Source organism: Vigna umbellata, chromosome 2 (assembly GCF_029865625.1).
Source record: "Vigna umbellata cultivar VRB3 chromosome 2, Vumbellata_1.0, whole genome shotgun sequence".
Classification (NCBI taxonomy): Eukaryota; Viridiplantae; Streptophyta; class Magnoliopsida; order Fabales; family Fabaceae; genus Vigna; species Vigna umbellata.
In genome coordinates, this window is record NC_142166.1 from 15318566 (window position 1) to 15376567 (window position 58002).

Sequence of the window (58002 nt, forward strand, 5' to 3'; positions counted from 1 at the left end):
ATTTACCTTGGTGCTATAAGGTATAAGTAAATATTGGAGAGGATAAGGATTTAGAGATATGGAAAGACGAGGACCAAATACATATTGGCAAATCTTCATATAAAAAACTAAAAGATGGTCATAGATTTGTTGTTAAATGATAATTACTAATGGATTTATCAACAAAACTATGTGTTGTGTTTATTAATGAAAATTTCTATTAGTAAATTAAATTTTGTGTTTATTGATGGATATATCCATCGACAAGGTCAATGAAAAAAAAGGTCAGAATTTGAGATTTCTTCTCCCAAATTCGTTTTGGACGAACCCTTTCTCTTTCACTCTCGTTCTAGTGTTCCCCTATTGGCCTTCACTGTAACACTCTTTCTCAGAGTATCGTACCAAAACATTTAAAAAAAAAACATACATTCATTTAATAAAATAAACGTCTAATACCATCACATATATTGAAATTAAAACATAACACTTCATCCCAAAATCCAAACTGGAATGCTATGTAAAATTACAATACAGAAATAACATTATTCAGATACATTTCCAAAATTCCAAATTAATTTCCCAGCACATCTCCTTGCACTAAATATCTCCATCCTCTCCTGAAATTTCATGTACTCTAGTACAATACATACGTTATACGATCATCGCACAATACAAACAAGTAGGGATGAACTAATCACAAACAGAGTAAAACCATGATGTCTCATACCTTACCGAGTAAAACGTACATCATTTCTCATACCTTACCGAGAAAAACCATGATTATCGAATCAAGGAGACTCAAGTCCTCCTCCATACACAGCTTCGAACACAACTCGATTCTCGTCCCTCACATGCAGTTATTGGACTTATCGATTCCCATCATTCACACAGCTAATGGAAACTAGTCCTTCACATGTAGTTATTGGACCCATCTCGATTCTTGTCCTTCGCACACAATTATTGGACATATCAGTCCCAATCCTTCCCATGCAACTATTAGACACATTCTGGATTCGAGTCGTCCTTTATATGCAATCTTGGACCAATCTTAGTAACATAATTTCTCCTTAAGGACTTACGAATAATAACTTTCGTGAGGTGCATCTACTAAGTATTATACTTAACATAAGACATAAACATATTGCGAGACATCCTTCCTTCGTAAAAAGAAAAAAAGGGTAACACTCGAATCCTTACCGCCTCTCGTAGGTAAAAGAATTTTCCTTTATATTACTATACTAATATAAGATACAAACCCGATTTTACAAGGTACAACCAGAGAACACTGTCTTTTCCAATCAAGTCTTAGTAATGCAATGAAAAAAGAATAAACTCAAATAGATAATTGTAAAAAAAGTTATGTAATAAACGATAAAGGTCAAGATTATTAACCACTTAAACTACTGGAATATTACATAGACAATTGCTATAACTTCAGCTTTCTAATTCAAGATCCGACCGATCAATATAAAAAAAACATATCTAAAACTCTCGGTACAAAATGGCACTTTGATTTGACAATTAATGAGGTGAAACTCTTAATTTTACCTAAGATGGCTAAGAGACAAAACTAAGGTGGTAATAAGGTCCTTGAAGATGTGGAATTCATTTACCTAAATTTAGACATTTGACTAATAATCCGAGTGGTAAAGGTTAATCAATATGTCTTAGGAACCATATATCAAAACTTCATGTTGATCTAACGGCTAACTAGGTGAGAATTTAGGTTTTACCTAGAGGACTCAATAGTAGAAATGAAGTAGTTATCAATTTACTCAAACATGCGGGATTTATTCCTCTAGGTACAGACTTTAAATTAATTATCCAAACAGTCAATGTGAAGCAATAAGTCTTAGGAACCATATATCAAAATTTCAGCTTAATCTAATGGTTAAACGAAGTGGGGATTGAGATTATACCGAGGTAACTAAGAGGTAGAACGAAAGTGGTGATCAATTTAATTAAAATTTTTAAATTAAATACTCTAAGTACAGACCTCAAATTAGAAATCCAAACAGTCAAATTGGATTAATATATCTTAAGAATCATATATTAAAATTTCAACTTAATCTAACAATAAACGAAGTGGAGATTGAGATTTTACTGAGGTAAATCGAAAATTAAAAAACAATAGTCAAGAACAACCAAAACTCATACAAGTAGGCAGATAACTAACATTACTAAAACTCAACATGCTCAAATTTCATATAATCAGAGTCATGAACCTAAAATATACATCTATCATGCACAAAGGAAAGAGTTAGCTCCCCCTACCTCTTTTCTACAAAGAAACCTTTACTCTTGATGCTTATAGTCCTCAGTTCCTCACTTGCTCTCAATCTCACAAGTGCACAAAAAATACACAGTTAACTCACGTTCTCCTTCTGTCTTCCTTGCAATCCCTCTTTGATTTCTTAAATGGAGCTAATAAACCAATCCCTTATGGCGGAAACTGTTAGACATTAGATTACTAAGGATTGATAGAAAACATTTTTCATGTCTTTGGTTTCTTATTCTCCTGTTAGATGCCAATCCTAATTCTAGGAAACCACTGTGGGTCACAAGCTAAACTCTTTGAAAAACAAAAGAAACAATTAAACTACAATTTCAATTCACCTACCCTTGGTCCTCCTACGAAGACATTCTTTGCATAAAGCCCTTCTTAACCAAACATGGACCACATGGATTGCGACTTTACGATAAAGTCAAAGGCAGCAAGTGTCGACTACCAAACTCCTTGCAAAAGAAACAAATTGGGAAGCCATCTCAACAAGTTAAACAAGAAGACTGAAGCTAAGGAGAAATAGGTAAAGCTTTAATTCTTCTCTTAGTATTGGACTGCCTTGGATAACAACATAATTACCTTAGAACATATCAAATGTGATAAAATAGATGCATGACATGTTAGGAGTTGAGTAGTTTCTCTAGATAAAGTCTACAATAAAATTGATGCATGTAGAAATATCTTGAGGTCGCTAAAATCTAAGTAAACAATAGGTTATGGAAAAACGTGTGTAAAAAATATTAATCTCCTAGATAAATACTCTTAGAGATTAATTAGAGTCAGGAAGTTCATAAGAAAAACCTGCTAGGATAGGATCTTGAGTAACTCACTCACTCTAAGTTGTTTGAGCTAGATAATAGCCATCTAGTGCTAAAACACTTCTTAGACTAGAAAAGATAGAAAATGTCTATGTAATCAGTGGGACGCTTGGGTTTACAATGTGGCCCCTAAAAATAAGCCACGTTAACACCTAGAACATTCGTTTAGGTTAAAAAGGCAATGCACTCCTCCACGTAACCATTAATCATACTAAGCGCATTTAATGCATAATGAATTCCTCTCAAAATCTTGACGGTTTAAATTCGAGTAAACCGTCAAATCTTATTTTCTGGGAAAATTCAAAGGTCTTTCTTGCCTAATAAGAAATACTTTAAATTCTCAGTCTCATCAATGAAAAAATCACAAGTCATTAGTCTACCCAATCTCGTCTTAAAACCTCTTCCCTCATTACTTTGAAAACCTTATTCCCAACCTAACATCGTCGAACATGGCAACCAACCCTCCAACCAAGCTCTCTCTAGTTGAAGTCTTAGAAGTTGCAATAAGGACTACCAGCATCCCAGCATCCGAAGATGAAACCATCTTCTGATAACGGTTGAAAATACTGTTATATATGATGTAATTTTGACGCTAAATGCACCCTTTTCTACTTAGAAACTTGTTTGGAATCATGTTTTTGCTTTAGTTTTGTGAATAAGAGAATTGAGGTTGAATTAATGATTTTATGACTAAATTCCCTTGTTTTAGTAGGTTAATGAAGTAATTTGGAAGAAGAGTCAAAGTATGAAGGGGTTAGAACTCAAGGAGCAAGCAGAACTGCAGAAAAAATGAAAAAAACGCAGTGCTGAAAAATTCCGCGAGGCTTGGGCGCCCCTCAGGGGGGGCTTGAGCGCCATAAGGTGTCGCACACCACCCGGGCGCCCTTCCAGGGGCCCTTGAGCGCTAGAAGCCACGCCCGGGCGCTCCTCAAGGGCTCTTGAGCACCAGAAGGTGCCGCACACCGCCCGCGTGCCCCACTTAGGGCGCTTTAACGCGAGTTCGTGGGCTTGGACCTATTTTCTGTTATTTTTATGTTCTATTTAAAGGACCCAGGCGTCCTAGGTTTTGTATCTCTGGCTGGAGCAGCACAACACCACACTTTTCCGCTCTCTGAAGGCGGATTTGGATGCGGGAGCTTCCATCCTCTACTTTTAGGGTTTTGTTATCTCATGCTTTTCCATTACTCATCTAGTCTCACCATGTCTATGGTGAACTAAACTCTATTTGTTGTTGGGGATGATGTAACCTTGTGAACTCTCATGTATTTGAATTGATTCTTAATACCATATGTTTTTTCATTAATTGTTAGAGTAATTCATTTGTGCTTATTACATGCTCTGTTTAACTCATTCATATCATGATGTATGAATTGCATGAGTGCCGAGAGGTTCCTTACAATTCAGGTTCTTGTTGAATTCTCTCAAGAGTAATATTGCTCAGGGATGAGGGTATGAGTCTTGGTCGTCTTAAAGCTCTTGATCTTCACATGTAATTACTAGGAATGCTAGAAATTGCATGAACTGGTGATTAAGGACAGGCTTCTTCGCCGAGGGATCGGGTTTAAGTGATTTAGTGAGTGACGTTGACATTAATGCATAAAGAAGAATTCTTACATACATGAGAGGGAACTTGGTGAAATCTAACCCCAAAAACATACTCATCTCATTATAAACAACATCCGTTCATCTTTGTGTTACTCTGGTAGTGATCAAACTGCATTCATATTTAATTTTTTGTTTTTGCATCTTAAACCAATGATTTCATTTTATTTAAGTCTTAATTAATTTAGTCATCACACAACTGTTTAGTATCGAGAGTCTTCTAGAATACGATACTTGGTCTTATCATTTTATATTACTTATGCGATTTGGTACACTTGTCAATCAATCAACATCTTCCTAGAAGACATAACTACTATTGTAGAGCTTTAAAGCTTCAAGACTGAGCTTTCAGGAGTCTGATTGTACGGTGTAGAGAACTACTTCTCTTGGGACGAACCTATTCTTCTAGAACTAGTAAGAGAGTTCTAGAAGAACGCTTAAGCGTAATCTGGCCGCATAGTGTCAATGGTCGTAGGAAAAACTGTTGTGATCAATGTCGACATCATCGTCGAGACAATTAAGTGTTCACAGTTTAAGGATTGCTTTATGGAGGACTAGGATGAAGTCTATGTCTTTGATGGGAAGGTTGAAAAAGTTCTCTATGGAGAGAACTTTGAAAGAAGATTTATATGCAATGACATTGTCATTGATCGTCTTTCTGAGCCAGAAAAGGCTCTTCTTCATGTCTGGAGGAGAACCATTCTTCACTCCAAGTCCACCGGAGAAGTGACAAAATTGGAGAAGTTCACTATCTTCAACCTTCTGACCAACACTCCTTTCCATCTTCCTCGTCTCCTTTTTCTACATCTATGTCGGATCATGGCCAATTATGAGACCAATCAACTGTTCATGTCTTGTTTTCAGGATAATCTCTGAGCAAGGAGTTTTGAATCACATCTCAACTCCATCCTTCCCAACTCCAACCTTGGATATCATTCTCTCGAGTGGCGTTACAAAAGGAGAAAAATTCTTCTTCAAAGAAAAAGAAAACCTCAGGAAACGCCCAACGACGATAGGGGGATCGTCTAGTGGAAGAAAGAAGTTGAAGGACAGCTTGGACACAAGTAATATAAAATGGTAAGACCAAGTATCGTATCCTAGAGGACTCTCGACACTAAACAGTTGTGTGATAACTCAATTAATTAAGACTTAAATAAAATGAGATTGTTGGTTTCAAATGCAAAGACATAAAATTAAATATGAATGCAAATTGATCAATAGTAGGGTAACACAAAGATGAACGGAGGTTGTTTATAAAATGAGATGAGTATGTTGTTAGGGTTTGATTTGACCAAGTTTACTCTCATGTATATAAGAATTATTCTTTTTACATTAATATTAACGTCACTCACTAAATTACTTAGAACCCAATCCCTCGGCGCAATAAGCCTGCCTTAATTCCTAGTTCGTGCAATTCCTAGCGTTCCTAGAAAATTAAGTCTGAAGATCAAGAGCTTAAGACGACCAAGTACTCATACCCTCATCCTTGAGAAATATTACCCTTGGGAGAATTGATGGCAACCCCTTTAGGGACTTCCCATCCTCAGAAGTATCAACTTAAGACTAAGAAAGGGAAGTTGAATAAACAAAAGTTCTTTTCTTTCTTAGTCTTAGAATGTTTACTTTACTAAATATATCTACATTGTTTTGTAGGACAATAATAAGGTTTGGAACCATAACCAAGCAGCCAAAGAAGCTTGCAGCCGCTGCCACTCACCAATGTCCAAGTTTGAAGCACATGTTATATATGAAATACAAGCAACCATGTAGTTTCATCTCTTTTGAGCATGTTTTCAATGTTGTGCACATGGAACATGCAGCTTAGACCGTATAGCTTCTCTGGCACGTCTCTCTTACATTTCCAGTAGCTTGCTAGGCACGTTTGAAGGCCTCTCTTCATCTATAAAAGAGAACCTCAATCCATTGTAAGAATAACTTGAATTGAAGTAAAGAAATGCTGCCAATTTCCAGCTATTACTCTCAAGTTCACCTCTGTGCTTTGTTATCTAGCACCTCCTCTAGCTTCTTTCCCCTTTGGAAAGCCTACTGAGTTAGAGATCTACCAAAACATCCATTCAAACACCACCAAACAATTTCACAAACACCTTGAGTGCGCTCCGAACCTCCATTGTTTCCTTTCATCCGCTGCCAATTCTCTGAGTTGTGGAGCTTCTTCTGCACATCCTGGAGTAGCGTCCATCAAGAATTCAACAAGAACCTGAATTGTAAGGAACCTCCCGGCACTCATGCAATTCATAAATCATGCTACTAAATGAGTTAAATAAAGCAAGCATTGAAACAGATGAATTCCTTAATAATTAATGAAAAAACATATAAATTAAGAATCAATTCAAATACATGAGAGTTCACAAGGTTACATCATTCCCCAACAACAAATAGAGTTTAGTTTCCTTTAAACATGGAGAAACTATATGAATAATGGAAAAGCATGAGATAGTGAAACCCTAAGAGTAGAAGAGGAAGCTCCCGCCTCCAGATCCGCCTTTAGAGAGTAGGAGAGTGTGTTGTTGTGTTGCTCCAGCAAGAGATACAAAACCTAAAGCGCCTGGGTCCTTTAAATAGAGTTGGAACAGAGTAGAAATAGGGTCCGATCGAAAAGAGTTGAAACAGAGTAAAAAGTGGGCCGAATCTGCGACGCACGACGCTCGGGCGCCCAAGCGGTGGAAGGTCTTCATGTAGGGCTTGAGCCTTCAATTGGTCGCCCAGGCTTTGGGGGCCGGCACTCGTGCGGCCTAGGAGGGCGCTCGGGCAGTGGACGTCGATTTTTCGGACAGGGCGCCCAAGCTTCGTGTAGTTCCTTCTTTTGGTGCTTTTCCAAGCCTTTTTGAGCTCTAACGCCTTAGAACTTCATCTCTGCTTTCCGCATTCTCTCATTACCTATCAAAACAATGGCAATTAGTCATAAAATCATCAAATTCAACATCAACTCTCTTATTCACACAACTTAATGAAAAAACATGAGTCCAAGCAAGTTTCTAAGTGGAAAAAGGTGTATTTAGTATCAAAAGTACATCACAAATAACGGTATTTTCAACCGTTAACACATATCAGAGGACTCATTTGATGATGTTGAAGAAACAATCAACTAAGTTAAACGATTGATTGTGCATCATAATTAGAGTCAAACTATTAGGTATGGGGTGGTTGTTTATGGTTGATATAATCAGTGTGTTTATATCTTATTATTATGATTGTTTTATCAGTAGCTTACCCCATATGTGTTTGTGTTTATGTGTTGTTAATGATATTATCGACGATGATAGTATAATGTGTTATACATGAGCAAATGATATTGGTGCTGAAGCATGATAAATTCGATTGGGGACAAACTTGAGATTTTAATTTTAAGTTATTGTGTTTGAATTTTAAGAAATTGTAATTGGAGTTATTTTATTTCCTTTGTTATTTTCATTGGACAAGTGTTTTGGAACTATTAAGTTTTGAATAAATTATATATGTTTAAATGTTACGATTTTTGAAAAATACATTTTTGCTCTATGATAAGTTAAAATTTATAGTTTTTTAATAACCCATTATAAATTGGGGCGTTACACCACTAGTCATTCTCTCACGATAGTACCTCCTCACTCTGGCGTCAATTACGACCACTTCACAAAAACACTGAACCACGATTTAGAGTAATGGAGGTTGGGAACGACCTAGGGCAATGGAAGTTGGGGTAGAGAAAAAAATAAAAGCAATGAGAAGAAAGTGGAGGTGAGAGACGCGTGCAACAATGAATGTGAAAGAATTAGACAAATCGTTTAAGTGAGAACGAATAAGAGAAGAGAAAAAAAAAAGAGATAAAAGAAAAAGTTTATTCTTATTTTATCGAAGAACATACTGACAGACGATGATTCGTTGTAAAGTAAAACATGAATATCTTACCATCAAAATATTCAATTCATAAAACAAAATATGTGTATGCAGATTAATCTATTAATAATTATTATTTACCAAAATACCATGATCTTGTAATTATAAATTCGTCGATAATAAGCGGTTTTTATGTAATGTAATATACAAATATTGAATATTAAGGTGTTAGTTGTGTTGTTATAAATAGGACAAAAGCAAAGTATTCAAAATATAACAGTGAAAATGTTAAAAGTTGTTTATCTTATAATAAAAATATAATATTAAAGATAAGTTTCTCTGATACCTCTATTCATTAAAAAGTAATTTTTTAGTTAATTTTGAATTTTTCAATTTTAAAGTTTATATTGCAGGATAAATATCTTAGTAACAAATAAGTTTTAATTAAACTAAATATTTCAAGGAGAGTTGTGATTGAATATTATTGAAAACATAATTATTGGCTTAATTACTTACTTAGTCCCCATGTTAGGAGGTAATTTTCTGTTTAGTACCCGGTTTTAAAAATGTAGGCATTTGGTACCTATGTTTTGAAATTTGTATCAATTCAATCCTATCCAGTTAACGGCGTTATAATTGATGCGAGAAATTAAGGACGTTAATGAAGATGCATTCAAACATTTGATAGCTATTCCACCCAGGCTATCATTAACGTCCTTAATTTCTCGCATCAATTATAACGCCGTTAATTGGATAGGATTGAATTGATACAAATTTCAAAACATAGGTACCAAATGTCTACATTTTTAAAACTGGGTACTAAACAGAAAATTACCTCCTAACATGGGGACTAAGTAGGTAATTAAGCCCATAATTATTTAAGGGTTAGAAAAATATGATCATTGTAATGCGTTAAATTCAACACTACATTTATGTGGGAAAGAATGTAATTAGACTAGAAAATTTCAAGATGATAGGACACATTAGGAATTTAAGTAAAAAGTCAGATTTTTGTGGAACTAACGAAGGTTCTAATTTCAAAGGTTAATGTTGGTAAGGGACAACTTTAAATCATAAATAATGAATTGTGGTAATTATTTTTCAAAATAAGAGAGTCATCACTTAAGAGTGTCGAGAGTTTAGAAGATTGACATACATGTAATGAAATTACTTTATGATTTTTACCTGAAAATGTAATATTTAAGAAAAAGAGAGAATAAGAATGGAGAGAAAATAATTTTTATATAATTAACTTTGAATTTCATCATCATCTGACTGGTTGATATAAACGAAATAGAGTACAAATCAAGACATTTAAATTTTTTTTAATGGCATATAATTTTTGTACATTTTCATGAGATTGGATTAGAATTGAGAATGAAAATGGTCGCGCATTATCCATATCTATTTGTCTAAAAGAAGTTGCTGTATTACTTATCTAAAATATTCAGGCAATGAAATTTAAATAAGTTCTATTAAAATATAAAATGAAAAAAATTAATCTTTTAAAAATGACTTCAATTTTATAGATTTAAATAAAAAATAAAAATATATGAAGTTGAATTTTAAAATATTTTTCAATTTTTTTAATAATAACTTTATTTTGAATATTAAATTTTACAAAAATACTAAATAAAACTCAATAATAATTATTATCTAAGAAAAAATAAAAAAATAATTAAGAATTCAGGAGTTAAATAAATAGATTTGATTAAACTATTTATAATTGGAAATGAATAATCGAACCTGATTAATATTTTTTTTTTAAATTTCAGAGAGTAATTAGAATTTAGAATTAGAAGTAAAAAAAATTGAAAAAAGATAAGGGAAATCTAAAAAGGGAAAAGCATAAAATAATTAAGAAACATGAATTAAAGGAAAAGCCCGGGAAAGTGGTGTGTTTAAATACCTGAATTCTCCTCATCCTGATTGCTTTCTCTTTGCTTGCATTCTAAGAAATAAAAAATGATGAATCAAGAAACAGTGGGAGTAGAAGAATCGTTCGGAAAGGTTAACATTTCGCCGAGTCAAGTTGCATTCATAGTAGACCAGTATCTCTGCGCCAACAACTTATCGCATACGCGTGCCACCTTCCGCATGGAAGCATCCTCCCTCTTCGCCGGTTCCTCATTCAATCAGGTTTTCTTTTTGTCCTTTTAACAATGCACAACTCTTTTTCTCTTTCTCTCTTAACCAAATTCATTTAATTCTTCCTTTTTTGTTTTCCAGATATACAAGCCTTCGTTAAATTTAAAGCATATACTCGATGATTATATATTTTTGAAGAGAAAAAACTTAATCTTGAATCAAGAAAGGGTTGCGATCATGCAAGAAAAGTACAGAGTTGAGAAATTGATGCAGGAAATGCAAAACGTCGTCGATGCTTATCGTTCCTTTCAGAGGCTAATCCCCATAGATATTCCTGTTACGAATAAAACCCCTTCAGGTACATGAATTTAAACATTGGTGTTTTTTTTTTTCAGTCCTGAAATCACAATCCTCGAAGTTTTATAGTTTTGATTTTATTTTTTGTTAGGCGTGTGTACTGGTACCACCTCCTCTGTTCAGAACACAAACACATACAACAAAATACACTGGCAGCAGTCTAACAAGAGAAAGAATAGTGAAGTAATACATGCGCCCGCAATTGCAAAAAAACCTCGTGGTAGACCACCTGGGAAGAAAAATCAAGTTAAAGGTATAATGGTTTCTGTCTATATTAAGTTTGCAATATCTTATCAATTTAATTTTGACACTTTTACTTTATGCTCAGGTCTTAACGTGCTCCCACCGTTAGGGACTCAATCATTAATTGTGAATTCCACCGCTACAGGATCACAAGTTCCCACCACCTCATCAACCATAGAAACACAATCTGGAACAGCAACTAATAAATCTGTTACAACATGTAATAAGGATGTTGTTACTCATTGTGAGGCTGTTATGGTCTGTCCTGAAGAAGAAATAACTAATAAACTCAGCCTTCACCCTTCTCCTATAAATTCAGATTCTGACACAGAAGATAAGAGGAAGCTTTCACAGTTGGATCTATCTCACATTAAGTTTTCAGATTTAGATATGGAGTACTGGTCAAACTTCTCATTAAAAGACATAGGAATCTTTGATGAAGATTATTTTGATCTTCCAGCTTCAACTCATTTGGAGGTTGATGCATGAAGGTATTTTGTTGAGATTTGTGTGACTCTATGCAAGAACATCTGACACAAAAGGGGACCTGCAGTTCTAGTTTATTAGCTTTTGGTTATTAGACAAGGCCAAAATGATTTATCTTTCAGTGATTTTAGCTTACTTCTTTCTTGTAGGAATATATTGTATTCATCGGTAAAACATGTAAAGAAAATTTCTCCTAATGAATAAAGTTTTCAAATTCTTTTTAACTGCGATAGATCTTTCATTGGCTTTGAATGCTCTGATGAATCTTTCTATTTGAAATAATCCCTTAAATGTCTCCCGATTCGTTTTCTAAAATAACTAAAAAAACTTTTTTTATTTTTTATTCGATTTTAGAATAAAAACTTTTTCATTTTATTAGAATATAGAATATGAAAATATAAAGAATACTTTTTTTTAATATTACGAAAGCGAATTAGCTAAATTAAAGCTATTAAATCTAATTTATCTAAAGAATATTGATAAAATGTGGAAGCACTCATCAATTTTCAATTCAATTAGTCTGTATAGCAGATTTTTCTTCTGCCTTTTCTCTCCCTACAAATGGAATTTCCTATCCGACTTATTCTTAATCCAATCTATGCATTTTAACTTACAAATTTGAACTAGCATTAAAAGAAAAACATTTTTCGAATAAAATGTTGGAAAAGATCTTAAAAAAAGAAAAGAAAACAATGGTTTAAGATGTGTGTTGTAACTTGTAAACCTTTGGTTTACTAGTTTGATAGAAGGTAACCGGTACGTGATTTTTGTCATTGATCACTATTATCATTATTATTGCAAAATTTAATTTGGATTAAATTGAATTTTTCAACAATGGGTTAGTTTCAACTTGACTTTGGGAAATTTGGCCATAAAGATTTTCAGCAAGGACTAGTTGGATATGAGAGGTGATACAAAGATTATGGGTTTTTGTTTGCATTGGTCTTTCTCATTCCGTTGATGCTTGGGAGGAAATTGAGATATAAAATAGAAGACCAATTGAAAAGAATTCTCTTAAACAAGTAATACATAATTTTTTGCTTTGTTTTGTCTTTTACTCTTCCAATTATCATTTTCTTAGTTCTTGGTTTCTTTTGTTTCCGTTTGTGGAGGAAGACTTTGAATTGCTACAGGAGTAGGAGCCTTCAAAAATGGTTAAAAAACCAATCTCATTATTAGACCACTTTGTTTCTCCTTCTATCTACTCATTTGGAGGCTTGTTCAGTGATTGATTGAAATTTGCAAAGCCCCATTTGCTTATCATCATTACAGGATGTTTCTCTTTCCCTTTTCTTTTCCAATTTTTTTTGTTTTCTTTAGTTAAGGTATATGAAGGACTGTTAGGTTCTCAATCACAAAGCATGTGAACCAAAATAAATGACCAAGTAAATAAAGTTGTTTGCTGTTTTTCTAGCATCTAACTTGAAAAAGATTAAAAGAAAAGGATATGCTTGCAGTTATGGTCGTGAAAAGTGTACTTTTCACTCTTTGTATAAAAAGTCGTCGTAACTCTCACAACACAGCCGGGGGCAGCAGCCATGGAGATGAGAACGAGACCTTACAAACTGATAGGGAAAAGGAAAATGGTAAGTTGAAGGAGCTGAGGTAGAGAAGGGAAAGGCTGATTCTGAGACAAAGAAAGCTGCTGAAGCTGTCAAATTGCTAGAAGATGAGAAGAATATGGTTGCTGGAAAGGAAAAGGAAATAGGTAGATTTAAGGAGTTTGTCGAGACAGAGAAGAGAAGGTATGATTCTGAGAGGAAGAAAGGCGATGAAGTTTGCAAGCTACTTGGAGAAGAGAAAAATAAGGTTTCTGAAAATAGAAATGTCTTGCTAATCAGATGTCTCAGCAGTTAGAAAGAATAAGATCATTGAACTCTCATCCTTGACAAAGCCTGTTGAAATGGCTACTCACAACAAGGTTAAAGCTGAAAGTACAAAAATGATGCTTTTGAAAAACAAACTAAAGCTTGAAAAGCCACCAGCAAAGCACACCAGACCAAAAATATATGTTGGAAGCAAGCCGGTATGACATTTTACAGAATGAATTAGGTCATCTCAAGATCGATTTCATTCAATTTCTACATCGCGTTGATATGCTTGATGCATCTTTTCACCTGTTGTAGGAACTAAGCGTGAACAAACAAAGGTTGGTTTCAGTGGCAAATATTTTCCGGTTATGTATAATGTTTGAGTATTTTTGTTTTTAGCCAAATTTTCATCTCATCTACTGGTTTAAATCATGCACACTTTTAAAGTCAATGATCTCATACTTATGCAGATTAAAGTGTGGGACTACTTATGTTCTGGACAATTGGTTTTGAATTTATTGGTTTGTAGTTCCTGATAACACTCAAAATATTGCTATTTTACTAAGCCATTTGCATGTCCTTAGGAGTTTCTAGACTATTATTTCTTAGTTTTTATGTCTGACTTACTTTAGAGTAGAAAAATGCTAGTTTCTATTAATTTTCATTAGATTAGCCTTAGTTAGGACATTTTAGTTTAGTTATTTAATTAGATAGACTTTATAGTATAGCTTACGTACTAATGTAGCTTACAGTTGCATTTAATTCAGTTTTGTTCTTAGCAGCATTAATCCTATATTACATGTAGTAAGTGTGGGACTACTTATGTTATGAACTTATTGGTTGGTTGTTCCTGATAGCACTCAAAATATTACAATTTTACTAGGCCATTTGCATGTCCTTAGAAGTTTCTAGATTATTATTTCTTAGTTTTTAAGTCAGATTTAGTTTAGAATAGAAAAACGCTAGTTTCTATTAATTTTCCTTAGATTAGCCATAGTTAGGACATTTTAGTTTAGTGCTTTAATTATATTTATATAGAATTTTATAGTATAGTTTACGTATTAATATAGCTTACAGTTGATTCAATTCAGTTTGTTCTTAGCAGCATTGATCCTATATTACATGTAGATATACTTGAGTAAATAAAATCTGATGTGCAAAGTTATAGTGTTGATTGGGTATTGCTGTCATGTTTGAAGTAAGTGGCTGCCATGTTGGATTAAAGAGCTGCTGTGAAGAAGGTGCTACCATACTGGATTCTGACCTGGGTAAATGCAAGCCGTCAAAACTCAAATAAGAACAAGAATTAAGTTCTTTTTGAATTTCAGTTCTTGGGTTAATTTGTGTGATCTATTCATAAGTATATTTGTGATTCACTGTTCCAATCACTTTCCATTCATTTTAATGGGTGGTTTCTTTTTGCTTTGTAATCCATCTCTCTTTTCATTTAAAATTTGAAAATCAAACAAAATAGAATTTAGGTAGTTGTTTATGTTGATTTCGTTAACTTAGGATATCTTAGTTTAGGATTTTCATTTTCTGATGTTTGCTTGTTAAAATTTTCAGTTCCTATCTTCAATTCAATCCATATAATATTCATTCAAAAGCTTAATTTTATTTCTACACCATTCACTCACAGATTCGAACCATACCTGCACCATAGTTATCAGGTATACAATAGTTCTGTTTCACATCTTTTGCATTTGATTCGTGTTTCACTGTTTTCAGCATGTAGATTAGTTTTAATTCCTATTTTTGTGTTGATTTTAGCATTTGAAATATATAGGAAGCATTTGCATTGCACTTTAGCATGTTTATTTCATATTTTACATTTCTCCCACTGTTAGACATAATTTCAAGTTCTCACAATATATTCACTACAGTTTCAGTTATTTTCTAGGATTGATACCTAAGGTCTGTCGTGTAAACTATATTTGATAGGTTCTTTATCAAGAACATATGAGAAACACGCCTCTAAACTCACACACAACCCACAGTGGAATTGAAACAATCTCCTTTATTCAATATGCAGGTAATGGTTACAGAAAGAAGAGAGCTTAACCTCCCCCTATCAGGACTAACAAGTTCCTGATTAAAACAAATGAATTCACTCTCCCCTCTCCACTTACAACTAATCTCCCTTATATACACAAGGTATCCTCAACCGACCCCCTAACCCCCTAACTGCCTAGACAGTTAAGTTATGTAACTGCCTTTCTCCTACTATACACAAGTAGAGGTCTAACAATACCACCCTCCTCCGAAACAACCTTGTCCCGAAGGTTGAAGTCAGGGTATTGTTCCTGAATAGTTACTACATCTTCCCAAGTAGCTCCCTCTCGACCCCCTTCTTGCCACTCGATCAACACCTGTGGTATTGCCTCTTCCCCACTCTGCCTTTGCCTCCTATCCAACACCTTTACTGGCCAAAACATGGTCCCATCTGCCTGTAATTCTGGGGGTAATTTACTCTCTATCCTCTTCTCCCCCACAGCTTTCTTCAGCTGTGAAACGTGAAAAACGAGATGGATCCTTGCCGATTCTGGTAGCTGCAAACGGAAGGAAACCCTTCCCACCTGCTGTAACACCTGAAAGGGCCCAAAATAACGTGCTGCGAGCTTGGAATGTAATCGTGTTGTCATGGAAGCTTGCCTGTGGGGTCTGATCTTCAAGTAGACCCAGTCCCCCACCTTAACCTCCCCTTCCCTCCTTTTTTTATTGGCCTGATTAACCATCACCTCTTGAGCCCTTTTTAAATGATCCTTCAATTGTCTCAATGCCTCATCCCTGGTCATCAAATCCTGTGCCACCGCCTCAACTGTTGTCTCTCTCGGAATAAACCTGTTCAAAGTTGGTGGAGAGCGCCCATATACCACTTCAAAAGGGGAACATTTTGCTGCAGCCTGATAACTGGTGTTATACCAGTATTCTGCCCCTGGTAGAATCGACTTCCAACTCTTCGGTTGTTTGGAACAGAAACACCGTAGATATCCTTCAAGAATCCTGTTTACCACTTCTGTTTGGCCATCCGTTTCTGGATGATAAGACGTGCTCATTTTGAGTTGGGTACCTTGCATTTTAAAGAGCTCCTTCCAAAAAATACTAAGGAAGAGAGGATCTCTGTCACTTACTATTGACATCGGAATCCCATGTAAACGGACTATCTCTTGGGTGAAGACCTCCGCTACTGTGCGAGCAGAATATGGGTGCTTTAAGGCTATAAAGTGGCCATACTTGCTTAGCCTATCCACCACTACCAGGATCGCATCAAAACCTTGAGATTTGGGCAACTTAACAATGAAATCAAGACTAACCTCTTCCTATATCGCCTGCGGAACTGGTAGAGGTTGGAGTAACCCTTGAGGCGATGCAGCCATACACTTATGTTGCTGGCAAATAACGAATGCTGCAACAAATTCCGTTACCATCTTCTTCATCCCCAACCAGTATAGTGACTGGGCTACCCTTCTATAGGTTCGAAACACTCCCGAATGCCCCCCAGTACTAGACACATGAAATTCCGCTAATAACTTCGGAATCCAGGTGGAGTTTGCCGATAAACTAGCCTCCCTTTTGTAGTGTAGTCGGTCCCTTTTCAAGGTATAAGATGCACGTGATCCTGAGTCCCTCCTGACATCTTCAATGATTTTTTGAAGTGCTTCATCCTCCTCTACTTCCTTCAGTATGTCGTGGAAGTCATGCCAATAAGGTTTTGACAAAATCTGCAGCTCCATCTCACCCATACCCCTTTGCCCTTGCGTGAAAGTGCGTCAACGACTTTATTGGAGCTTCCCATTTTGTACACTATCTCAAAGTCATAGCCCATAAGCTTGGCTATCCAATTCTGCTGACTGCAAGTCGTTATCCTCTATGCCAACAGGTATTTTAGACTGCGTAATCCGTATGCACCACAAATCTTCTACCCAACAAATACGGCCTCCAATGCTGGATGGCCATCACCAACGCCATTAGTTCTTTCTCGTAGATGGACTTGCTCAAAGTTTGTTCCGACAAAGCCTTACTAAAGAATGTGATAGGCTTTCGGTTCTACATCAGCACAACGCCTACACCACCTCCAGAGGCGTCACACTCCAAGTGAAACTCTTGAGTAAAGTCGGGAAGTATTAGAACTGGCGCAGTTGTAATCGCCACCTTCAGTGCATCCATGGCTTTCCTGGCCTTCTCGGACCATTCAAACTTCCCCTTCTTCAATAGTTCTGTTATCGGTTTAGCCATTTCCCCGTATCCCCGCACGAATCTTCGGTAATATCCAGTGAAGCCCAGAAATCCCCTTAGAGCCTTCAAATTTTTCGGTTCCTCCCATTCCACCACTGCTTTGATCTTACCCTGGTCCATCTCTACACCTTTCGCCGAAATTTGATGACCCAAGTATTGAATCTGCACCCTCCCAAACTCGCATCCTTTTTTATTCGCGACCCAACAATTCTCCTCCAGTCGCTGCAGCACCACCTTTAAATGTTCGACATGTTCTGCCCACGTGGAACTGTAGACGAGTATATCATAAAAAAAACGAGTACCCACTTTCTCAGATAAGGCGCCATCAACTCATTCATGGCGCTTTGAAATGTTATCGGAGCGTTTGTCAGCCCAAAGGGCATGACCAGGAACTCGAAGTGGCCTTGATGCGTTCGGAAGGCCATTTTTTGGATATCCTCTGCCCCCATTCATATCTGATGATAGTCCGCTTTCAGGTCCAGCTTTGAGAAGTAATTGGTCCCCTTAAGTTCATCCAACAGTTCTTCAATGGCGGGTATCGGAAATTTATCCGGTACCGTAGCCTTGTTCAAAGCCCGATAATCGACACAAAACCTCCAACTTCCATCCTTCTTCTACACCAGAATAACAGGGCTGGAATATGGACTCTGACTAGGTCGGATAATACCCGCTCTCAGCATGTCCTCTACTTGTTTTTCTATTTCATCATTCAAGAGATATGGGTATCTGTATGGCCTAACATTTTTTGGGCTTTCTCCTTCTTTCAGCAGAATTTTGTGCTCCAAACTACGTCGGGGAGGCAGTCCTTCTCTCTCCAGGAACACACGTGAGTGGAACTACAACACTGCTCTGAGTTCCATTTTCTGCTGCGCGGTCAAATCACCTGTCACCTCACCGCTAGACCCTTGCTCCACTACCTCCAGCTCCCATATTAATATCCATGAGTCAGCATCCAGCATCTTCATCAAGGCCTTAGGTTCCACCAGCTGGCGGCATAAAGCTGGTTCCCCTTTTATCTTCACTTTATCACCACCCACTACATATCTCATGGACATCTCTCTCCAGTTCAACACGACCTCTCCCAATTTGGCCAACCAAGCGATACCCAAGATGACATCTTCTCCTCCAAGCTCAAACACGTAAAAATCCTCCTCGACAGTGGTGTTCCCCAAACGTATCCTCACTCTCTCGCAACGCCCACTCGTCGTTCGGCGATGGCCATCACCTAGGCTCACGGTGTATGAAGACGTCTCGATCACCGGCAACTTCAATTCCTCCACCACCCTCCAGTTGACGAAATTGTGGCTGGCCCCGCTATCAATGAGGACCACCACCTTCCGTTCTCCGATCACGCTTGTCAGTTTCATGATTTTTGGAGGTGTCAGGCCCTCCGCTGAACACGCCGATAGCTCCATGGTTTGCGCCTCCTCCGCTGAGTGCTCAGTCGACTCTTCCTCCTCGTCCTCCGCCAACAGTAAAACTCTCAAGCTCCTCTCGGAACACCGGTGGCCGGGAGCGAAAGCACCCCCGCACTGAAAACATCGCCCTTCTGCCCTCCTTTTCAAAAACTCTGAGTAAGGTAAGTTTCTTACCACTATTCCTCTCCCTTCACCTCTGGTTACAGCGTTACCCCCCACCTTAGTGTGGCTGGCCGATGACGACACCTCCCGTTGAGTCGCGCCTCCTCCTTCTGCCCCGCTGACCCTGTTTACGCCATTACATTCCCCGTCTCCCCTCACAATCGTCAAACTGGCTCGCACGTTCATCGAGTTCACCTTTCCTCCGTTCCACACTACACCGCGCGCTCGTTGGATCGCGTCTTCCACATCCCTCGCGACCCTGATCGCAACCATCAAGTCTTGCGGATCTTGAATTCGTACTTGACCCTTTACGTCTTCGCGTAACCCAGCAAGGAAAAAACCCAAAATCAATTCCTCCGATAACCCCTGAGTCTGACCCAACAACTTCTCAATGCTCCTAATATAATCCTCCACCTCGCCCTCCTGTCTCAGCGTCGCTAATTGTTCATACACGGTTCCCCTGAACCCGCCTCTAAAACGATTAATCAATCCCGCCTTTAGTCCCAACCAAGAACGGTTCTTGGTTTTTTCCCTCCAATACTTGAACCAGTAGCTGGCACTCCCCTCCAATACTTGAACCAGTAGCTGGCGCTCCCCTCCATGCTAATGTAGGCTAGATCCACCTTATCTTCTTTGGCCACCTTCTGGATGTCGAAGAACCGTTCGGCCCAGTTGATCCAACTATGGGGTTCCACTCCTTCAAACGATGGTAATTCGACCCTTTTCCGCCAATTTTGGGGAATTCCCCCATTGTCGCGCCTTTCTTGATTCTCGTTCACAGAGTTGCTACTTCCTTCAGAACCACCTCCTTGATTATTGTGACCTCCCCCCATCACCCTCATCAGTTGTTGTATATCGCGCCTGATCGTCGCTGTCTCATCCTTGATTCCCTCCACCGTAATCTCCAAATTGTCCAATCTTCCTTCCGTCTGACTTCCCATCACTGATTCCTCTCCTTCTTGATCCGGCAGGTCGGACCAAATGATAGGTTCTTTATCAAGAACCTATGAGAAACACGCCTCTAAACTCACACACAACCCACAGTGGAACTGAAATAATCTCCTTTATTCAATATGCAGGTAATGGTTACAGAAAGAAGAGAGCTTAACCTCCCCCTATCAGGATTAACAAGTTCATGATCAAAACAAATGAATTCACTCTCTCCTCTCCACTTACAACTAATCTCCCTTATATACAAGGTATCCTCAACCGACCCCCTAACCCCCTAACTGCCTAGACAGTTAAGTTATGTAACTATCTTTCTCCTACTATACACAAGTAGAGGTCTAACAATATTAGAGATATTAGTTGGTTTTATTTGAATTCCTATGCGAAGGGATTCAACAGTTCCCTAAAGTATTGCAATATTTGGTTTTATGATCATATAATAGCAAATTGGTTAACTTTGGAAAATGGGGGTTTTCAGTATCCTCTTAAAGCAATACATAAATTTTTTGCGTTGTTGTATTCTATATCAGCAATAAATAATTGTTTAGTAGTTACGGATGTTACTTGGTTACATGTCTGAATTCATATAAATAGGGATTTGTTTTAAATGTTTTTGTTGACTCCTTTTTGACTCCATGTTATTTGATAAGTTTAGAGAAAAAGTGTATGTTAGGAGGAATAAGGATAAAAGGTAGTTATAATTGTCTCTGAGTAGGTTATTGTAAACAGACTACTATATATAGTCTATACATGAGTTGTTTTCAGCTGTTATTGCGAAGATTGTAAGTGTAAGGAAGGGAAAGACAAGTCCTCTCAAAAGACCTACTTTTGTTATGTGTTCTCGATAATTAGACAGATCAAGTTGTCTGGAGATTTTGTGTGGACTATAGGACTCTAAACAAAATCACTATTCCTAATATATTCCTTATTCTAGTAATAGAGGAATTGTTGGATGAATTAGCAGGAACAACCATGTTTTCTAAACTGGATTTAAAATTTAGTTACCATCAGATTTTGATGTGCAAAGAAGACATTGAGAAAACTGCCTTCTGCACTCATGAAGGCTATTATGAGTTTCTAGTCATGCCTTTTGAGCTGACCACTGCTCTTGCTACCTTTTAGGCCTTGATGAACCGTATACTTCAGTCATTTATAAGAAAGTTTGTCTTAGTTTTCTTTGATGATATATTAATCTACAATCCCATTTTAGCAACTCATGTCACCCACCTAACTGAAGTTTTAAGGGTATTGCACCAACACAAATTAAATCTCAACAAGAAGTGTGTCTTTGGGTGATTACAGCTGGAATATCTAGGCCATATCATTTTCCAGCAAGGGGTGGCAGCAAACCTAAAGAAGGTAGAGGCCATGGAGAAGTGTTCAATTACGAAAAATCCTAAGGCTTTACAAGGATTTTTGGGCTTCACGGGCTATTACAAACGTTTTGTACAACGATATGGTAAGATTATTAAACCACCTACATAATTATTATTTAAAGATGGCTTTCATTGGACAATAGAGGCTCAACATGCTTTTGAGGCCTTGAAGAAGGTTGTTTCTCAACTACTAGTTTTGGCAGTCCTTGACTTTTCTAAATCATTTACCCTAGAAACGGATGCTTCTAGCAAAAGGTCTAAGGTAAATTGTTGCTACATAAAGACTCTTTCAACATATCAACCATAATTAAAGAGATGTATGAGTCCCTTACAGGAAGACATAATGGTTACTTTTGGTCGTATAAAAGGATAACTAGGGTACTCTATTGGGAAGGTATGAAAAGGAACATTAAAGAGTGAGTCCAACAATGTGAGGTGTGTTAAAGTAATAAAGCTAAACCTTTAGCTTTGGTAGGTTTGTTGCACCCATTGCCTATTCCCACTCAAATCTAGTTTGACATTTCTATGGATTTTATTGGCGGCCTAAGATCCAAGTTAAAGACACAATCCTAGTGATGGTGGATAGACTCACTAAATATGCTCATTTTTTGGCCCAAACCCACCCTTTCACCGTAGTAGAAGTAGCTCACTTAATTATTAAAGAAATAGTTAAACTGATAGGATATAATATCTATGATAAGAGGAAACATATTAAGAAGTAGTTGTGAGTTAGGTTGTTAGGATAAGTGAGGTTATAATAGTTTGATTTACAAGATTACAACCGTAGAAGGTTATGCTTTCTACTTCTGATCAGTTCGACATCCTATCCTGCTTGACATCCCAACTCGATAATTTGTCATTCCACTTTGGGAACCCACATTGGCAACACGACTTGGCAACATGACTTGGCAACAAAGTTTGGAAACACATTAATAGAATAATAATACCCTATCTTTGAAATTTCACTAAACCTATCATTGAGATAGTTGAGTTAGGTAGAAATTAAAATTTTATGTTTGAAAATTTATATTAAATTTGAACTAGATAATGACTAAATCTACTAGATTTTTTTTTATTTTATGGTGATTTTTCTGCATATTTCTAAGAAATTTATAAGAAAAAGTATTTCCTTTAGAGTGTGTTCACTTGAAGAAAATGATTTGAGGGAGAGGGAGTGGATGAATTTGAGAATAAATTGTGTTGTTTTTTTGAATGGATTTGGAAGTGATTAAGAAGGGATTTAGAAGTAAAGTTTGTGAAAGATTTGAGTGATGTAATATATTAAAAAAATGTTTTAATAGATAGATAATGAACATTATCAAATTCCCCTTAACGATAATATTAATATAAAATAATAATTATGAGTAACATCTTTTGATAAAAATTATTTAAAATAATAGAATTAAAAAAATTAATAAATAATTAAAATAGAGAAGAGACATATAGATTATAGTAAAATAAAGAAATATACATTTTACAAATTCTTTGGATGGATTTTTTCATAAATATTTAAAAAAAGAGAGTTAAAATATAAGATTATTATTTTATCTTTGCAATTAAAATTAATATATTATTATTATTTAATATTATTATTACTATTATATTAATAATATTATTATTATCAAATATTATTATTATATAATATTACTATTAATATTTAATATTATTATCGAGTAATAATATTATTATTATTATCATATAAAATGACATATACGTATAAGAGTGGGGAGGGGAAACAGATTTCAGAGAGAAAGGGAATTGATTAGGGAAAGAGGCAGAATTGATTATCTCTAAAGATATCAGGATATTATGGTAAAAAATTATTTTATCTTCATAAACCTCTTTGTTTTGGTGAGATAGCATCTCGCAATTCCTCTCCATTACTCGCTCACAAATCCTTGAAAGTGAACATTCTCAAAAATCTAGCAAATCTACTTCTATAAATCTATCCACACAATGAATTTTCATAAACGAACAACCCCTTTCCTACGAACTTTAATTAATAAGTAATTTCTTTCTAGGTAATTAGTTACCGTGAAATTTAAATATTCATAGAAAATTTCTTGCAAAATTTCAAAGGAAAAAAATCTACAGCAAATTTTCATGCGAAAAAGAAAAGAATTCACAGCATATTTTGTTGCGAAAAAATCAATTTTAAAAATCAGCAAGTACCTTTTTTTACCAATTTAAATTTCACAAGTAATTTTTTTTACGTATTTTAAATTCATAAGTAATTTCTTGCAAAAAAAAAATCCAACTAATTTTTGCTGTAAAATTAAATTTGTAAGTATATTTTTCCTACTAATATTGCTGGAAGAAATTCCATTGGAATTTTTTATAATAAATTTTTAAAAATATATAATTACTATTCGTATTCTAGTTGTTATTTTAGTCTTTATATATTTTTTAAATTTAATGTTTTCCAATTTTTAATTTGTGATTGATTCCAATTCTCTCATGGCAAGTGTATGTGGGTTCAACAGTTCCTTTTAAAGCCTATAAAGGTTAAAACTTGATTCTAAAGTAAAGAAAAAGTCGCCAGGGAGCTTTTTCCAATTAAGAGGAAACCATCGGACATTTTAACACAAGCTATTTGAGATTATAAAAGCAAATAACAATTACATTTATCACAATAATAAGGTGATTTAAATAAAGCAAAACAAAATTCTTATCGTATAACAACACATATTTGAAATCATTTGACCAGCCTCACTTGCCCCTTCTAAGGAAGAAATTTATAATCTCACATGCTTCCCTTTTAGATTTTGTCACGATGAAATATGTAACAATGACGAGTAAATTTTATGATGCGATCTAGATTATGAATCCGCCCTTGTATGGACTTTAGAAGTGAATTCAGGGATGAAACTCTTTTCCTAACACTAGAAATCTTGGCAGCATGTTGCATTCTGAATGGCAAAGGTGCATCTTCAAACCACTGATCAAGTTCTGCCAAAGAAAAAAATGAATTTCAAACTGTATTAAAAATAACTTGTTAGTTCAATAATGTTATTGAATATTCTAATATTTGTTGATGGAACTAAAAATAAGTTTAAGTTAATTCAAAGTGTGAAAATAATTTTTTTCAAACTACAAGGCTAAAACTAAAAAATTATGAAAAATATATGAAAATACTAAATACACCCCTAATTTCTATTTCATACACTTCTTTTTTCAATGCGTCACATATGAAAATCAGTCCAATTAAAAGCTACAATGTGTCTATAATTGTCGCCAAGCAGAGAATGTCATGTAGAACTATCCTACATTTTCAAAAGTGTGTTTTCGTGTTGATTATGGATGTAACTTAGAATGTATATCCATGTCAATCAAATATTGGTGTGTTTTAAATCCATCATTTGTCTTTCTTTTTATTAACAATGTCCCGATTACATTTTTGTGAACATTTTTTTTTCACATGCATAACATGTATACAGTGTGTAACATTTAAGTTACATATGAAAAACTAAAGAATATTGACCATTTCTTTTAACTATTATTCTTAGTGGTATTGGAAGATGTTGATGCAACTTCATCATGTTAGCATCCATTAAATATTTTTTTCTATGATCACGAAAACTACGAGTAAAGAACTTTCGATTCCTAGTTTATAAAATATTTTACACATGATTCAATTGAATATAACTAGTGTTTTATTTACACATAAGACATGTAAAATAATCCTTCACACTATAATCACTCAAGTTATTATATGTTAGAGAATAATTTATTATTTAAAACAACATTGCATCCAAACAAAAATTATCTTCATAATGCACATTGAAGACATCCACGCTTATTTCTCACAACATCTTCGAATCTTCAACCGAGGGCCTAAGATACACATTAAAGTCATATTCTAGTTGTTTGGGTCCTAAAACTTCATGAACAACATAATGCATTTTCTCTTCATGCAAATCCAAGGAAGGAGGTTATAAATGATGAACACCATGTCATGAACTATGTACTAAGTCCAATTCTTATGTTTATTGATTTTGTACCAAATTCTAAAAATATTTCACTAATATTCTTTCATTTTGGAGAATTATTGGATGTGAAAGAATATTATCACATTTTCTTCTATTTGCATCATGTTAGGATTTTTACATTCTCTTTAAGGGTAAACATTCCTTTAAACCTTGATATTATTTTCAAATACAACACCATCATAGTATGGCAGCCCTTTATTTCTTCCTCACCACTTTTTCTATCAAGTTATTTTAAAAAAAAAAATTATAATCCATATGTTGGACACAACCTCAATGTAGCAAATTTATATTTGTATAATACACAATTAGAGGACATGCATGTAACTTTTTAAATTTTATACTATGAGACATAATATATTCTTTGCATCATAGTTACCATTAGATAACATGTTATGTTTTGGAAGTATCTCATTCAGTAACTCTAATAATTTGATGAAACTTCTATTAGTTCATCCATTTCTTAATTTTAAACTAAATAGTTTTAAAGTTGTTAGTAATTGAGTAAAGTTACTGCATCCTGGATACAATTTTTGCTCTAAATCAAACTTTAAAGAATCATACACATGAGCTCTTTGAAAATTTTATTTACCAACATGTATCATGTCCTCTAAATGACCATTCATTCCTTTTTCAAAATTTTTGTTGTTCTAAAAATAATAGGACCGTATAATATTTCTATGTGTCAAGTTCATAATGTATAACTTTTCATTTTACCATAGAAGAACAAGTTATCACATATCTCCCCCAAATCTTGATGTATTTGATTCAAACAATAAACACAAGGAAAATGACATGTCCCATTAATAAGTTTCCTATTTCAACAAGCAAACTTCAAAAACTTGTCAACTCCCTTTTCATACTCTACACTAACACGATGTTCATTCATCCAACTTCGTTTTATAACTACGTACATTAAAAATTTCATCATAATCAATCATGCAATATGAAATTCTCATTTTTTTTAATTGAAGATGCACACCTATTTGAGAAAATATTTTTCATAAGTTGTTAACACGTACAAATAAAATCTATTATCTTAAATATGATAAAATTTCGACAACATTTTACATTGGTTTTTGAAGTATAAAAAATTGTGATTTTATGTTTATATTTGATTAAATTTCTTTTTGTTAACCATTTAATATGTTCAAGTTGTTTAAATGAATAATGTTTAACCATTTATACTAAATCTCAAATAGGAATTAATGTTCACATGCATGATTAATATGACTAATATAGTACATCAAAAGCATATAATATCACCAAACATATTATAATACATCTTACTTTTCCAACCAATGTAAACTACAATTTCTCTATATTTATTTTAAAATATATTATACAAATTACCTATAATTTAATCTGTAAAATTGTAAACAAACTAGTGATTTAATAATTAAGTCACTCGTAGGAACTAAAATAATTAATTAGTCCCTATAATTTTACTCTTAATTTTCAATTTTAAACATCCAATAATTAATTTCAATCTATTGTATTACATTACTTTTAACAAATAATTTTAATATTCAAAATTTAAAATTTAAACATCCAAATAACATGATGCAATATAAAAAAGGAATAACAACAATTCAATGGTGACATTCATAGATTATCATGATTGAGATCCTTTAAAACAATCACGATTTGAAAAAATAAATTGAAGATTTAGATTAGTAAAAGAAGATTATTAAACCATAATCCAATCAGACAAAAAATTCCCTCACACAAAACCATCCACAGAGACAAAAGAAGAACGTCATTTGTGTCACCAATTGAGGAATAAATGAACTCGTCGTAATTGTCGTAAGAAGGGAAACAAAACGTCAAAAACACGAGAGAGAAGTTGGGAATGAAGTTGTACATAGAGATTAAATAAAACAATTTATGTTAGACTAAAACAATTTAATGTAAAATTCACAATCTACATTAGATCTTAACACGTTCTACGTAAAAATAGTGCTTACTATACATTTTTCACGTCGTATCCTTTAAGACCTCAGTTATATAAATAACTCTCTATAGACAATATAATATTAAAAAACATGTTTTCGATTATTAAACAATGTATATATACACTTTATTTGTTTTCTTGAGATGATTAAGTTGTATATCATCCATTATATAATGTCAATTCAATTAATTATTAAATAATTTGTAGATTATTTAGCATTGTGATTTCCACATTATTTCTACCGTTCGTAAAGATTTATAAATTTACGCTTTTAGTCACTAAATTTATTCTCCTATTTAACACATAACACCATTATATATTAAAAGAAAATTTTCAGAAACCAAAAATAAATAAACCAACGATAACAATATCATTAGTTTTTTTTTTCTTCCACACTTACATGACCTAAATATGTTTTTAATATACTTGTTTAACATCTTTTGTTCATTAGAAGTTGTTTATCGTATTTGAAAATGCTTCGTAATTTTATATTCATTCTCGAAGCATTCTAAGGAAAGTTTTCGTGGATTCGCTGCTACAATTAGAAAATCACTTTGTTGTTATCGTTGTGATAGAAAAATAATATATTATACATAGTCTTTATTTATATTATTTTATAAGTTTATACATTAATTGTAAGATATGAATAAGATTTATTTTGATAACTTACATCTACTCGTAAATCCTTTAAGAACAATATATCTGTTAAATTTATGTGAGATAGCGATGGATCATCATTGATTTGATCTCTTGTCAATTGTTTCAGTAAAATTCTAGATATTAACATGTTGTTGGATAAAATTAATTGCGCCTCTAAATACTTCGGATTGATTATATGTAACAAAAAATAAAGTTCACACATCTTTCATTTAAGGTATATCATGCCAATTATTTTATTAATTAAAAAATAAAAATTGTGATAAATTGAAAGACCAAAATTACATATTTTTAAAAAAGGGGGAATTAAAATCAAGAAAAAAAAATTAAAATTGCTGATGAAAAACTAAATATAAACCAAAGTTAAGTGATTTTTTAAACATACACGTTTTACCAATGTGCTAAATGAATGGAGACATCATATGCATTTCCCCTTCTTCTTTTTTCTTATAATTGTGATTCTATTATAATATGGCTTGATATAATTATAGGTGGTAATGGACATATACTTCACCAGCACATAAAGAACCCTATTAACTTGTCTTTATTTTTAATAATTTTTTTTCTACTTTTTAGTCATTAAGGTGAGTCCGATCTTGATCACTGAAATTTTAAATTTTAAAAATAGTTTCTTAAATTTACTATTGATGACTAAAAATAGTTTTTTTTTCTTTTTTTTTAAAAAATATATTTAATTTAGAGTTTGGAGAATTTTTTTTTTTAATTTGAGAGTGTTTAAATTTAAAGTAAAGTCCTTTATTGCTGGTACACAAACAACATGGAAATATGTTCTTTAGAATAGAAAATACATAGGTAGTGTGTTACTCGTGTAAGCTTATAAAAGTATAAAATACACAAGATTCTTCATAGCTGTATTGTGTGTGCTTTAAAGAAACAAATATATCTTTTACGAAACCATACAAAGTGATATCGAATTTGATTTCTAAGCATATTTTTCTTTTCATAACCTTAATATTGCCCTTAGTTCCTAAACATCAAAATGTTCCTCTTTTTTGCCACATACATATACCCCTGACGATTTCTGAACATGTTCTTCAAAGGTAATTTCTATTAGTAAAAAGCACTCAATATTTTAAATCTATAAAAACATGAAATAATAATAATAATAATAATAATAATAATAATAATAATAATAATAATAATAATAATAATTTTTCAGCAAATGCATGTCAGTGGAGAAGTTTAACATATTATATCTTTTATCCTCCCTTCCAAAATTTCAAATCAATTTTATAATTGTTTCAGTATGGATGTGGAAACCGAGATACGAACCTAACAAACCTCAGCTGCTCCTTCCTGTGATGCCGCTACTGCGATATCTTCCTTCTTGCGCTATGCTCTCTGATGGGAAAAAGGGCTGGGTACCTGCAAAGGCACTCTGACGCTCAAGTCAAAAAGGGAATTACTCAATCTTTTAAGTCCAATATGATTAAGAAGAAGAATAATTTCTATTTCTTAACTTCTCTAAGGGGAAAAACGTACCTTTTTTCTGGTGTGCTTTGTGTATTTAAAACAGTAAAACAAACCGTTTACCTGAAAGTTCGGGTGGTTACCGAAGTTGACTATCTGAAAGTTATAACTGCTAGATCGTGTTTGGTACTAGGTCAATTATTCCCGTGATTTATGGCATTGACCGATATTCGTAATTGGTAACCTCTAACCGCTACGCCGTTTAAGTTTGAGACGTCGCGCATTATATGTCGAGCGTCCTATGTATGATGTAACTATGCGAACTGTCGTGCGAGCACTTTATCACGACATCACTGTTTAGTTGTCGATCACCAAGTGTCGATCACCAAGTGGTCGACATCCAACTCTAAATGATGCTAACGTAAGAAAGCCTAGTGAATGGTCGGTTAAGTTATGTGTCGATCGTTTAGTCGACTACATTACTGTCTAATTGTCGATCACCAAGTAGTCGACATCAAACTGTAAGTGATACGAACATAAGAAGGTCTAGTGGACGGTCGGTTGGGTTATTTGTCGACCGTTTAGTGGACTCAGGTATCCTACGGTACATGCCCCCCGAGTCCGAGTAAACGAGTGTAAATGTTGCTTGTGAGTTTACTAAAGGACGTTGAGTGGTAACTTATTGGGGTAGCGATACGCACTGTTTTGTTGAGTGGTAACTCATAGGGGAAACGATACGCACCGTTTTGATGTTAGAATTTTAGGGTTTTCCCGCTTTTTTGGGGAAACGAAGAGATATGAAAAGTCAGCCGTTGGATTACGAGGGATCCTACGGCGCTGACGCTTAACCTTCCTGCCTTCTTCAATACGCTTCAGAAAGGAAGTAATTACTTTTGCGGAAGAATAGAAGTTTGTATTGTGTGCTGTGAGTGAAAAATTCTTTGCAAGACCTCTGATTACGCCGAATCAGGAATCTACCAGGTAACCCTTTCCTTCATCTTAGTGTATTTACTGCTGATAATGGAAGAAAAGGGGCCTAACACCGGTGACCATATGCCGGGGCCGTCATCAACGGCGGAATGCCCTGAAATCACCACTGTACCTTGTGGTGATGATGCTTTTGTGTATGGGAATGTGTGTGGTGAGGGTTCAGAGGGACGTGTAATATCTCCGGTTAGCGGGGATGAGTATGCCTGGGCAGCGAGTGAAGTGAAGGAACTTAGGAGTCAGTTCAGGAGTAGGGCAGTTTTAGTATACTGGATCGAGAATAGTTGCATTCTGAGAACCCTAGGGTACCAAACATGTGTGAAGTTGGTAGCTTGCCGGGAGGATGAGAGGGTATGTTACGGTAGGGAGAATGCTCCAAGTGAGTTTTTTTATTGTTATGCCTCGCCGTTTTATGATTTATATCTGAGATTGCCGTTCACAACCTTTCAAATGGATGTGTTGCGGACCCTGAATGTTGCTCCTAGCCAATTGCATCCCAATAGTTGGGGGTATATGCAGGCATTCGCCGTGTTGTGTCGGGCGTTAGGAATCAGGCCATCTGTAGGTGTGTTTCTGTATTTTTTTAGATGTCGACCGGTTGCAAAGAAGGGATGGGTGTCGTTAATTTCTGAGCCAGGTAACGCGCTACTAGAGCTGTACCTGCAGTCGTATAGGGGTTTTAAAGAAAAATTCTTTAAAGTGTCGATCCCGGATGTTGGGCGGAGGTACTTTTTCGGTAGTGAAGGGAACCCCAAATTCCCATTGTACTGGACGCAGGATCCGCTGAGGTTCACCTCTTGGCCCGAAGATAAGATGACGATTGAAGAGTTAGAGGCTCTGAGTGTGTTGACCTCGTTGCCACGCCCCTTTTCTTCCCGTCAGCTTATAAACTGCCTTGAGTTCGATGACGCTGATGCGAGGGTGTTTGGTATGTGTCTTTGCTCGAGATTTTTGTATGTTGCTTTGTTGTTGCTGACTGTTCTGTGTTGACCCTTGTTTTGCAGAGATAATGGGGAGAAAGGGAAGTGGCAGAAATTGGTTCCAAGCTATCGACAACGAAAAGGCTGAAGGTGACCTTCCAGGGTCATCCTCCAAACGTATGCAGGGACAACAATGTACGCAGGTGCAACCAACCGGTCCAGGGGTAACGTTGGTCTCGACTGATGAGACAACGGCCGCTGAAGAGCCACCCTTGGTACGAAAAAGGAAAGGGAAAGTGGTCGACACTAGTGGTGATGTGTCGAAGAAGAGGAAGGAGATTGTAGATGAGACGGCGCGTCCCCTCCCTCTCGGCGTATGGGATCCCTCGTTCACCCTGAGCCATAAGGTCGATCTCATTCTGGACAACTCGGAGAAGAAGGTGGTGGAGGGCATGACTGAGCAACAAATGGCCGACGCTTTGCTGGAAATGACGACTCGGTCGCAGATGTTAGCTTGGCATCTTGCCTATGCCTCCGACAGGGGTGTTCTGCGGGTGGAATTGGACAAGGCGCGGACGCAGCTGAAGGAGCTTACTGAGGCTCATGCCGGTTGATTTTCAAAGCAGAAACGGTCAGAGCAACTGCTGAGAGAGGCTGAAGTGCTGTTGAACGACGCTCGGGATGCCGGCTTAACCCTGAGGAAGGAGCGTGATCAACTGGCGAGCGAGTTAGAACGAGCCAAGAAGATAGGGATGGCAGCGATCAAAGAGAGAGATGAGTTACGGGCGGAAGGAAAGGAGGACAGGGAGCTGATAGAAGAATTGAAGGAGGCGGTAATGATTGAACATACCAGGGGGTTCCGGAAGGCTCTAAGGCAAGTCGGACATTTGCTTAAGGTGTCGACTGAGCGAGTGGATTTTGACGTTCGGAAGGATGTGTATGAGGGTCAAATGAAACCTCTTAACGACATTCCTGAAGGTGCCTTCATGGACGAGGAAGAAGAGGAAGAGGTGGTTGCCACCGATGAACATGATGATGGGGTCGCCGTGAACGAACCGGCGACGGAGACTGTCAAAGATGTTGCTGGCGACACGCCTAACATTGTAATAGACTAGGTGTGTTTGAACATTGGAATGTTAAACTTGGTATTGTTGAACTGTTAATCGTTACACTTGGATTTGTTGAAAATTTGATGTGTGTTGATACTATGAACGCGTCCTGTAAATCCTTGTGTGTTGAATATTCGTATTTGCCTTGTAACAACTTGTGTGTTGAATATGCGTATGAATGAACGAATGTCGAAGATGATGATCGACTACGAAGGTCATATCTTGAGTGTCGATGTCGACCGTCGAGGTTGGGAGTCGACTTGAGAGAAACGATAAATGAAATGAAGTAATAATAAAGAGGAAATATACTTTTTATTTGAAACAGAAATGAATAATGTGTCAACCAAAAGATGAATGCTAACTATAATAATATTTAAGATGAGTAGCATTCCACGTGTTGGGAACGGGCTGTCCGTCGAGGAGTTGGAGGCGGTATGCACCATTCGCCATGTCCTCGACGATACGGAATGGGCCTTCCCAATTGGCAGCTAGTTTGCCGTGCACTCGATTTTTCCTAGCCTCTCCCCTTTTGCGCCACACCAGATCGCCACTTTTGAAGGTTCTGGGTTTGACCGTGGTGTTGTAACGGCGAGATAGCATTCGCTTTTGCGCCTCTGCACGGACGGTAGCGACTTCCCTACGCTCAGGAAGAACGTCGAGGTCCGCTCGCAACTGTGCTTCATTGATCGTCATATCAGTAATATTCCGTCTCAACGAGGGTTCGCCGACCTCGATTGGGAGCATGGCATCAGTGCCATAAGTCAGGTTGAATGGTGTGTCCCCTGTGGATCCGTGTGGAGTGCACCTGTACGCCCATAAGACTTCTGGTAGCTCTTCTACCCACAAACCTTTGGCTTCGCCGAGTCGCTTCTTTAACTCAGTAAGTATGGCTTTGTTTGCGGCCTCGGCTTGGCCGTTCGTTTGAGGATGTTCGACCGAGGAGGTGACATGTTTGATGCCCAAACTGCTGAGGAATTCTTCCAGTTTGCGCTCGACGAATTGGCGACCGTTATCAGTAATGATCTTTTGCGGTAGCCCGAATCGACAAATCAAGCGCCAGATGAATTTCTGCACACGCTGAGCATTGATGACAGACAACAGTTCGGCTTCTATCCATTTTGTGAAATAATTGACCGCCACGAGAAGGAACTTGTTCTGCGCTTTGGCAAGGGGTAAAGGTCCAACTATGTCGAGGCCCCACTAAGCGAACGGCCAGGGAGAAATGATACCATGCAAGTCTTCGGGAGGTGCGTGGATGTCGTGACCGTGGGCCTGACAGGAGATACACTTCTTGACGAACGTCTCACAATCTTGGTCGAGTGTGGGCCAGTAATATCCAGCGCGGAGTACGCGTGCTCTGAGCGTCCGCTTACCCGAATGAAATCCGCATATCCCGGTGTGCAGCTCGCGCAAGACGTAGTCAGCTTCATCTTCTGATATACACTTCAATAGAGGAGTACTATGGCCGCGGCGGTATAGGTCGTCGCCTATGCACAAGAAACGTGCAATGCGTTTTGACTCAGTCGGAGTAATGCTCTCTCCTTGTTCCTGTTTCACCATGAGATCCTTGATCTTCTGTCGCCAGTCTGTTATGGGTGTTGACACATCGGTGACGAAAGCTTCCACGACTGGATGGTCGAGCGTCATCTTGATGATTGAAGATAACTGGGCTCTCTCCTTAGAGTGAGTTAACTTAGACAAGAGATCTGCTCTTGCGTTTTGCTCCCTGGGTACATGGACGACGCTAACCTCGGTGAAGTTTTGAAGCAGGGTTTGAGCTTTGTGGAAGTAGCGCAGCAAACGATTATCCTTAACCTGATAAGTTCCGTTCACGTGGCCGACTACTAACTTGGAATCCATCCGACACTCTAGGCGAGCGACTGTAAACTCTTTGGCCAAGGATAGACTAGCAATCAAGGCTTCGTATTCGGCCTGGTTGTTGCTAGCAGGAAACTTGAATGTGATGGCTTGCTCTATGACTAAACCATCTGGTCCTTCTAGGACAACTCCGGCTCCCCCCCTTTTTGTCTGAGGATCCATCCACGTTGAGGAGCCATTGGGATGTCGAGTTATGAGGTGTGGGTATTAATTCAGCTGCAAAATCCGCCAAATATTGACCCTTAACGGACCCCCGCGGTTCATAACGTAATCCAAACTCGGAGAGCTCCACTGACCAAGAAACCATCCGTCCTGCTAAGTCGGGCTTGCGGAGGATCTTGGCGATCGGATGATCGGTACGGACCACTACCTGGTGGCTCTGGAAATACGGTCGGAGTCGACGCGAAGCTGTGATTAAGGCCAGCGCGATTTTCTCAATTCGAGAATATCTTTCTTCCGCCCCTTGCAGTGTGCGGCTGATGAAGTATATTAACTTGAGGGAGGGTGCTTCTTGTATCAAGGCAGCACTGACGGCTTGGTGGGACGCTACGATATACAACTGTAAGTCGGACCCAGCGTCCGGTCTAGCCATAATTGGAGGGCTAGTGAGAATGTGCTTGACAGTGTTGAATGCTGTTTCACAATCATCATCCCAGTGTCGTGTGATGCCCTTCTTCATGTTCTTCAGGATGGGTTTGATGTGTTCGGCTAGCTTTGGAATGAAGCGAGAGAGGGCTGTGAGCCTACCAACTAGACGTTGTATCTCCCTAAGGGTTGTTGGGGCTGCCATGTCGAGTACGGCTTTGCACTTATCTGGGTTGGCTTCGATGCCTCGACGAGTAAGCATGAAACCCAAAAACTTACCCGCAGGGACTCCGAAGGTACATTTGGAAGGATTAAGGCGCATGTTGTACCTTCTGATTTGGTCAAACACCTCCTTTAAATCTTGTAAATGCTGCTCCATAGAATGGCTTCTAATGACCATGTCGTCGACGTAAACATCCATACATCGGCCTATCTGACGATGGAAAACTTTATCCATGAGGCGTTGGTATGTAGCCCCGACATTTTTCAAGCCGAACGGCATTACTTCATAACAATAATTGGCACGCTCGGTAATGAAAGCTGTCTTGCTCTGATCAGGTGCGTACATTGGGATTTGGTTGTATCCCGAGTATGCGTCGAGGAAGCTGAGTACAACATGGCCGGAAGCCCCATCTACCAACCTATCGATGCTAGGCAAGGGATACGAATCTTTGGGGCACGCTTTGTTGAGGTCGGTGAAGTCGACACACATTCTCCACTGGCCGTTCGACTTCTTGACCATGACTACGTTTGACAACCACGTAGTATAATTTAACTCTCTGATGAACTGGGCGTTCATCAGCTTCTCGACCTCGACCTGAATGGCATTGCGCTTTTCTTCTCCAAACCGTCGCTTCTTTTGCGCGACGGGGCGTGCCTATCTGAAGATGGATAACTTATGGGCCATGATTCCGGGGTGGATTCCTGGCATATCGAAGGCCGTCCACGCAAACAGATCTGCGTTGGTTCGGAGCATATGTCCCAGATCCTGTTCATCCTTCAAAGCGAGGTCCCCACCAATGGTGGTGGTTTTGGACGGGTCTGCTGCCAATGAAAGGAATTTGACATCGCCTTGTGGATGGAGACGTTCGTCAATGTTAGTGCGAGGGTCCAAGTCGATCGCCGCTGTTTCGGGTCCTCTCGCCCTTTTGGTTGGTACAAAAGGGGTGACTTTAAGCCCGGCAACATAACATTGTCGAGCCGTTCGCTGATCCGCTCTCACGGTGCAAATAGTGCCCCTTTCCGTTGGAAACTTCATGGCCAGGTGAGGGGTAGACACAATGGCTCCAAATGCGTTTAAACAAGGTCGCCCTAACAAGGCGTTGTATGATGTATTGGCCTCGACCAACAGAAAGCGGATTCTAAGTTCCGGTGCCTCCCGACCCGTTCCAAGACGCGTTCGTAAGTCGAGGTACCCCCGGGTGTCGACTCTTTCCCCCGAAAATCCTACAATTTGCTCATTGAATGGAGCAATGAGGTCCTCGGATAAATCCATCTTTTTGAAGGTGGACCAATACAGGATGTTGACCGAACTTCCTTGATCGACGAGTACCTTGCTGACGTCGTATCGAGCTATTTCGGCCGTGATGACCATGGGGTCATCGTGATCAGGGTCGGGCGCGTGGAAATCTGCATTGGTGAAGGTAATATCAGGAATCGACCGAGGCTGTCGATCGACCATGTGTACCGATTTTAATTGTCTTAGATGTCGTTTGCTGGCGGAGGATGACACTCTCCCCCGGCGAAACCACCCGATGTGGTGTCGATTCGACCTCGGACTGAACGTTCTCTCTCCGTCCGTCGGGGTTGGCTGCCCGATCGCCTGCGGCGTCGGTCATCCCTGGGAGGCGATCCCTCGGGGCTTCGTTTGGAGGGATCCTTACGGTGAGGAGTTGTGGCTCTGGTGGGGATTCTGTCCTTAACGTAGTTCTGGAGGTATCCTGTTCGGATGAGTCGCTCCAGCTCGTCCTTCACCATGTTGCATTATTCTGTGTCATGCCCATGGTTCGTGTGGAGGCGGCAGGCCTTGCTGCTATCCGCGTTCTTCGGTGTAGCTCTTCGTCGTACACTTAAGAGTTCGGCATGCAAAGCCTCCTCAAGCACCTTTGCTCGCGGTGCGTTAAGGGTTGCGTAGCGATCGTACTTAGACGTCTACCCGGACTCTTTTCGGGGCTGTCGGTCTGATTTATAGTCGTTGGTCGATCGCTTAGCGGTTTTCTTTACATTGTGGATTGCAGTTCTTCCATAGATGCTGGCGAGTCAGCATATAACTGTTCCGCAAAATACCCCGGCCTTAAGCACGAAGGTAGATTGCTGATGATGAAGGTGTGATTGATATCTTTCACACGTCGGGCCGTCTCGTTGTACCGTTGCATGAAAGCCTTCAGGGTTTCATCCTTCTCCTGCTTAGTATTCACAAGCTCGACAGTAGTCATCTCCGGTCTTCTGTTGGTCGCGTATTGTTTGCGGAATAAAGTTTCGATTGTCGCGAAACAATCTACGGAATTCCGTGGAAGAGTGTGGAACCACTCCAAGGCCTCATCCTTAAGGGATAAGGAGAAAGCTCTGCAAATGATGGGGTCGTTGTCTGTGTAGAATGCCATGGCGTCTATAAAGTTGCACAGGTGGTTATCGGGATCGGCGGAGCCATCGTAGCGTTCTAACGCTGGGGAAGGTTTATCTGGCATATGCGCTTGCATGATGGCCTCCGTGAATGGGAGCAGGTTGGAGAGGCGTATGGAAGTAGGCCCCTTCCTCCCCCCGCCAAAAGGGTCAGACGGTCCTCCATGGTGGCTCCCTTCATTATTGTCATGCCGATTTGAGGCTGACAACTCTGGCGGTGGGTGTTGCGCCCTCAGTGCCGCCAGCTCCTCCGCCTACTTGCGCTGGAGTTCTTGTTGTTCCCTTATAGTTTGTGCTTGTGCCTCGATCTGTGTCTGTAGCTGTTGGATCAAATTACGAGTGTTGAAGTCTTCCATAGCTCCGGTGGTCGTCGTTGGGATATCAAATCTCGGGCCCCGCGGTGGGCGCCAAAATGTTTCAGTATGGATTTGGAAACCGAGATATGAACCTAACAAACCTCAGCTGCTCCTTCCTGTGATGCCGCTACTGCGATATCTTCCTTCTTGTGCTATGCTCTTTGATGGGAAAAGGGGCTGGGTACCTGCAAAGGCACTCCGACGCTCAAGTCAAAAAGGGAATTACTCAATCTTTTCAGTCCAATATGATTAAGAAGAAGAATAATTTCTATTTCTTAATTTCTCTAAGGGGAAAAACGTACCTTTTTTCTGGTGTGCTTTGTGTATTTAAAACAGTAAAACAAACTGTTTACCTGAAAGTTCGGGTGGTTACCGAAGTTGACTATCTGAAAGTTATAACTGCTAGATCGTGTTTGGTACTGGGTCAGTTATTCCCGTGATTTATGGCATTGACCGATATTCGTAATTGGTAACCTCTAACCGCTACGCCGTTTAAGTTTGAGACGTCGCTCATTATATGTCGAGCGTCCTATGTATGATGTAACTATGCTAACTGTCGTGCGAGCACTTTATCACGACATCACTGTTTAGTTGTCGATCACCAAGTGGTCGACATCTAAATGATGCTAACGTAAGAAAGCCCAGTGAATGGTCGGTTAAGTTATGTGTCGATCGTTTAGTCGACTACATTATTGTCTAATTGTCGATCACCAAGTAGTCGACATCAAACTGTAAGTGATACGAACATAAGAAAGTCTAGTGGACGGTCGGTTGGGTTATTTGTCGACCGTTTAGTGGACTCAGGTATCGTACGGTACAATAATAATAATGATAATAATAAAATAATAACGAGCGACAATGGAAGTAATTGGTTTGGTTGGAAAAAATCCGAACATTGTTTGTTTGACAAGTTGTTTTCTGCTTTATCAATCTAACTCCTTTTCCTTATTAGTAATATTTATAGAAAGAACTAAGACACATATGATTTACTAAATCTGTAAACTTGCTTCTTCTTCTCTCTCTTTGACTAATTGTAATCCTTAGTAAGTAAACGTTTAAATTCAGAGGCGAATCTAAAAAAAATGGGATTGTCAAAATATTTTTTGCAAATATATAAAAGAAATTAAATTGCTAAATATATAATAAAATAGACATATATGACTACACACTTCTTCGGCTGAATAGCTTATGATAAATGGTTGAACCAATTGAAGATATGAAAGTGAGATTATTATTAAATTTTTTAAGATAATGATACTTTGACAACATTATTTTGATAATATTTTAACATCATCTATGTGTCATTCTGTGATTGGTCCAAAATTACTCTAGAATCAACAATAATAATTATAAACACTAACATAGACCAATCATAAAATGACACATAAATGATATTAAAATGTTATCAAAAAATATTATCAAAAGTATCATTATTCAATTTCTTATTATGATATCAGAGATCAACTTCGTTACATTGAAGTCGAGAATAAGTTTACCACTACAATACTTTTACCAAATAATCTAGTTACTTTTATAGGGACAAAAGAAAACTCTTCTCTTCCATGTAGTACTTTAAGTTAAGTTAAGATGTTTCTTCTCCCAGGAAGTAATGCACATTTCTTAGAATGAAAGTTTTAAATTTTTTATATTAAAAATTTGATTTTTTATTTCATACAAGCATATTCTGTATTTTAATTATTTTTAATTAATTAATTAAAATTTAAATAATGAAATATTATCATATATTTTTTAAAATATTATTAAAAAAATTTAATTTTAATTTTAATTCATTCATCGAAATATTAAAAAAATATATATTTAGGGAGTACAAAAATTTAAAAGTATTATTTTTAATGCGTTGATTAAGTTATTAAAAATATATGATTGTATAAAAATTTAAATAACATGTAAAAAATTTTAAAAATTGATTGATTAAATTATTAAAAAACAATTTAAAAATAAAAAAATATATTTGCATAAATTTAAAAAAAAAACTAAAAACTATAAAATTTTAAAAAATAATGTGAAAGTGAAAAGAGAAATTATGTGGTAATCACGACCTCTAAAAACTGAAATAAAATACATAAAAATGTAAAGAAAAAACACGAGGAAGCAAAAAATATAGAAGAAATCGTATGTAAGAAACACGATTTCTATAAAAGAAATAGTAAATAGAAATCGTGTGTCGACAAGACGACTTTTAAAAACTAAAAGTTCGGATTCTTCATTATTCGTTTAAAATCGGGTTTGAAAAGTATGATTTCTTTAATTTTTTAATTAATTTGATTAATTAATTTTTAAAATTTGTTATGTTTTCTTAAATATTTATATAATGATATATTTTTTAATAATTTAATTAATGCGTTGAAAATAATATTTTTAATTTCTTTTACTCTTTAAAACTTGATATTCTTTTTTCTTTAATTTTATATCAAGATAATTTTTATTTTGGAATTTTGAGATAATTTAATTACTAAAATTATATATGTAAAATGTATTTATTAAAAATGTACATCTCAATATTATTTTTAAAAATGTGAAAATATTTTCTATTTTGAAATATTTTTAATATTTTGATTACTAAAATTTAAAATCTTCTAATCATATTTACAATATATGATAATATTTTATTATTTAAAATATAATTTATTAATTAAAAAATTAAAGTGCAGAGCATGCTTGTTTGAAATAAAAAATATACGAAATAAAAAAACGAGAAGAATGAAGTTGTTTCTAATTCATAGATTTTTGCTAAAAAAACAAATAAATAAAAGAGTAAATATCGTGTGTTTAATACATTATTTCTATTCTAATGAGTCCTGTTGTGAAAACACAATTTCACTTTAAAGTCGTGTTTTAAAAATATTACATCATCTTGCCGTTTTTCTAGTACACAACTTATTATATTTTTTCTTAAAAAAAATTTATCCATATACATAAATGTTAATCAAAATTATACCTTTTTACTTAACACTGTTTCTAATAGAAAAAAACTATACAAAATTGGTTTTTAAATAATAGAAATATATGTTTTTAATTTCCACGAAACTAAAATTCGTTTCAATTTTAAATTTTGATATATTTTTACTTTTAAACTTTAGAAATAAATAATTATACTTCTTTTAACAAAAACATTAATTTAGTTTATTTGTTAAATAATATTTTAAATTAGCATTAGAATGTGTCTCGTATCTTAAACTACTCAAAAACTTATTTAACACATTCAATAATAAATAATGAAATCATGACGTATTTTTCCATTCATTTAACATAGAATATAAAAATAAAATAATTATAAAAATGTAAATTTATATATTTTTTTTGCGATAATAAACAAAAACAACAACATCAATAATCTCTGACAGTGTCATAAAAGTTACTCAGTCCAAAAATGCTTACTGTTACAAAAGTTACTTGGAGAATAAGTCCTATAAAATTACTGTTACAAAAGTTACTTGGATGACATGTCATAATACTATTTCCAATAGATAAAACCATTCAAATGTGGCTTTTAATAATGAAATTAATGAGGTAAGGCTAGTGACATGGCATCAATGATGTCAGAAAATAAACAAGCTGTGTGTCTAAGTGTAATAAAATAAAGCATTTAAGGTAAAAATAAGAGAGCAGGGGCCACCACAGATAATTAAATGAGGTTTATTCTTATCCTGATGAATAGGGAACAGATGAATCGCTTTAGCTTTTTTAATACCCTCTTGCAAGCAAGGTACATGTTCAACAAAGCTTTATTCTTCTTCATGTTGCTATATATATGTTATTAGTACAACCACGTATACTCAAGCCAAAACCTGTTTCCCTCCCACTGTGTCTTCTCATATCTGAAACCATTTCAGCAACATGAGTAGTCGCCAGCTAACAGCTACTCCAAAAATGTCCCAAAGGAAGGAGCGACGCATGTTCTCCACTTCTGATGACAGTGCCATGACCAAGCAGGTTCAGACCACACATGCCCCAGATGGCCGTGAAATTGATGTCAAACCTATTCTACAAATCGTCGACGAAATTCTCCTTCGGTTCATTGCTCGCACTGTTGAGGGTTATGAAGTAAGACTTACCTTTTATGCTACCATGTTTACGTTCTGCCACTTTGCATGCATGTGATACATGTTCAGTTAACTCCTTATTTTATTTATTTGTTCTTGTTATTATCATTATTATTATCATTATTATTATTATTATTATTATTATTATTATTATTATTATATGTGGCTTTTTGACAGGTGAAAAGAGACCAAGATGCATTGGAGATGACTGCTGCTCTGGCTGAATTTGACATGCTTGACTCGCTGGCTTACATCATAAACAAAATTTCGTGTGAGGTTGTTTTCATCTGAAAATCTTCTTAACTTTTATAAAAGTTACCTGACACTGTTACCAAGGATACAGTGTGTTCCCATGTTTCCTCAAACTACCATCCAATGATGTGTTGCACTTAAAAAGACAGTTATTCCTTTTCCCATTTTGCATAGAATATACTTTTCTTTCATTCTTATGACAGTGAATTGATATATGAATCAACCTTCTTATTTACCCCTCAGTTTTGCATCCTCTTGAACAAACAAAATTATATGTCCAATGTTTACAAGTCTCTCTCATACACAATCACATTTGTTCCTAATAATTTGTTTATGGAAATTGACTTAGACTGATACTTAACCAGATTATTTGAAATATATGTATGTATATACATACTCATCTTTGCCTAAGAATGTGTATCACATTCTCTATCTTTTCTTTATTCGTAGAGCTTTGAACCTAACAATAAATAAAATAGGATAAATATATTTTTATTATAAATTTATGAAAGTTCTTAGAAACATGCAAAGTTGAAAATTCGTTAGTTTTAAGACTAAACTTCTTTTCTGGTTCTGTCCTACATGTCACTGTACTTTGACTGTCTAAATTCACCTAGATATATGTAATTAAAGAGCAATTCCTGAATACATTGGCAGCTATCATGCAAGTGTTCGGGAGGTGGAGATGCGCATTCATCAACAATGGTGTTACTGGGTTACATGTCTAGCTATGCATGGCATGCGAAAGTTGTGCTAACATTAGCAGCCTTTGCTGTTATTTTTGGAGAGTTTTGGCTTGTTGCTCAGTTGAGTGCTGAAAATACTCTTGCCAAGTCTGTGGCCCTTCTTAAGCAACTGCCAGATATTGCTGAGAATTTCATGTCATTGAAACCCCATTTTGAAGCACTCATTAGGCTCGTGAAGGCTGCAATGGATGTAACCACCTGCATCGTTGAATTCAAGGAGCTTCCATCTGACTACATTTCAGAGGACACACCTCCCATGTCTGTTGCCAGTACTCACATTCCTATTGCTTCCTACTGGGTCATCAGAAGTATTGTGGCTTGTGCCTCTCAAATTGCTAGTCTCATAGGCACAAGAAATGAGTAAGCATACTTCCTTTCCATCGTTCACCTTAAATCAATTTTCATTTTTTGGAAATATCAGTGACCCCAATTTTGTTGATTGCAGGTCAATTTCATCAACCACTGAGGCATGGGAGTTATCTAGTCTTGCTCACAAAGTTACTAGTATTCATGAGCACCTCAAGAGCCAACTGGTTCTTTGCTACCAATATATAGGTGGGTACAGTTATACTCAACAAGTTAAATAATTTCATATAGCCTTGGACTAATTTAAAGGGTTTTGAATTGATGTGATGTTTGAGAGTTTCATTAAGTATATAAAAGGATAAAATATATCTGGAATGAGGCACATTTGACAAATGAATATCCTTAACCTGGTGCAGATGACAAGAGGCATATAGAGGCATTCCATAATCTGATTCGTCTTTTCGAGACAGTCCATATAGACAACATGAAAATTGTCAGAGCATTGATATATGCAAAGGATGATATCCTTCCACTCTTGGATGGAACTACAAAATCAAGGGTACTTTGATATTTTTAGTAACATGTAGCCCTTATGCTAAATAAATCTCATTTGGAACCATGGTTAAGAAGATTGATTTGTTGACAAACAGGTTAGTCTGGAAGTACTAAGGAGGAAACATGTGTTGCTGCTCATATCAGACCTTGATCTTTCACAAGAAGAGATCCTGGTACTTGATAATTTGTACAAAGATGCACGAGCGAGGGGTGACACACACTATGAGATGGTTTGGATCCCAGTTGTGGACAAAGGGATCTGGAATGAGGTGAACAAACAGAAGTTTGAGTATTTGCAGTCATTGATGCCATGGTACAGTGTCTGTGATCCTTTCATCATTGAACCATCAGCAGTTAAGTACATCAAAGAAGTGTGGAATTTCTCAAAGACAGCTATTCTAGTGGCCCTTGATCCACAAGGCAGATTGTCCTCCCCTAATGCAGTCCATATGATATGGATTTGGGGCAATTTGGCCTTCCCCTTCACTAGTGAGAAAGAAGAATCACTGTGGAAGCAAGAGATTTGGAGCCTTGAACTGCTTGTTGATGGCATTGATCCTACAGTTTTAGAATGGGTAACAAGATCCTCTGCCCATTTATTTTATTTCCCACTGTTGTTATACTTTTTCTTCCCAAACTATTTATCGCTAAACCATACAAGTATCAACTACTTTTTGCAGTAATATTGTCAAAACGCAAATACACTAGTGGATATATAACTACAACTATACAGTATAACTATAAGGATATTTTAACAAGATCCATGAAAATTAACATAATAAATTGTTTTCTTAAAATGTGAATTGCATTATTTGCAGTCATATATCTAAACTAAAACAGAACATTTCTGACTAAGTGCGAAACTGAAACTTGTAGACACGCATGAAATTTTACAAGATAAGAACTCTGATTAGCACGGTTAAAAGAAGAAATTTATCCAAATTAGACAAACTATTAATTTAGTCTCTGTATTTATAATGGAGGGTAACTTTAGTCTCTGACTTTAACTCCAAATTGATGAGTTGTAAACTTTTTATACTGACAGATGAAATTTGTGTTTACAGATGGCAGAAGGAAAACTGGTATGTCTGTATGGAGGTGAAGACCTGGAGTGGATTGAGAAATTCACAGCAACAGCATTGAGTGTGGCAAAAGCTGGGAAGTTCCAGCTGGAGATGGCGTACGTGGGAAAGAGCAACGCGAAGGAGCGGATGCAGAAGATGATAAAAACGTTCACTACGAGAAAGTTCAGTTACTTTTGGCCCAACGTGACCTCCATTTGGTTCTTCTGGACCCGTTTGGAGAGCATGCTGTACTCCAAGTTGCAGCACGGAAGGACGGTGGAAAACGACGAGATCATGAGCGAAGTGATGACTGTGCTGAGCTTCGACGGCAGTGATCGAGGGTGGGCGATTTTCTGCATGGGCGCCACTGATATGGCCAGAGCCAAAGGTGACAGTTTTTTGAAATGCTTGCAGGACTTCGAAAAGTGGGGGCCTAGAATCGAGGAAGATGGTGTGGTGAAAGCCATGAACGATTACCTCAACCAAAACAAACCCCCACATCACTGCAACCGTTTGATCCTTCCTGGGAGCACTGGTGGCATACCCCAGAAGGTTGTGTGCGCTGAATGTGGACGCCAAATGGAGAAATACTTCATGTATCGTTGCTGTGTTGAGTAAGAGCGATCAGATTAAGTTAAGTGTAGTGTACTATCGTTGACACATTTTCATTGTTTGACTATGTTTAATGTTGGTTTGAGAGTCTAATGTTTTTAGTTTCATAACAGAGGTTGTTCCTTTGTGAGATATGTAGTGAGATGTGACATGAGATGAGATGTTGTTAAGATAATGTTTATGTGTATGTACTAGCTGATCTTGAGGCCTCAGAAGCACCATCTGTTTGGGTAGCTAGTTGAGACCCCTTGCTTAATAAAGTGTGTTGTAGAACTTTGATGTGATGACAGTGTTAAAGTCTTGTGCAAGTTGTAAACATTTATTTTTCTTTGGTTTATGTCTGATTGGTGCTCTTTTTCATTTGGAGTATGATATGTTATATTAATAATTTTTTTATAATAAATTACATATCACAATTTTATTAATTCGTATATTTATAACCGATCACAAACTATCAAATAAATTATTATAAAAGAAATGGTTAAAAAAACATTTTTCTTTATCATCCCAATGTGATAACATGTAAGTCGCATCAGAAAGGAACAGAGAAAGAAAGGAGTGGTGTGAGTGGTGAATGGGAACAGAGTGAGTAATGGGGAAGAACTTTTCAAAATAGAACGAAAAGAGAGAATGCGTTTGTCCCCACCGTGAAACACACCAATCGGGGACCAAGTCATGAGTTTGATTAAAAATAAAGAAAATTCGAATAACGCTTTTAAATTAAATTAAACCACAGAAGACTTGACTCGTTTTTTGCGATTTGAGATTAGTGCCCAAAACATACGTCGAGCAATTTACACAACTCCCACCATTGACTTTCAACGACCATCAATTTATTAATGATTTGAAAACTTTAATTTTTATAAGGCATAATTAAAATCTCAATTTCTGTATTTTGATTGCAGTTATATTGAAAAATTAAATGAAATTTTATATGTTTTTTTATTTATTTTTTATTTAATATTTTTTGTGGTATTAAAGATTTTTTTTTCATCATCTTATGTACTTGCTTTTACCAACTTTTATGTTTTGAATTGCTGTTTCTTGAGAGTTTAGTGATGATTAATACGTTGTTCACTATTAAATGGTCTCGATTGAGTTCTTTTAACATAAGGTTAGCAATCATTCAGCTTTTCAATAGAACTTTGATATTTTCACACGTCAATGTTGATTGAGAGGATTAACTTGATGTAAAAGGTTCTTGATTTCGTGAATCAATGTCACTCACACGTTTAATGACTTTAATCGTTTTCTTACTTGGATTTTAACGAGAATATCATATATATCAAGTTTCTATTGTGTTTATTTTTTGATTTTTTTTTATATAAATATAAAGATAAAATGTAATAATAATGGATGGAATGAACAACATGAATTATGGAACTCAAATGGGAGATGTATGAACAGAAGGAATGGCAAAAAAATAGCAAAAACAATAAACTAGATTGTAAAAAGTAAATTAAATAGGAAAATAAAGGATGTTGTAAAGTGATCTATTTTGCAACAATTAATAGTGAATTAGTCATTTTTTCTAGTTCACCATGTTTCAAAATGTATTAATTATTTCATAATTTGTCATTCTTGTAAAATACACAGAAATGGACCTATTAATATTTTTTAACTCTCTCGGGACACAGTTAAAAGATTTGAATTCAAATTTGAATAAATTACAAATAACTGTACTGAAATTGTCCTTAGTAGTTTTAACTACATGGCTCGAGTAATTTATATCTACTAAGTCTCCTGAACAGTTGTTGTTTTGTTCTTCTCTTGATTTGCCTCTTGATTTTGATCAATATTTTCTCTTCATTTGCATTTTCCTTCTATTGATATTCTAATTATAATTACATAACTTACTACATAACTTACTTTTAAATGTTCGTTCTTATGACACGCATCTCATAAAGAAGTACTTGGTAACTTTGTCCTTCACTCATCGCATCTCTATAGAACATAATCCTCCTTGGTTTATGACTAGTGAGGTTCAGAAAGCATAAATCAAATTCTTGATAATGCCAAAAGGTGATTTTGTCCTTTACTAACACTATTCTTATAATGATTTTGTACGCTATAATCCTTTGTTTTGGATTTTCATATAAAGCTTAATTTTCTATTGATCAAATGATATAAGTTTTGTCCTTCAATCGATTGTGTAATTTATCTTATTAACCTTTGATCTCATAACAACTCTTGATATCTTGAATAATTTCTCCCTATTCCTCAAATGCTGTCAACAATTGCTAAAATAAAATGATATTAATGTAAAAATGACAAATGAATTTTATTACTTTTAATTGAAAATATGTGTTTTATGATAAGAATCATCATTGTCACCTACATTAATGATGGTGACCATGGCAATCTTTTAAGTGAAATAGATGATGACATAGAATTTATTAACCAACATAACAATTTTGTTATTTAATAAATTTCTATAAACATAATATTATTTTATATTAACCAAAAAGTTTCACATTATAATGTAAAAATATCAATCATATCGTCCAATTAATATAGAAATTAAAAGATGAAGATTTAATTGAAAAATATAAAACTTTGAATTCTTAATATATCTAAAAAATTAATAAAGACTCAACTAACACTACTACAAAAACAAGTTTTGACGTTAGTTATTTTCGTCATTTGACGTTAGTCTAAACTCTGATGTCTTAGTTAGAGACATCAATTTGATGTTTGAATAAAAGAGCGACGTCGAATGATATCAGCCCTCAGGCCAATTGACGTCCCATGACGATAGCCACAAGAGGATCTGATGTCCTAGTGTGCTGAGTGTAGGACCTAAATCGCTGAGCACGAATTTCTAGGAATAAAAAAGAGGCAAGTTTATGTTGGTCCTTACCATAGCCAACGTCAGTTGACATCTATTAATGCATTAATGGACGTCAATTGTAGCTTTTTTTAAAATAATTTATTCACTTTTACAATTTTACCAAACTTGAAAAGCTGGAAATCAACACAGTTTAAATATTGAATATTTCCATAACATAATTTCAAGTTTAAATTATGAACTAATCAAAACTAAAACTAAAAACTAAATCTATCAAAATTAAACTAAAAACTAAAGCTATCAAAACTAAAAGTATCAAAACTAAACTAAAGTGAAATCACACAAAAACACTAGAGGAGGGGGGAGTGTGAATAATATTTTTAAAATTCTTTCATAGAGCAGCGTCTAAAGGATTTGTAAGAGATATATAATTCAGGTAAGATGATTTAGATGGTTTTATAAAGGGTGAGTATGGAAAACATTTCAAAGAGCAAATCAATAAAGCACATATTTTACACTGGTTCACTTAATTACGAGCTACATCTAGTTCTCCCATAATAACTCTTAAGTAGTTCCACTAATCTTCACGAAGATTACACAACTTTTACCACTTTAGGTTTAAGTAAAACATATTTTAAGCTTTTTGAGAGACGCTTATGTTCGTAAGACATTGTTTGTAAAACATTTTCCATTTAGACGATATAAGTTTGAAAGTGTTATTCTGTAACTCATCATATGATTCAAATTGATAGGCGTTTCCTTTCATTAGACGTTTATAAAACTTTTTCTGTCAAACAATATAGTCTAGAAAGGGTTTGTAAGCTTGTTTTAGTATACAAAAGATGTTCCAAAATATTTTTCTCTTAGACATTATTTCCTTAAAATAAACTTTCATTCAGAGCAATTTTTTGTTTAATATCTTTTGTTAAACTCCAAAACCGGAGTTGCTAGACATTCTAGTCTCTAGACAATCTTGTCTTTACATAATGTATGTCTTCAAGAAAAAAACAATTGTTGCAATGGTGGGTATGTCCTAACTCTATCGCTTTAGAAGATATGTTGTCCACTTCTGTTGTATCTTCTTCATTATGTCCTTTGTTGTTGGTGATGGATTCTTGAAGCGTTGCAAAAATAACACAACTTCATTATGTTTGCATTCTAATGTTTAAAGTTGAATGTGATTTGTAATATGTGAAATATGTATATTATTAGCCTAGTCCAATCATCTTTAATTTTTGCTCAAATGATGGTTTTGATCCAAGACATGACATAATAGCCACATGCCCATGAATCTAGTTGTTTGTTACACTGAACATGAAAACAAATAATCAAGTATTTGAATTTGTTGTGATCTGAGCCTGTCCACAAATCTAATTACATTTGAAAGATAAGTTAATATCAATATAACTAATTAATTTATATGAAAAAAATGTAACACTTACGTTTGTAACAAGGATTTCAAGTCAAGTTTCATCTTTCTATGCAGGGAATAAAATCATACAATTGTGCATTATCTTGGTATGATGACCATCAGTTGTCAATGGGTCTGTCATGAATCACAAATAGTGAGTTTATTAATTAAGTAAACCTTCATAAAATTTTACAATCAATAACACATACTCATCAATGTATGACATAAGATACATCTCTCTTTTTGACTCAGTCGTCCATATTTGAAAATATGTTTGCTTGAATCTGTGTTTTCAAAAGGTTGAATGGTTTGAGGTTCAATAAATTCATACATGGATACTAGATCTTGGTCACAATGATTGTGTCTGTGTACCTATAACAATAAAGTTAAGTGTGTGTGTGTGTATATATATATATATATATATATATATATATATTAAAAAATAATAATTTGATTATTTAATTGTGGAAGACAGTGAAGAATCTTACACGCATCATAGTTGTAGGATTGAAATATTTAACATCTTGTCTCCCCCAATTACCTTCAGTGCATCCTTTAAAGTAATATACAACTTGTATAATTTTGTCATTAGCTTTGCTAGAGGATCATACTATGCTTATGCTAGAGGATTATCCTTTTCTTTTACCATGTCATCATCTTCACGGACCACAGGTGGACGTATGGCCTACTTCCCAAGATGGGAGAACTGAAATAAAGACTTTAAAAGTTATGAATAATTTATTTCTAACTCTCACATAAAAATACTAAGAATATCAATATAATACATGTGGTGTGCCAAAATATGACATTATCAATGCTTTAGGCCAAGTTATAAATGTGCATAAGGCCTCTCCTATGAATTGAATTTTTGTTAGCATAGACACTTGAGCATGGTGATCTCGAACTTCATCAATCGTCACACATGCGTGGTGGGGCAATAGAGGAGAACAATACAAAATGATCTTAACCAAAACTTTATAAAATTTATCCATAAACTCTGACGTATATGTTATAGCAAATTATGAAAAATAATTCGGACAATTCAAAATTTAATAAAATCGATTAAAAGTTTAATCATTTGTGTTAAATCTCAAACTTGAACTAAGTTTCACTTCGTGTTTAACTATCATTTCATACAAAAAATCACACTAAATGATAAAGACAAAATATAACCAATGTCACATACAAATCACAAGAGACAAAGTGCAATATAAACACAAAATCCAAACTAATCATTAAATTTTGCAAGCCCCGTGGTATATATCCAAATGAAAATGCAACAACCAATTTATAAACAAAGTACAATATACATCAAAAACCAAAAATGAAACTAACCATAAGGGTAGGTTCAAAGCCAAAGTAGAGAGTCGTCGCCAGTGAGAGAGAAAAGAGAGCTCGACGATGCTTCAATGGTGTGTATACACGAAACCAATCAGTTAAATGAAAGAAAATCATATATAAAGTATTTAATCAATGGACATTTGTGTTAAGTGGAAGAAACATTACCTTTCGTGGTTACGGAAAGCTTTGTCAGAGACGTTCAAAATGCATCGAAGAAGGAATGCACAAAAATAATGAAGGAAATGTTTTTTCCGCTCTTCTTTTAGACAAAATGCCATATGACATCGAAACCTCCCGAGATTGACATCATATATCCATTAGACCTTGGATGCCCTACAAGAGACATCGAATGCCCTACAAGACCGACGTCTAATGAGTCTCTTAAGCTTCTTTAAAGCTAAATTTTTAATTATTTTGAACATCAATAGACGTCAAACCTTTGACATACCGATGTCTAATTGGTGCAAAAATGCAGTTAAACGTCTTTTTGGTCCAGGTTTTTAATGACTCACCATAGTTAGACAGTGGTTTTTTGACTGATTGATGTTTAACAAGTTCCAGACGTCAAGTATATTAATCATCGACATCTAGTAATTTTATTTACGAGTTTGTTAAGGTAACTTTTGGCCTTACTGTTAAATTATATTAATTTAAGAATTGGTTCATGTAATTTAAAGTATAACTTTGATGTATAGATTGTAATGTGATGATTATTATAATATAAGGTATTAAAGTTATAAGGATTATTTTAGAGTTATTAAAATTAATCCCTCTCTTCTCACTTCAATAAAGGGCATTTTGGTATTTTATTAAAGTTGGTTAAATATCATAAAAGAGGAAAAATGTTTTTCTTCTGACACATTAAGTTTCTGAAAGAGAGAAAGAAAAGGTTACGTTCTATGAAAAGGAAAGAAATTGTTACTTTGACAAAGAGAAACATTCTTAACAATTTCTATATCATCAAGAAAACATAAAAGAGAAGTAAGAGAAGGGAGAACAATTGACAAGAAAGAACTATACAATGGATCCAGGTAAGTTCTCTTCTACTATGTGTGTGAGAATAATGAGAAACATGAAATTCAAGATCCTGCATGTTTTCATTTAATTGAAATCATAAAATTTTCTTACAAATGGTATTAGAGCCATGTTCTAGATTTTATGATTCTCCATGAATGATAATTTTCTCAATTTTTAGAAACCCTAATTTTTGAATTATAAAATTTATGGATTTTAAATTTTTCAAATGTTTAATTTTACTATTTATGATATTAATTATTTTTTATTGGCATGAAAGAAAATTAAATTCACTGTAATGTAAATTTCATCCAAGCCGTAGGGTTTTATGTTATTAATTGCTTTTTATTGATGAAAGAAAATTCAATTCACTGTAACGTGAATTTCATCCCGGAAGCCGCAAGTTTTATTTTTTTGGTTGTTGCATTAAAGCAACTTTATTGTTGCACGACTGTAATGTGAATTTGATCTAGTCGCAGGATTTTAATTTTTGCATAAAGCAACTTTATTGTTGCGGCACATGTTCTAACAATAAAGAAATTTTACTATTGCGACTTATATTAAATTCTAAACATTGTTGTGCATTGAATGAAAATCAAATGTGAATTAAAAGTTTGAAGGTTACAAATGCTTTTAATTAGAAAAGTGCATATATTGACATGCATGACATAATGTTTTGTTATATGAATATATAATAATTAGTTTTCGGATTAATTGAAAGTCATTGTTATAAGGATGTTATAGATTACCCAAAGGTGAACCATTGTTTATAATTGATGGCATTAAAGTGAGATATTTCATATACTTAGTAAATATGTTTGTATATCTAAAGATAGCATACATATAGACTTAAGTATAATTGATTGTTTATTAAAGTATATTCATTTTAGTTTCTTAATTGTATGGAATTTTTCAGTTTAAGAATCACCCAAAGGTGAACTTAAATGCATGACTAGTGTAATTATTATGTTTGAATCCATTAATTTTATGAAAGCATTAATGTATGAGCTTGTATATTATTTCCAGTTTCCATGAGTTTATCAGGTTTGAGCAACAATGTGGTTAAGTTTAATGGACTCAATTATGCTGATTGGACAGAACAAATTCAGTTCCGACTGGGTGTGTTAGACTTGGATATGGCAATTATGATGGATGAAATGTCTGCAACCATTACAAAAACCAGTACAAGTGATGATAAGTCTCTTTATGAGGCTTGACATAGGTCTAACAGGTTGTCACTAAACTTGATGCGCATGTCTATGGTAGAGAATGTAAAGCCTTTTATGCCTAAAACGAAAAACGCAAAGGAATTCATGAAAATGATAAAGGAGTACTCACAATCAGACATAACTGACAAGTCTATTGTAGGAACTCTTATGAGTGAGCTGACTACCAAAAAGTTTGATTGGTCACAACCCATACATTACCATGTAACTAGAATGGCTAATATAGCAACAAGATTGAAGTCAATGGGAATAGAGGTGAATGAGTCTTTTCTAGTACAGTTCATCATGAACTCTCTTTCTCCTGAATTTGGCCAGTTCCAAGTGAACTATAACACTCTTAAGGATAAATGGAAATTTCAAGAAATCAAAGCCATGTTGGTATAAGAGGAAGTGAAATTGAAGAAAATGAAAGATCATTTTATCCATCTCACAACTCATGAAGGTGCTAGCTTCAGTAAAGCCAAACCAGGAAAGAAGAACAAGAAGGACAAAACCCAATGAAAGTGAATAAGGGCAATATCCAGAAGGACCAGAAATGTTTCTTTTGCAAGAAAGTGGGTCACTTCAAGAAAGATTGTCCGAAAAGAAAATATTGGTTCAAAAAGAAAGGTACTTTTTATGTTTCTGTAAGTTTTGAAGCAAATATAATTGAAGTGCCTGATAATACCTGGTGGTTGGATTCTGGAGCTACCACTCATGTTACTAATATTATGCAGGGATTCCTTTCAATCCAGCCCATAAAAGGAACTGGAAAGTATTTATATATGGGGAACAAAATGAAGGCACAAATAGAAGGAGTTGGGACTTAGAGATTGATTCTAGACTCTGGCTATTGTCTGAATCTTGATAAATGTCTCTATGTTTCTAGTTGTGCTAGGAATTTAATTTCTGTTGCAAAGTTGGATTATTTAGGTTTTAACTTTAAGATTGAAAATGATATTTTTCATTTGTATAAACTTTCGTACTATTATGGTTCTGGTACATTATTGGATGGTTTATATCGTTTAAATCTTGATGTTAATTTTTCTGAATCCCTGTTTAATGGTGAACATGTTGTTGATAGAAAATGTAGTGCAGGAAATGAATGTTCTGCTTTCTTATGGCATAAAAGATTAGGTCACATATCCAAAGAAAGGATGTTGAGGTTAGTGAAAAATAAAATTTTACCTCAATTGGATTTTGATGATTAGGATGTATGTATTGATTGTATTAAGGTTAAACAAATAAAACACATATCAAAATATCCCGCCACAAGAAGCAGCCAACTTCTTGAGTTAATACACATTGATATTTGTGGTCCTTTTGACATTAAATCTTGGAGTGGTGAAAAATATTATATCTCCTTTATTGATGACTTCTCACGTTATTGTTATATATATTTATTACATGAAAAATCTCAATCAGTGAACGTCCTTAAGGTGTTCATAAATGAGGTGGAAAGACAATTAGATAGAAAAGTAAAAGTGGTGAGATCTGATAAAGGTGGTGAATATTATGGTAAAACTGATGAGAATGGACAATGTCCAGGTCCATTTGTAAAGTTTCTTGAAAGTCGGGGTATATGTGCACAGTACACAATGCCCGGTACACCACAACAAAATGGTGTAGCATAAAGGCGAAATCGTACTCTTGTGGATATGGTTAGGAGTATGTTGAGTCATAGTAATATTCCTTTATCTTTGTGGATGTATTCATTAAAGATTGTTGTATATATGCTTAAAAGGGTTCCTAGAAAAGTAGTTTTTAAAACTCCTTATGAACTGTGGACTGGAAGGAAACCCAGTTTAAGACATCTTCATGTTTGGGGTTGTCCGGCAGAGGTACGGTTATACAATCCACATGAAAAAAAGCTTGATGCAAGAACCATTAGTGGTCACTTCATTGGTTATCCTGAAAACTCAAAGGGATACATATTTTATTGCCCTAACCACAGTACAAGAATAGTTGAGTCTGGAAATGCTCGGTTCATTGAAAATGGAAAATTTAGTGGGAGTGAGGAATCACGAATAGTGGACATTCAAGAGCATACTAATAGTGTTTCTACACCTAATGTCTCTTCTAAAGTTGTTATCCCTCTAGTTGTATCACAGTCTCACAACAAGTAGAGACAACAAGTTAATGATCCAATCCCACAAAAAAGACATAGAAATGTTGAGCCAATTGAATGAGCAAGTCACAAATGAGCAAGTAATAAATGAGCAATTGATAGAGGAACCACAAGAAGCAGCATTAAGAAGGTTTGTAAGGCAGAAAAGACCAACCATTTTGAATGATTATGTGGTTTACTCTGTTGAACATGAATGTGACTTAAGCATTGATGAGGATCCAGTCTCTTTCAAACAAGCCATGGAAAGTAATAATTCATAGAATTGGTTGAATGCTATGAAAGAAGAATTGAAATCAATGGATGACAATAAAGTATGGGATCTAGTTGAATTGCCTAAGGGTTCAAAAAGAGTTAGTTGTAAATGGGTCTTTAAGACTAAACATGACTCAAAAGGCAATATTGAAAGGTATAAAGCTAGATTAGTCGCCAAAGGTTTCACTCAAAAGGATGGCATTGATTACAAAGAGACCTTCTTTCCTGTTTCTAAGAAGGACTCTTTGAGAATTGTTTTGGCTTTGGTGGCTCATTATGATTTAGAGCTTCACCAAATGGATGTAAAGACCGCTTTTCTGAATGGTGACTTAGAAGAGGAAGTTTCTATGGACCAACCAGAAGGTTTCACAATAACAGGAACAAAAAATTTGGTGTGTAAATTGAAGAAATCAATATATGGACTAAAGCAAGCTTCCCGACAATGGTATCTAAAATTTAATGATACCATAACTTCATATGGATTTGTAGAGAACACCATTGACTGGTGTGTATATATAAAGATCAGTGGGAGTAAGTTTGTTATATTGGTTCTATATGTTGACGACATTCTTCTTGCTACTAATGATATTGGTATGTTACATGATGTAAAGAAGTTTCTCTTTAGCAACTTTGAAATGAAAGATATGAATGAGGCATCTTATGTGATAGGAATAGAAATATTTCATGATAGGTCACAAGGATTGTTAAGTTTGTCTCAAAAAGGCTATATTAATAAAGTGTTAGAGAGATTCATAATGGAAAAATGCTCTCCTGGAGTAGTTCCAATTCAAAAAGGGGACAAGTTTAGTCAAATACAATGTCCCAAGAATGATTTGGAACGAAAGGCCATGAAGTCCATTCCTTATGCGTTAGTGGTTGGGAGTTTGATGTATGCTCAAACTTGTACTCGGCCATATATCAGTTTTGCTATTGGAATGTTAGGCCGATATCAAAGTAATCCCGGAATGGATCACTGGAAAGCTGCAAAGAAAGTTCTCAGGTACTTATAAGGTACCAAAGAATACATGCTCACCTATAGAAGGTCAGATCATCTTGAGGTGATTGGCTACTCGACTTTAGACTATGCTCGATGTGTGGATTCAAGGAAGCCCACATTTGGGTATGTTTATCTATTAGCTGGAGGAGCAATTTCTTCGAAAAGTGCAAAACAATCAGTCATTGCTACTTTCACCATGAGGTTGAATTCGTGGCATGCTTTGAGGCCACGGTTCATGCTTTGTGGTTATGTAACTTTGTATTGAGGCTTGGCATTATTGATAGTATTGCTAGGTCAATAAGGATTTATTGTGATAATTCTGCAGTCGTCTTCTTCTCTAAAAATGACAAGTACTCAAAGGGTGCTAAACACATGGATTTGAAGTACTTGTCAGTCAAAGAAGAAGTGCAGAAACATAGAGTGTTGATTGAGCATATTGGTATTGATTTGATGATAGTAGATCCGTTAACTAAAGGACTATCGCCCAAAACTTTTATTGGCCATGTCGAAAGTATGACCATTATGGATAAGTCAATATGATGATGTTGTCTATATATATGGATATGTATAGTTATATGATTGTATTGTCATGACACTTGTGAATTCAATTAAAGTTATGTTTCTCTTTATTCTATTGTTATCCACATTAAGTTATATACATGTATTATTGATTGTGGTAACATGTTATATCTCTTTTAAAGACATGAAAATTATAAGACTGATTAAAGTTATGTTGAGTTGGTTTGATTATGTGATACATGGAAGGTGATACATGGAAGGAATCTTGTTGTTCATGACTTTTGCCCGTCATGATCCAATCATTTCAATTCATATAAGGATGATGACTTGATAATTCTAATGAATGGTGTGCACTTAAAGTTTAGTTTTAGATCTTCAAGTCATCACATGAACCAAGTGAGAGAATGTTAAATTATATTAATTTAAAGTATAACTTTGATGTAAAGATTCTAATGTGATGATTATTAGAATATAAGGTATTAAAATTATAGGGATTATTTTAGAGTTATTAAAATTAATCTCTCTCTTCTCACTTCAATAAAGGACATTTTGGTATTTTATTAAAGTTGATTAAATATCATAAAAGAGAAAAAAATATTTTTCTTCTGACACGTTAAG

The 58002-nt window shown here is 35.5% G+C and overlaps 2 protein-coding genes across 2 annotated transcripts; both read left to right on the plus strand.

Annotated features, from left to right (window-relative positions):
* Positions 1 to 10485: 10485 nt before the first annotated feature.
* On the plus strand, positions 10486 to 11781 carry LOC148203483 (uncharacterized). The gene is made up of 4 exons (XM_088106153.1): positions 10486 to 10659; positions 10750 to 10966; positions 11057 to 11218; positions 11294 to 11781. Exons 1-4 carry the CDS (start codon positions 10486 to 10488, stop codon positions 11695 to 11697), a joined length of 957 nt encoding a protein of 318 aa, XP_087962279.1. The 3' UTR covers positions 11698 to 11781.
* Positions 11782 to 41938: 30157 nt separating this feature from the next.
* LOC124829839 (protein SIEVE ELEMENT OCCLUSION B-like) lies at positions 41939 to 46066 on the plus strand. The gene is made up of 7 exons (XM_047303416.2): positions 41939 to 42195; positions 42372 to 42470; positions 43104 to 43552; positions 43638 to 43747; positions 43915 to 44057; positions 44149 to 44628; positions 45118 to 46066. The coding sequence occupies exons 1-7, from the start codon at positions 41989 to 41991 to the stop codon at positions 45733 to 45735; spliced, it is 2106 nt and encodes a 701-aa protein (XP_047159372.2). The 5' UTR covers positions 41939 to 41988; the 3' UTR covers positions 45736 to 46066.
* Positions 46067 to 58002: the final 11936 nt, after the last annotated feature.

What these genes read in the sequence shown, in the direction of transcription:
- LOC148203483 (XM_088106153.1), top strand. Translation starts at nt 10,486, where the DNA reads ATGATGAATCAAGAAACAGTGGGAGTAGAAGAATCGTTCGGAAAGGTT. An exon ending in CCGGTTCCTCATTCAATCAG is followed by an intron (nt 10,660 to 10,749) that starts GTTTTCTTTTTG and finishes TTTGTTTTCCAG; the next exon opens with ATATACAAGCCTTCGTTAAA. An exon ending in TACGAATAAAACCCCTTCAG is followed by an intron (nt 10,967 to 11,056) that starts GTACATGAATTT and finishes ATTTTTTGTTAG; the next exon opens with GCGTGTGTACTGGTACCACC.
- LOC124829839 (XM_047303416.2), top strand. Translation starts at nt 41,989, where the DNA reads ATGAGTAGTCGCCAGCTAACAGCTACTCCAAAAATGTCCCAAAGGAAG. An exon ending in CTCATAGGCACAAGAAATGA is followed by an intron (nt 43,553 to 43,637) that starts GTAAGCATACTT and finishes TGTTGATTGCAG; the next exon opens with GTCAATTTCATCAACCACTG. An exon ending in ATGGAACTACAAAATCAAGG is followed by an intron (nt 44,058 to 44,148) that starts GTACTTTGATAT and finishes GTTGACAAACAG; the next exon opens with GTTAGTCTGGAAGTACTAAG.